General features: G+C 34.1%; 1 protein-coding gene across 2 annotated transcripts; it reads right to left on the bottom strand.

Annotated features, from left to right (window-relative positions):
- Positions 1-31,740: 31,740 nt before the first annotated feature.
- LOC127838281 (uncharacterized) lies at positions 31,741-44,619 on the bottom strand. 2 transcript variants are annotated; one of them, XR_008029754.1, is made up of 3 exons: positions 44,365-44,619; positions 33,425-33,552; positions 31,741-32,384 (listed from the first exon to the last, which is right to left on the bottom strand). XR_008029754.1 is itself a non-coding variant. In XM_052365926.1 (3 exons), exon 1 carries the CDS (start codon positions 36,631-36,633, stop codon positions 35,647-35,649), a length of 987 nt encoding a protein of 328 aa, XP_052221886.1. In that variant the 5' UTR covers positions 36,634-36,784; the 3' UTR covers positions 31,741-32,384; positions 33,425-33,552; positions 35,630-35,646. The 2 variants fall into 2 exon arrangements, 1 of the variants encoding a protein (XP_052221886.1); XM_052365926.1 differs by lacking the exon at positions 44,365-44,619 and adding an exon at positions 35,630-36,784.
- Positions 44,620-72,089: the final 27,470 nt, after the last annotated feature.

Raw genomic sequence — 72,089 nt, 5'->3', positions numbered from 1 at the left:
ATATGAAACACTCTTATTGTATGGCATAAAACTGCTATTCCCACCCCACATTGGCGGAACAAGGTAAGACGAGAAGTGCCTTATGACAACCCCTGCATTCAAGGTAACACGAGAAAATGACACCTGACAGCCCTCTGACACGACTGCAAGACACAATGATATGAAATTTGACAGTCGTAATGAGTCAGTTTCTCTCGGTTTTTTAGGCTTTACAGAACCGTCTCAATGCGCACCTTGTGTGGCCTTGTTCATACCGTTTACCCAAAAAAATTATAACTATTTAAAAGTATAAGGGCGATTGCCACACATGGGCAGAACAGAAGCATTCCATCGTTCATATGAAATTTGGAAGTGTTACGCAAACAGTGCAGTGATCCAAAAATTATATTTCCAGACACTCTACCCTTCGTGTAACACTACTTCCCCCGTGACGGTATTGATTCCATCTAAACCGTAACCTGGTTTGTGTTTTTTTTTTAATTCTAGGGTGTTCATTACAAATAAAGCTAGCATTTTGGCCACATATTTAAATGATATTTTAAAGCATGAAAACTAACAAAATATAAATTGTTTTATTGACACTATATCTATTAATTGACATTTTGTCAACCAATGAACAAGTTAGCCAGCTTGTAAGGAGGTATCATGAAGTTCATTTTGTTTCATTTCCGGGTTAAACGAGGCGTTCAATGTACATGGTTATTGCAGCAAAAAGCTCTGTTCCTTTTTCTCTGTTTCTAGGTGAGTATTGAAGATTCAAATCTCCGACAGCTGCTCTTGCAATTGTCAGGAACTTTTGTGATACACCAAGTTCTGGGGGCGTTGAGAATTCTCCCGTTCCACATCATTTAATTCCCTATTGTCAACCAGTGGTATTTTACAATCTCTCGCACCATATAATTCTGGCTGAAAGAACAACACCTCAGGTTTTCCTGCAGGACATGAAATTCGGTTATTACGACGAACACGAAGAGTATTCCAAATATTGCAAACTTCATTCAGGTCTTTACAAATGACAGGAAGAAAACAGTTTCTAATGCATTCTAAGTGCACACTATCAGATGTGTACAGTAATCCGAAATCACTCATATCTTTAAAATGGTTCATCTAGACATTTCCACACATTTCTCTAAGACTTCGCCAAAACCTCTCAATTCTGACATTTCTGTTAGATGAAACATAGACGAAGCTAAGGATCCCCTGGTACTGATCTGCGTCTGTCCATCGTAATGCCATTTGCACATCACGGACAATAGAATTTTCTGTAACGCGGTCACCGTAAACCCGAACTGTAATGCCATTAATTTCCCTAATGTAATCTAAATAAAAGCTAGATATGTACATCGGCTTTTTGTTAGAATCACAACATTCCAGCCACAACACTCTACGGGAAAATCCATCCACAGCTCCATGGATTGAGAAACCGTATGGCTTCAATTTGTCCCAGCCATCTAAATGGATTGCAAAATTGGGACCATTGTTCATATAAATTCTCCGCCTTAACCTTCCCGCCTGCCTTAATGTAACACCTTGTGGATCAATGAGTCCTAAAATTAGACGAACCATCTTAAATGTAGCTGCAAGTCCATGATTAATCAGGAGTCTTTGACGCATTTGCCGGTAACCAGCATTTTCACCGGAAGCTGATAACTCAAGCAATATTCCTTGATAAATTTCTTTGAGACTGTGCTGACTTTGGCCTCTAGTCAGGCGGTAACGTCTCAAGACCCGGAAAATTGATCGTTCGCTTGTTATTTTTCCATGTCGTATGGCCATAACTCCAAGAATTTCACGTATAGAATAACCTCTCTGACGATACAAAACAATAAGCTGTGATGATGACATACCTTGAAGATCGGCGTCCTGAATATCGTATGCGGGCATGATCTGGAATTACCATAAAGAAAAATTGAGATCTATTATTCAAATAAAAAATCCAAAGGTCTAACAAGTGGCTTTCCAAACCATAAATGTGACATTGACACTGTATAGACTGTTGCATTTATGAATACAGAAAAATCGCACATCCATTTCTCACCCAGTAATTTCCATTTTTGTTTCTGAAAATAAATATGTAACATATATAAAACAGCTACATGTATTTTCGTCAACAAAGATGCATTTACATTAAAAATAAAACAATAAAAGGAAACTTACTAGTTGCTATAGTATGCACGCACACTCCAGTTCTTGGTCTGTAGGATAAAGACAATGTTCACCCATTGAAGAGCATCTATTTTTATATAACTGGCATCTTTCGCGAATTTATATTCATAATTTCATAAAGTTATCTAATTTCGAGAAAAGTCATTTGTTTTCGCGAAATCTTCCATTATTTTCATGAAAATTGTATCTGTATGTGTTGACAGTTTAGAGCACTAACTTGCATAAATTTGTGTTAACATAATGTATTTATGTCCGTGAAAATTTATCTGTTTTCGCGAAAATAATTACTTTTTCGCGAAATCCTCCATTATTTTCATGTTATTTTAAGTTGTTAACCGGTAGCACAAATATGCTTCCATAACATAGATCTACTAGGTTTCAGTTTTAAAACTATGTTGTCTGAGCTGTTAATTATCAATATAAAGAAGTGAAACTCTAGCTGCTGGAGCAGTATTGAATTCTCATTATAAACAATTAATTGGTCCTTTATTTAAGGCAAGTGACCGATTGCCCAAACAGTACAAAACAGCACAATACAGCACAATACAAACCAACATAAACACAAAATATGAATAAAGCTGGGGTCACCGCCTTGAAACGGTCAATGCAAAGCATTGGGGGTTTAAACCGGTTATAGAGCGCTCAACCTCACACTTGGCCAAGCAATATTCATAATACATTTAAGTGTAAGTAAAATTCACGTCATAGCATTGTAACTCAAATTAAACAATAATAAAAGGGAATTAAAACGCATTCAATTTAATTACAATTTAATTACCTAATGGTATTGAAGATACTAGCGCAACAGAGTTTCAACTTTTTGACGAACGATCAAATGAAACTACAAACAAGTGTCAACTACATTCCTTCTTTATAGAAAAAGATTTAAGAATATAGCGTCATTAAGTTAATTTTTCAGATAATCATCGCGCAAATACAGGAAGAAGCATAATAATAATGGGTGTACAATTTACATATTGCATTGCTTGGTTGTTTATGTGACTGCTAAAAAATAAAATAATAATAATTAAATCAAACAAGAAACGCCTATCAGAGAGAAAATATAAATAACATTGAACGTTATAAACCCAATGACCTATGCATGTAGATTACAAATGGAAAGTTGATCGTATGACGTCAAAAAATCCATGTACCCAGAAAAAGAGAAAGAGTTATGACGTAATTGACAAGCGAAGACACAATGACGTGAACAAAATAAATAATGTTTTAATAAGGTTGGGCGTTTTTGTGATTTAAAGTTGAAGTTAATAGTTCGATGGATTATGTATACTCAAACTTGAATAAGACATAAACCTCAGCATCTAATCAATTTAAAATTACATAATGTACGTAACAGGTTGGGATTTAGGCTAGAATTAAGGGCACATTTACACCTTTTTAAAAGTTCAATTGCAATGTATGCTGTACAGTTATTACTGTACTTTTTTATGGAACATGGCCTTGTTGTTTGATTCAGCTATGTGTAACTTCAAAATAATGTGCTCTAATAAATTAGGGATGTCAACGAATATCCGAATATCCGAATATTCGGTCCCGGACCGAATATTCGGATACTGTTTTCCGAATCGAATATTCGGAAGAAAAAATAAAAAAATCGAGTAATTTCAAAGACGTTGTTTTCGTGAAATTTGCTTCAAACATTGTAAAAAAAGTTGTTCCTCGTGTCATAATGTTTATTTTCTGTAGGCGCGATAATGCGTCGCTATGGTGATGACAGTATACCGGTCATAAATCCCGTTAATTGCCTAACAAAGACAGATACTTTGTGTCAAAATTATGATAGGTGCAAATCGCGTCGGCAATCAAAACACCGACCTGCACTTGATCCAATTACTCGAATTACATTTAAAATTATCAAAGATTAAATGAGTAAAGGAAAAGCCAACTTGGTATAAAAAACAAATAAGACCGTATGGAAATTAAAACACCGACCCGTCTTGATCTAATAACTCGAATTACATTTAAAATGGTCAAAGATTAAATGAGTAAAGAAATAGCCGAATTGGTGTGAAAAACAAAAAAGATCGTATGGTTATAATCACGTTGTCCAATCAAAAAGCTTTTAGAAAATAATTTACTCAACCTCTAATGAGTATTTGCATATCGTATGGTCCAAACTTCAATTAATTACTCAATATTTAATCAAGTATTATACTTAAAGAAATGTTTTTGGTATTTCGCCCTCATTTAATTTAAAATATTATAATTGCTACACGCATAAAGTAAATCTCTGTCCAAGAAAAATGCCACCTACGCCTTCCGCTGCTTGGAAGTATTTCACGACATCATCCGATAAGAAGTCGCCAATCCAAGTGACTTTTAAACGTGGCAACTTTAAAAGACTGACTGTTTAGTCTGTTAAACAGGTTCAAAGTGTGTTGTGGCTATGAACATAATTCGTTTAAGTTCAGCGTTAATTATATTTAGATCTAACTGTTTTGTCATGTAATTATTTTGTCGTCATGAAATATTATTGTTCTCGTTCTATTGTTGATGTACGATATTAATAGTTTAAAAACAGTTTTTGTCATTCAATTTTAACAATAAAAAGTAATCAGCTTCGAATAAGCGACGGCAACGCTGTGTCAATATTTAGTCACTTCCGGTAAACTTCCGGTAAAAACGAAAGTAGAATTCATGGAGTAATGGTACGGTTAACAAAGTTGACTTTTTTCCAACAGATGTTGACCGAATATCCGAATATTCGTTCGGAAGGGTGACCGAATATTCGAATACCGAAATCGGTATTCGTTGCCATCCCTATAATAAATTAATGATATAATAATGTCTGTGTCAATTGTTTTGTAAAATGTTATGTTTAGTGATAACGTTGTAAACCTATAAAATATATATAGGATCTGGCACGAGTTGTCATATCATACCATATTTTATTAAACGAGTTCAGGAATTGTGTTAGTAAGCGAGCCTTTGGCCAGCTGTAATGTATATTTGGATGCAGTTTGTGCTTCAAAAGGAGCAACTTTTGATGTCAGTCTATTGTTTGTAAGAATCACTAAACACGTAACTTATATATATATACTAGTGTTTTCAGTTTTATTGGCCACCTTAATATTTTGAAATGATAGTTTAAGTCTAGTTTACTTTATTTCGATTGCACAGAAAGCTATGTGATAATTGAAATACAATCGAAACCGTTTTATGAGGGTATTCAATATTTCATGAAAGTGGAAAATATCTTGAAAACTTTTAATGAGTGGGCATTGACCACGTGACTTCTTATTCACTGAAAAAAACTCTACACTTCGTCCGTTCGATGTCCGATATTGTTCTTTAAACTATTTGCCTCTTGATCGACTGAGATTTTGCAAGCAAACCTTCGTTCTAATGAAGTATTGATGGGGCCTTAAATATGTTCTATGCCCATGTCAACGCGGAATTTAAACCAATGAAACAACTCAATAAAAAGTGTCATGAATGCGGTGACAGAAAATATACAGTGGGTTTAGGCATTGTGTCACACCGGTCTTACTGACCTGTGTGAATGCGCGCTAAGCATTGTGGGAAACGGACTTTTTTCCATCATGGCGTTGGTAAACATAATAAACACGGAAGTGAAAAATGGTAATTAATTATTATCAAAAACAGGCCCCATCAAACCGGCTGTAATATATATTTGGATGCAGTTTGTGCTTCAAAAGGAGCCACTTTTGATGTCAGTCTATTGTTTGTAAGAATCACTAAACACGTAACTTAGACTAACTAAACACGTTGCAAGACTGTATCTTCGAAATAGTAAATAAATCTTAATCATAAATACATATTTATAATTAAATACATGCTGAAATTTGAGAACGTAAACGATATAAAATAAACGCTGTGAACATAACAAGGAATCTTACATGTAGGCCTAATGTGTGAGAGGATTAATCAGGGATAAAATACATGGAGTTCGAAGGATCTAACATTTTAAGGAGGACGTCATGGTATCTTGGACATTTGGCACTTTCATATATTTATTTAGTAGATACTGAAAATGTTGAATGTGCTAATTGCAACATCAAAGACCAGCAGGTGAGATTTTTACAGCTTTATTTTTCTTGACATAATATTGTATGTTTTCCATTTAATTTATATGGCGCTCAATTTTAGCACAGCTGTTTTCGGGGAAAACCCGAGGTATTGTCATAGACAGCTCGTCGTCAGACGTCCGCGTCGTGCTAAATCCTTTTTATCGGCTCTAAAATCAAAGTGCTTCCACCTATAACATTGAAACCTCACATGTATATGCACCTTGATGATTTCTACACACCACACCCATTTTGGGGTCAAAGGTCAAGGTCACTAACCTCTAATTTAAAAAAAATAATCATTTATTCAAAACTGCACAGCAGCCTAGCTTGGCACCCATTATGTGGTGCTCTTGTTTATATATATAATTTTTAAAATGTATTAATAACCAGAATAGTTGATGCATGTATAAATAAAAAGATACAGCCTTGAACAATGTGTTTTAATTTTTAATAAATATGCTTTGATTGCGTATATGCAAAACAATGAAGTCCATATATTGTTAACTGATTTTTAAAATGTTGAATGTCACACCTTACGTACCAGTCCGTTTATGTACCGACACTTTATGTACCACTATCTGACACTTTATTTACCATATTTATAATATATAGAGACATAGACTCTAGATTACACAATATACACTCCGTGAAAGAGATAACTAATTTAACATGAATGTGTGTTATTGATGAAATGAATTTTGTGTGATAGTATTTATAAATTTAGACTTATATATTGGCCATAGATTTTATTTTTTTTGTCAGATTCTCTAAGTGTCACTGAGTGTCTTAGTTTAATTTATTAGCCCAAGTACATGTAGTACTTAATAAATGATTTATAAGTCTTACCTGAAATTGAAGTAAATTATAAAAGTTCATTGTCTCTTATCTTATCCTGACTAAGGATTATAAAGTCTAAAATGTTTGTATTATATTGTATAATTGAAATGTGATGCTTTGAAGAGAAGAGAGAATGCCCTTAATGTTCAAACTGTAAAAAAATCAAATTATTTCCTTCTTTAGACTTTAATCATGTTTAGAGAATGACCTTAATTCATTAGGACTGCTATGAATGAATGGACAATAACGCCTATATTTTATGTAAGTGGTACGTAAAGTTTCAAAGTACCGGTAGTACATAAAAAACGTCTGGTACATGTACATAAGGTGTTACATCCTAAAATGTTCATGGTATCAGTGTTAATAATGTAGTGTTTCTTATTATGTATTGCTTAGGTTGTTTTGTTTCAAATTTCAAATTTGCATTTATTTTAAAGCATTTTCAGTCATTTTGTGAATTCCATGTTCTTATATTCAAATATTAATTTATGGTCGCTATGGTGTATAGAATGTTGTCCGCTGGGCGTGGGTTCGATCAATACTTTGGGAGAGTTCTCATTATCGTCTCCATGGACAACAAGTCCTGGTGTACCAAGTAATAGTAGTAGTAGTAGTAGTGGTGGTGGCTGTGGTGGTGGTGGTGGTGGTAGTAGTAGTAGTAGTAGTAGTAGTAGTAGTAGTAGTAGTAGTAGTAGTAGTAGTAGTAGTAGTAGTAGTAGTAGTAGTAGTAGTAGTAGTAGTAGTAGTAGTAGTTGTAGTAGTAGTAGTAGTAGTAGTAGTAGTAGTAGTAGTAGTAGTAGTAGTAGTAGTTGTTGTTGTTCTTGTTGTAGTAGTAGATAATTAATTAGTAGTAGTAGTAGTAGTAGTAGTAAGAGTTGAAATGGTTGTGTTTGTATTTTTATTGAATTCTGATAATGCAACACAATTATGCTGCTACTAACGATGATGATGATGAATATGATAATGCTGCTGCTGATTGTGATGATGATTATATGATGGGACTTCGGTATTATAAAATTTGTGAGGTTCAAACACAAAACCTGTTGGATAATAAAACTTCTCATTTTATGACAAAAGAGCTAGATTGTGGAGTAAAAAATAAGTATAAAATCTCTAATAGGAAAGCTACCATTAAAGGGCCATGTGGGCTTCATCAAAAGCAATGCATGAAACAGTTATATCTCTTTCAAATGCACTCAATATTGCTGTTCCAATTGATATGCTCAGAAATGCTTCTGGATGGGCATACACCAGGGCTTACTCTGCCATTCGCCAAATTAGCCAATGCAGTGCTCCAGCTAGGCCTAAATCGAAGGGCGCCGCGCCCTGCCCTACCGAACCTCCGCCCTGCCCCCCCCCCCCTCCCCGAGCCACCTGCCGCCCCCTCAAAATAAAAAAATAAAAAAAGTATTATTATTATTTTTTACATATGATAATTCATAATTCTCTTATTACATTGTAATAAGTTTAATCCTCATTTTAGACATTATATTTAAATGGTTTAATAATAATGGGAATAATACAATTATTTATAACATATAAATAAACATGCAATAGAAAGCATTCCAGAAACACCCGCACGCTCGAACATGCCCTTTTCACAAAATACTGCGCGTCGAAAGTGCCCTTTTGACAAAAAAGCCCCCCTGCCCTTTTCAAATCCTAGCTGGAGCACTGCCAATGGCTACAAATTGATCTATTTGGCTAAAGAAGATTCTATTTGGCTACTACTTTTTCTTCATCAAAACTTAAAAATAGCCAAAAATAGAAGAATTTTGCCAAAGCAAGGCAACTTTGGTTAAAGACATTTTTGATCCAGGGGAAGCCCTGATACACCCTTGAGTACTTTCCTTCAGTTATTTCTTCTAAAGACACATTAACAACACTGTCGCCCTTAGCAGGAATTCCGGACGTCCCCCTAAGATGTTCCCTTCCCAGACATTTCCCCCATTTTAGTTTTAGTGCTTACATTACCTCCCCCCACCCCACAATTAATTTATAATGGTTTGGTTGAAGTATAATCTTGATTTATTATCAAAATGATTATTTTGCTTATGTAATCTTATGTTATTAACTTTTTTATATGAAGCAGCTTGTTTGTTGTTTTCTTTGGATTAATCATTCATTATGTTTGTTAAACTGTTTAAGGAGTGCATGTAAATCATTAGTAAGACGTGCATGTTGGTGTACGAGAGGAATACTAGAGGAATACATGGGATATTCTAAAAATCTTACACATGTTGTTTTTAATATAATTAAATAGGATCAATTGATGAATTAATTCAGTTTGAGTCAACTTGGACTGGGTTGTAGAACTATAGTTATTTGTTGTTTGTAATCCAATTAAATAGGGTACTATGTAACTGTCAAAGAAAATATGCATTCATACGCATATACTCCAAGTATTGGATGTCACTGATATTTTCAATTTTAATAGTAGCTAATTAAGACTAATTAAAAGAGAATTGGACTTTCCTTGCAAAGTATTTCATTATTAATAATATAATAATATAATAAGCTAATGTAATCAAAACATATTGATATTTAAATAAGTTAACTCAATGATATTAATAATATTTAAATTTGCCCCCAAAAACTAGGGCAGGAAGATAGGAAGGATTTTTTTTTTGGAAAACCAACAGTGTTGTCACTTTTAAATATTTGTAAAGCTTCTTCAATTTCAGTTTTACATTTGATGACCTGCAACATATTCGATGCTACTTTATTTTACAATGGTAAGTCATTAAAGTATTATTTATTTTTTAACTATATAATGTGCTAATCTCATATAATGAATTACTACCCCATTAAAAGATGACACCTAATCTAAATTCATTAATACAATAGTTATAATTGTTTTATTGTAACATACTATTCCACTAAAAATGACCACCATAAAACATCAATGCTGTGCTTTTACTTAATTTTTCATTGATCTCAATAATTTAAAGAAAAAAATCTATAAGGCACTTATAAAAAGATATATAATTAGGGTGTCAAAATTTAACAAACTGAACAAGTCAATTTGAACTTCTCTTGCAATGCAAATGGAGCCACTTGAAATATCAAATTGTTCCCACACTAGTCGGCAATATAGCTATGACATTGTGTTTATTTAAAACATGAATCAGACACACCTTCTGAAACTTTTTAAGCGGTTTTGAAAACGCTATTTCATTGCAAACTTTCGTCAATAAAGGATACATGTTGTTATACAACCGAAAGTGAAAGTACAGTTAAAAAAAATGAATAAAGAGCGAAATTGTTGAAAACTAACGAAATTGTTAATTGATAATAACATAAAACCGTGAGACTGAACAAAATAATACTTAACTTTTAAATCATAGCATGAATGTTTACTTATAAAGCAAATTCTTCATTCATCCGCGGACTTCTTTGTGTCGTAGTCATAAATGCCTCCAAATGGAGGTGCGTGATGCGTCTAAGTATAGAGGTGACAATAACGTAGTGACGTCACCATCTATGTATAGAATGGGGTTAAGGTGATGATAAAATGTGTAGTTTCCGCATTAATATCCCCAGCTGTTGCGAGCGAATATCGATTGTCCTTGTAGCCTTCTCAAATAAATTAAACGGTTAATGACTGTGGTCGGCAAAAACATGGGTATAACCTTCAATGACTCATGCGCCTGATGCTTAAACAGTTTTTCTATGATCATGAAACGTGGATGGTATTTTCTTATTGCGCCTCGTTTGGGCGTCAGTTTCAAAATTACCACTCTGATGAACTTGTCAACTCATTCATAACCATATACTATGTATGGCCGATTATAAAACGCACTCTCCCGAAGATGAAATGATTCACTTCGTTTGTATATACATGTTTAACGAAACTTGCATCTTGGGTTGTAAAAGATACTTTTTGTAAACTGAATGTAATATTAAAGACATTGAACTTTTGGGGTATCAGTCATTGGTAAAATCCCAAACAAGTTAAATAACAGTCCATTGAGAGAGAATGTAGCAGGATGATTCGAAATTTACCGTGATTTAGCACTAATATTTTAGTTTTTATTATAAGGGGTTTAAAAATGTATCGAGTACAAGTACCCTTTAAGTAGAGGCGCGACATTAAATCCCATTCTAGCGAGTCGAGTCCGACGGTTGCGAATATGAAGACGGTCTCAAGATAAAGGGGCTAGCTGTATGATAAGTTGGAAAGAAGACTGAGACCCGAGCAAAGAGTAAATTTTCCACACAAAAAAACAATGCGTAAAGAACAAACTGAAAAAAGCTTACGAGAAAATACATCAAAACTGAACACGAAGAGGCAACAACTAGACCAAAGAATTGAATGACAAGAGGAACAGGGATCAGAAGATAAACCTTGATGAAGAAGAAAAATCATTGATAGAAAGGGCAACCAACAATAATTGCGATCTATGCATAGGCAAAGGAAATATCCACATCAGTATCGAAGGTACTGGGGAAAGTAGTAAAGCGGGAAGAAAGAAAAAGGACATTGTTACAAAGTGTACTGCAGCGCAAAAAGTCCCACCAGGATGAGTCTTGTTTTACAAGAACTTATATACAGAAGGCTTAGTGCTGTTGTGCAAATAACAACAGCCGCCAAGAGAATGCAGCTTGCTTTGAACAATATCTCAGCTAGACTGCCAGTTGATGTGTAACCATCAACAATGAAAAATCATGAGACATTATCTTTATACTCTCAGTCTGACAAACGGACCCAAAACAATACTCCGCGTCAAAATAATGACCAACAGACTTACGTGGAATCACGAAAATATCCTCTAAATGATGTACATATGCACAATAAGATCACATCTGGAATATGGCTCAAAATTATCGATGGCGGTAGAACAATTCTACCAAGATTGAACCAAATAAGAGAGATATAATTTTTTCTCCTATGCTAAAGCTATGGAACAGATCACGAAGGCGAAGTTCTTATATTATCACCTGATGAAAGGCAGAGTTAATAGCCTCGCAGTAAGAAGAAAGAAAATATATAGTTTTTTTCCGAAAAAAGGGAAACGCAATGCCGAGGAAGTATTGGGAATAGCTGCTAGCAGATGAAGACCTTGCGGACACCGAACTGGTAATATGTCCAAGTCGGAAAATACACAGCGATATTTTAAACGTCTTTTCCACATTCCACATTGTCAACACAAGAGTCTTTCTTGCACATTGACGATATTGATAAAGGCCTGACGCCCGCAATGCTTGAAGAATTGAAACCACATGTAGCTTACATCAAAAGCTGCATTCAATAGTGGGGGAGTTGGAACATACTTGCAGTACTAAGGGCAGAGGAAGTACCAACAGAAATCCATTGCGCAAAGTACAGAGCTGGGTTGGAAGCGTTTATGAATGTTGCACACATCATCAGCTGCAAAGTAGACGACGACTCCGCGATAGCCTTCCTTACAGTTGCTTTGTCAGTCCTAGAAGCCGAAACAGCAAAAATTTCCTCGCCCCGCAGCAGTCTTTTAAAACATCAAGTGCTTTGAAATTGTGCTCAAGCGGATCCCCCTCATTGTGTAATACACAGAACTGATGAGGCAAACCGAATGAAACGATGCGAGCAGAAGTAGACCAAAACGAAAACATATTCAGACAAGAGCAAATGCATAACACTGTTTGGAACTTAAATTCCCCATGACAGTCACCATCACACAGCCAGTGTAAAGCATGTGACCATCTTCCGAATGCGTACAGGACAAAAGGGGCAACACCAGTATATGCAAAAGAATTTCCACCTCTTGCCGTCTCTAAACTAATACCTTTCTAGCTCACCGTATAACAACAAGTGCTAATGGTCTACTAGTGTAATCGGCCCTTGCCTCGTTCGTATTTGCGTGAGTATGTAGGTGCGTGTTTATTTTTCAACTTCAACTAAGTCTACTGCTAACTTTAAAAATACATCGGAATTATTTTTGCGTGAACCCTTTTAAAATACCTAAGTGATCAGATAAATTCATAAGTAGAAGCTAAGAGCTTTTCTTCTCTTAAACCTCAAGTCCCAGAAATTTGTCATTTGGAGCATTACACCCTTCAGCGAACTTTTATAAAAGCTTATAGAGTGCCTCTTCGTATTGGTCGCATGATTTATAAAGACCTAAATTGTAAACTAGCACATCATTAACAATAAACAAGTTTAAGACATTGTTGAATTTTGGTATTTGCTTGTCATCAGGATAAGTCAAATATATTAGCCATACATATAACTCTTCATCATTAATAATTGCCATAATGATTACTTTGCTAACATCGAGGGAAACTTAGCAAATTAGGGTCAAATTAGGTCAACTAAAATTCAATTAAAGAAAGTAACAGAGCAATATCTGATAGTATGGTAAACATTCAGTATAACTTACTGTTTTCTTTCAAAAATAATAACTACAATTTACAACGAACATTTACAAAACTTTTTTTTCAAAGTTGTCAACTTATCAAAATGTGAAAAGGTCCCTTTAAAGCATTCACTCGTCTATCCAAAATAAATCAACAGAAAAAAAACGTACAATTCATTTTTATGAACTAGAACTATGTATGGAAAACTATATGTTTAAAATAACCAATCAAACACACAAAATAGTGTATTTTAACAAGCCAACACACATATTTGTGTATTTTTTTTTATCATATCTGGAATTGCACTAGTCAGTTTCACTTAATTCGAAAGCGGATATACAATTACAATAATAAGGTTGCTTGCACTGCTTTTAGATTGTGCTTTTTCAGGATACCCCGGATCGTACCAGATTTTCCCTCTGCATGTCTAAAGTTCCCATGCACGTTGCCAAATAACAGGTACACCAGGCGAACACCCTTCTATTTTATGCACATGCAATATTTTGTTATTTATGAAGTATTTTTATCTAGCAAACGTTATAATATTGCATATTGAAACGCAAAATGCGATAATGGATCTATCAGCATGTGTGCTAAAGAGGGTGTGAACCCTTCTATCAATGGACTCTGGTACACAAAACCCGCTTCGATCGCCCTCTAAGATGGAACTCCAGCTGGGACCGCACATTTAACAGCTTAAGGATAACAGCAAGGATAAATGTCGTCTCCGCAATCTAGCGCGCACACATGCAAAACAACGTGCAAATAGGCTATACGGCTTCTAGGACAAATTATTTATAGCTTATTATAAAACGATTATTATGGCACTGCTTTTGCTGTTATAATCTTTATTGCAACTTAAAACTGGGTCTGGAAGGAATTTCGGTGCATCGGATTAATTGAAAGTTGATAAAAAATAAGATCTGCGTTTTATGCACTTTTTCAAAGAAAGAATAAATTTTGTTTACAGTTTGTATAACTAGGAGAATCCGAAAAAGTACTTGTTTGCGCCTATTTTTAATGTACGTGCGAATTTGATTGCCCCGAGAAGACTTTTAGCTACGTTATGATGAAAATAGCAAGAGTTTGGGCCCTTTACTGTACCTGGATCATGGTGTTGATCCGAACCAAAAAGCGAATCCCGATCCTGCAATTGACCAATTAAACCCCAAACAGCAATGGATGAGATTTTGGTAAATGGTAGATTTTGAACGTACTGACGGACATGGCCTACATAGATAATTTTATTTTTCAATGTAATAAGTATGGCCATTATTATTGGTATACCGATAAAAAGAGTTCAATAATGTCAGCTTTTCCAAAAATAACCCGTTATATTAGACCGCATCTAAATTGCATACAATATAAATGCAAATGGATTACATTAATTAACTGTTTGAATACATTGTTACAGGCAAAATCGGACATTTGCTGGCGAATTGCCAAAACGGTTTTATTTAATTGACACATGATAACGTATGCAGTATGATATTTGGACAATACTATAATGCAGTTATCGCACATACCGACTCAATCAAATTTACATTATATACACTTGCTTTCGCTTTAAATACTATTCATAAGCATATCGCACGTGGATGTTATAAGACATTTTGTTAATAAATACTAGTATAGTATTTAAATTATACACAGACAAGCGTAAATGGATTACTGTACAACAAAAACCGTACATTTTTACAGATAACACGATTGTTGACAAATGTCTCAATATGTATTATATATAAAGTACACCGCGACAGCTTCGAAATCAACGGTTTATTAAGAATATATGAAACAAATGATGGTGTATGTTTCGAAGTTCATCGAGGCCTTAGGCCTTTAGATTGCATTATTTGCGGATCACGTGTGCCTCGATGTACGCCTACCGTACGAAACCATGACAGTCACGAATAATGGGACCGGGAAATGAAATCAAACAAATTAGCGACCAAACATTGTGCTTTAAAACGTACCGGGAAAGAATTGATATTTATTTGAGAAAATGTGGGCTCTTATCGCATTTAAAACAGCAAAAATTCAAGTCCATTATATAGATGTATTACTAACAGAGCTGATTAACTATAACTTTAACAAGATAAAAACTTGCTTAAAGTAAATGTTTTCAAATCAATCAGTTGACAAAACCCCTTTTTGGATAAAATACTTAATGCAATGTCTGATGGATGTATTTCATTAAAGACGCAAAGTGTATATACACGTTTACATTTTTTAAGAAAACCACATCATGTTTGACCTGGCAGCTTTGTTCTTATGCCAAGGTCCCTAACAAATAAGTAACCTTAAAGTCACGAGATAGAGGTGATTATGTTGTCAATGAAACCTGTGAACACGCAATTTATACAATACGGCAAACTGACAAATAACATGCAACTTTAGTGGGTGTGATTAAAAATTGAAATACTTCAAATAAGTCTTAAGTAGAGGACAAGCCTTTTATTTCATGCCAATCATGTATTAATTGTTGAGTGCGTAAATTAATTGACCAAACCTGACATATCGAACGAGATAGTGATCCAGAACGCGACAGATTAAATTAAAATCTAACCGCTGAGGGCACTGAATTTGTTCACCGTCGTATAGTCTTAGACGCAACTCAATTATGTTATAGCTTTTTATATCGCAAGTTTGAAATGACCACAACCCATTCAAATTTATAAAGAGTGTGTCTTAAAGAACAGGTCCAGATGTGTGTTTTTTTCCAAATCATTGATACAGCTAATCAGTGTACACAGGCTAATCTTATTTAACATGCATTAGGCCCCGTTTTCCCTGCAAGCAGCCATTATGTACAGTTTTCAATGATAAACACTAGACTGGCCAACGTCTTAAAAGCTGTTAAATACATGCTATGTTGAGTACCAGTGAGAACAGGCAGATGCAGTGGTTAGAGCAGACGAATTTTACAGGAGTTATCCACACAGGCTGTCATGGGTTACGGTTCCTGCCGTAGCTAAGCCCATACTGATTTGCAAAATTGCGTCTGCATTAGTTGTGAGCTTTGTTCACAAATAATTAGAGGGTTGATGTTTTCTTCCAAGCTTTCAGGGTTCGAATCCCGTGGCCGACAAACTTTTTACTCAACGTGTATTTGAAATTAAAATAGTTTTTAAGATTGTTCCAAAAAGGTATGTTATCTATAAATGTTATATAACATAGAGAATTCCCAACTTCAGGATGATTATGGGTTATTTGTTGTGGCAAAGAGGGTAAAACTAAAATATTTTTCTATTGTTCAACCAAGGATACGTCTTTGCAAACTCACATGTTAACTGTTTGCTTTTTTTCTGCTTTTTTATTTTTGGAATGCCTTATGACTAAAGACTTTTGTCTGGTTTTCCGATGGGAGATAACAACGGTTGTGTGGTTATATTTTCTTTATTCCACGTGTTCCATTAATTTTTATTTAATATTATAAATGCATACATAATACATTTATGCAAAATATATATAAATAAAAAATATTGCTTGATTATTATTTATGTATAGACATAGACATGTATAATCTTAATATTTTACACAAGAGTTAAATGACGGGGAAATGCAGATAAACATGTACAATATTGGGCGAGATAGATATTCTATTTTAGTCTTTCTCGAACTAGATACAATGCAGCAATGCGGGAACAAAATCGATTTTGAATCGTTAACGCTGTCATGGCACAAAACCCGGCTGCAAATGGCTTTTGTAATATTTAACAGAAAACATATCTTAGCAATTCTGCTGGTCGACATGACAACGGTTCTGAAAATATCACCGCACACAAGACTGACGTTATTTAGAAAGTTAATATTCCATCATGCTTACTTGCAAAACAGCACTATATCATATGAATGTAAAACACAACAACAGACAATACAAAACCCAATGCAGAAAAAATAGGCCATAATATATGACATTAAAACATGTTACTTTGCTCACTGCATCAACGCTGTTTCCTGTATTTTGGCAGATCAGAAGCGGTTTCTCGAGTAGTAAAAGTTTACTTTAAGTTGATAACCATAAATTTAAGGCTATTAACTTAACAAATATTTTAAAAATTAATAAATGTGTCGCGTCATCGATCAGTGGAACGAACGGTCTCTTTATATATGTCGATCAACATGCAATATTTTATCATTAACTATAGCCATATTTAAGATAATTGAAAGCATATTTTACTTTGCGGATGTCAAATGTGAATAAGTCAATCCTCTGCTGAAACACATTATGTATTGACATCGCGCTTAATCAATGGCCTTCACAGCTGAACAACCGCCACGAAAACAGATATCCAGTTTCTTTTTAGTATATGACAGCGCGAACGGCTCAACTGTTTGCAATTGGCCGTAGTCCAAATATGCATGCATGGCAAAAAGTATAATTATCTTCGCTGTTTCATTTCGCCGGGGAAAATGTTATTTACAAGATGTGTTTGCAAAACATTTATCAACAATTGGCTTGCAGGCGAAACAGTCAATCTAAACAAGATTTTGAACGCAAAATACATTGACATTAATTTATCAACTTTAGTGAAAGACATTTACATAAATTGCGTCTCGTTATATGCTTTGTAACGCTACCATAATGTCGTGGATTTAAGGGCGTTAAACGAATGCATCTGTTTGCTGAACTAATTATTATTCGACTTGCGAATAAAACAATTAAATAATGTATTTGTGTATTCTTTTAGAAGTTTAACGAATATGATATATGTACTTGATGTTTTCAAAACCCATTCCCACAGACTAAGACTGAATAGCGGCACGAGTAGCATAGATCATGCGGCGTCTCATCAGGGTCTGCGCTGTTTGATTAAAGTAATTTATGTAAGAAATATTCTTAATATAGAAATAAATAAACTAAACATCCCTAATTTTGGAAATAAATTGATCCAATTAAAAAGGAAGGGAGAGTCCACAAAACATAAATGGGTAAAGTTATTCAATATATTTCCTAAATTGAAAACAAGGACGATGATACACATTTTCGCAGCAACCGTTATCCACACAATTTACGTTAGTGTTGCCTTTTTTTAATGTAACGTACGCATAAGCAATTTATATAAATGCTTCAAAAATTGTTTTTTTAGTGTGAATTGAAACTTTAAAGATACAACGGCGTCACATTTCAGCTTTTCTGAAACCCTGCATAATGCACCAGAATTATGTTACCATTAATAATAAGACCGTTTGTTCTTAAAATATTTTTCTTAGGACTGTTCCTGGAATTGCCATGCTATTATTATTTGGTTATTATCTCCAAAGTTTCTCTTGGCTGCCTGCATATTTTTTTTTATAAATAACTTTCTTTCGAGATCTAGTTTGTTCAAACAAACAATAACTTTAAAACTACAAACAAACTACATTTACATGAAATAGATGTTTTTAAATCAAAAAGTTGATTTGTTTTAAATCTAAAACATTGTAATGTCTGAAAGGGTGTGTATATGACATACAAGCACAAAGTGTATTTACACGTGCACAATTTGTTAAAATAAAACGAAATCACGTATTACCTTACAACTTTGTACTTATGCAAAGCTCTCCAACAAATGAGGTACGTTAACTTGATTAAAGGGGCCTTTTCACAGATTTTGGCATTTTTTTAACTTATTCATTAAATGCTATATATTGATAAATGTAAACATTGGATCATAAAAGCTCCAGTAAAAAATCAAGAAAAAAATTAAAAAAGGGAAAAGAACATTGCCCGGAGCAGGTTTCGAACCAGTGACCCCTGGAGTCCTGCCAGAGTCCTGAAGTAAAAACGCTTTAGCCTACTGAGCTATTCCGCCGAGTACACATTCGTGACGTATTTTATACCTTATATAAGCAATCTTCGTAGTTTCACAAAATTTAACGACAAAAACAGAACTCTCCAAATTATTCAATCGTTTCGCGTTGCAACGCTTTATAATTTTTAGGTTTTAAAATCGTCAAAAGATGCATATAATGGCTAAATTAGAGCATGGTTAATGTTCAGTATTACTGTTTCCTCACAAATATCATAACTAAAACGAAAACGTACGGACCGGAAACAACTTTTTTCAATTTTGTCAATTTGCCAAAGCGTGAAAAGATCCCTTTAAGGTGATTAGGCTGTCAGTAACCCTTTAAACTCGCAGCAATTTTAATTTGGCGATTAGACAAATAACATGCATTTAACCTGGAACTGATGAAAACGTCGAAGACTTCGGACGAGTCGTTCGTACAAGAATTTTATTTCATGCCACCCATGTGATGATTCTTGAGAGCTAAAATTGATTGACAAAACCTGACACTTAAGTTTTAGAACTGTACTGAACATCCGCCTAATTAAGCAAAAAACTGTCAGTCCGAGTGTTTTCCGAGTTTTCAAAAAAAAAAACTGCAAATATTCGGTCAAAATAAAACAAGATAGTGATACAGTACGCGACATCTTTAATTAAAAGTTACGTTGTGGAAAGGTAGAGGTTTAATTTTCTTCCACAGGACTTAGTTCGAACAAACTTTTTTTTATTCGCAAAATACCTGTATTATATATTGTAAGATTGTTCAAAATATGTAAGCGTTATTGATATACATTACATAAAAATTGACATATGTGTATTCAATAACTAATTGCGTAACTTCAAGGTGGTTAAGGTTTATTCGTTGTGGCAAACGAGGTGAAAACTTTAAAAAAAAATCAATCAAGGAAAGGTCATATAAAATCCCACGCGTTGTACTTTTCTTCTGCTGTTTCTTTGTTTTTGAATTACCTCATGACAATATAAATATTTGTTCTGGTTTCCCAATAGGAGATAACAATACTTGTTTGGTTATATTTGCACTACTCAACTTGTTTCACCCAGTTTACTGTGATATAAATGAACATACAATGCATTTATAAAAAAACATACAGCAACAAAGTTTTACTTCAATAATATATATGTTCATGATAGTGAAGTTACCAAATAAAATACTTCAAACAAAAACAATACTAAGGGTTGGCAACTCGAAAAGAATGAGAATCCTTAATTGTTGGTTCAGTTTTCTTAAACTATGATTATTGATGCCGAAAAGCTTAACCATTGTAAATATGAGAACAAATAAAATAAAATAAAATTTTCATGTAACAGTTCTAAAACCTTAAACACTATCTCACATTTACATAATTAAAGACAAGTACAACACAAGTTATATTACATTCGATCTATCTAGGTGTATAGAATCTAACAATATAATACCAAAAATTAAGTTATTGGGAAATGCAGACATACATGTACATTATTGGGCGAGGCACATATTCAGCATTGTATTCTATCTCGAGCAAGAAGCAATAAAGCAATGCGGAAACAAAATCGATTTAGAAGCTTGAACGCTGTCATGGCACAAAATCTGGCTGCAAATGGATTGACAAATTTTCAAGAAAATTATCTGAGAAATTCTGTAAGTCGACATGACAACAGTTCTGCAATTACCACCACACGAAAACTGACGTCATATAGAAAGTTAATATTCAGTCTTTGAAATGGAATCCCTAATTGTGAAGGAAAATACAACAACAGACGATGCAAATCCCATTGGATGACAAAAACAGATAATTTAAGATGATATTAAACACGTTTCGAGTATTTTTCTCACTGCATCATTGCTCTTTCCTGTATTTTGGTAAGTCAGCAGCGACTGTTGCTATGTTTAGTGTTTGATTGTGTAATATCCTTTAGAGCGAACTACTTTACCAATCGAGTACGAAATAACCATAAAAGTAAGCCTCTTCACTTGGAAAACATTGTATAGAATACTAAAACTATCGCTTCATCGATCTGTGGAACGAACGTTCTCTTTATATATATATATATATATATATATATATATATATATATATATATATATATATATATATATATATATATATATATATATATATATATATATATATATATATATATATATATATATATATATATATATTGATTTACGTGCAATGTTGTATCATAAACGATAAATATATTTAACCTTAATGAAAGTATTTTTATTTTGCAGTTGTCGCACGTGAATAGATGTATCCTCTGCAGAAACAGGCTCGGCATTGACCTTGCGCATATATTTTATAAATGGCCTTAACAGTTGAATAAACGCAATGAAAATATATATCATGTTTCCTGTCATGTTAGATTATTCGTTGATTTATATTGCATGGGGGAGGGAGTTATCAACAAGATATGTACGTTAAACATTTATCAACCCACTGGCTTGCAGCAAAGCAGTCCCTCTTCTCTTGATTTGAAAAGAAAAATGGGGTCATCCCCCGTTAACCTACCCAGCGTACTTGTTTAGGTTACTGAAGCTCGCGAATTGTGCGCAAACCAATACTATGATATAAGCCCCGTTGCCTTCACCTTGGACCTGATGACCTCGATCCTAATCGGCATCATTACGGCACCATAATTTGCATTCATGTAATCACTGCACCAGAAAGTATGGGCGTAAGTCGAAGGGCTTAAATGTTTCTTTTTGTGGACACGAATTTGCTGTTACAAGCCCTTGCGATCTTAAACTTTGACTATTGAACTCAAAATAAATGTGCGTAAGATGCGTTATTATTTCATGCTAAGAAATCAGCATACCGATTAATATGATAAAAGGTAAAAAACATTAGGAATATATCATGAACAAACCAATTTCCTGATACGAGATAATCTGACCTTCACTTTGACTTTAAAATTAAAATGTGTCTTCCGTTACTCCCCAGAAAATGCGATAGCAATCTGCAACACCGCATGTAAAAGAGCTCTAAAAAATAAGTGCCGACTGAGAGTTTTCGTTACAAAACCCCATTACTTTGAACTTTGACCTTGTGACAGACCTCAAAATCACTGGAAGAACGCGCTGTACCTATTTTCTTTATTTTATGTCAACTAAAGTTCAATATTTCTTGCGGAAATAATTTATTGTGACAAGACCTTCTGGCCTTGACATTTTATATATTGACTTAAAATGATAAGTGTCTTCCTTTCCTAACAAGTACCCATCATGTCAATAGAATGGTTATAAGTCAAATGGTTATCTAGATCTCGCGTTGAAAGACCGACCGATCGACAGACATATAAATTCAAAGCCATATATATCACCACTTCTAAGACGGTGACCATAATTATGAGTATTTTTCGTCCAACTGGCAGTCATCTTCAGACGATGCCAACATGAAGCAATATTATTGATATCTGACTGTAAGTAAACACGTTTGATTATTCTAAAAATTCATGTACAACTTTGATAAACCATGTGAAATATTCGCATAGCAATTTCCTTTTATCTATCTGAATTTGCTAAACAAGTCTTAAAACTGAAGAATTGATAAACACATGTGTCTTTTGACTATGTATTCTTTACAAGTAAGCGCTTAACGTATATGGATCTAATATGTAAGTATGAACCCGGTATGTTACGACACGAGCATTGCCACAAAGAGGCTTCTTTTGTTCGTGTACTTAAATGATTGCCGCATTTCTTTTGTTACATAAAATCATCGTTGCAATGTGGGTTCTTTAATTTACATATAATGAAAGGATTGTGGGTTCTTTTTGTGCATACTAAAATCATCGCCGGCATGTGGGTTCTTTTGTTTACGTTTAATAAAAGCATCGCCGGCATGTGGGTTCTTTGTTTACTGATAATAAAATCATCGCCGTAATGTGGGTTCTTTCGTTTACGTTTAATAAAAGCATCGCCGGCATGTGGGTTCTTTGTTTACGGATAATAAAATCATCGCCGGCATGTGGATTCTTTCGTTTACGGATAATAAAAGCATCGCCGGCATGTGGGTTCTTTTGTTTACGGATAATAAAAGCATCGCCGGCATGTGGGTTCTTTGTTTACGGATAATAAAAGCATCGCCGGCATGTGGGTTCTTTGTTTACGGATAATAAAATCATCGCCGGCATGTGGGTTCTTTGTTTACGTTTAATAAAAGCATTGCCGGCATGTGGGTTCTTTGTTTACAGATATTATTAAGCATACTTTAGCTTTACAAGGCGTTGCAAAATTGTCAGGACATACGAACGTTTAATTTAGTATATATTTTCTTCACTCTTGGTCTACAATCTTAACTCATTTATGCCTTGCGTCTAGAAAAAAAAGGCACATACAAACAGCGCAAACCCAGATGAGACGCCGCATGATCATCAGGGGTTGCGCTGTTTGCTTAAAGGAATTTCTGTCAGAAATATTCTAAATATAGAAATAAGTATACTAGACATCCCTAATTTTGTAAATAAATTTATCCGATTATGAAGGATGGGAGAGTCTAGTAGGCATAAATGGGTTAACAATACTCGTAGCTTTTCAACAACGATAACAGTATGTCCACATTGAAGGACATATATGTATTTATAATGTCATGCAAATAAATTTACTCATGAAAAGTTTACGACTTTTGTCTCGCAAATGGTCTTTTACGAACCGGTTCTTACATGTTAGATGTTCTTGCCCTTCAAACTAAACTTTTTTTTAAGGGTTTTGAATGTACAAAAAGTATATGCAGCTTCGTTTTCCCACTACGCTTCAGTTACCGTGAAGATAAAATTAATTTGCTCGACAATCTGAATAATGTAGGCAAAAATAGCTTTGAGAAAGTAAGCCCACAGTTTTTATCAATTATTTCAAGGTTTCACTATGGAATCATAATGACCCATAAAGAAACATATCATTGTAAATAATTGCCGTTTTTTTTAACTTGATGTACGGAAGAAGATTTTCTGACTTTGAAATAAAGATGGAAAATTCACTTTTCTAAGTTGGCATGCGAAAATTGGTCTTATGACATATGCGGCAAGCGTATTTAAGTATTGCACTCATGACTGAATTTACGTAAAACCTACATAACATTGACGTTTAGTTCTTATGATATGCATCGCGTTCTGAGAAAACTGGGCAAAATACATGAGCGTAAAGTGTCGTCCCAGATTAGCCTGTGCAGTCCGAACAGGCTAATCAGGGACGACACTTTCCGCGTTATGATATTTTTCGTTTAAAGGAAGTCCCTTCATACCGAAAATCTTGTTTAGGCGGAAAGTGTCGTCCCTGATTAGCTTGTGCGGACTGCACAGGCTAATCTGGGACGACACTTTACGCACAGGCATTGTTCCCAGATTTCTCAGAACGCGACACATTCAATAGACGAATATTCTTGTTAACGTATTGACATATATCGTTCATATCATTGACGAATAGCGTTCAATACTAAATTCATGTAAAGTCTTCATGACTGTATTAAAGTGAAGCGAACGTGACTGCCTTGGCGTATAGTCTACATAAGTGTATTGGCATGTAACGTTTATGTCTGTCATACCGCACTAATAGCCTGCATACCTACGTTGCTATACTGAGCCGTGTTGTGAGACAACTGGGCTTAATGCATGTGCGTAAAGTGTCGTCCCAGATTAGCCTGTGCAGTCCGCACAGACTAATCAGGGAAGACACTTTCCGCCTAAACTTGATTTTCGGTAAGGAGGGACTTCCTTGAAACTAAAAATACCATAAAAACGGAGAGTGTCGTCCCTGATTAGCCTGTGCGCACATACTTTAAACCCCATTTTCTCAGAACACGACTCTAATATATATTGGTACTTATAATGTATCCATATACATGTATCTGGAGCCGACAACGACCAATTGAGCTTCCGCGACAATCGTAGTATGCATCTAAACTGCATACAATATATATGCAAATGGATTACATTAATTAACTGTTTGAATAAATTGTAACAGCCAAAATCGGACATTTGCTGGCGAATTGCCAAAACAGTTTTATACAATTGAAACGTAATAACGTACGCAGTCTGATATTTTGACAATAATATAATACAGCTACCGCATGTACCGATTCAATCAACTTTACATAATATACACATAAGTTCGCTATAAATACTATTCATAAGCATATACACACGTGGATGTTATACGACATTTTGTTAATAAATACTAGTATACTATTTAAAATATACACAGACAAGCGTAAATGTATTACTTTACAACAAAAAAATGTACATTTTTACAGATAACACGACACAAACACAAAGCATATACGTGTAACCATACAACGCCTATAAAACTATGTTGAGAAATGTCTCAATATGTATTATCTATAAAGCACACCGCGACAGCTGCGAAATCAACAGTTTATTAAGAATATATGAAACAAATGATCGGAGTATGTTTCGAAGTTCATCGAGTCCTTAGGCCTAGATTGCATTATTTTGGGACCATGTGTGCCCCCATGTACGCCTACCGTACTCAAGTATGACAGCCACGAACATTGGGACCGGGAAACATTAAATCAAACAAGTCGGCGATCCAAAAATGATGCTTTAAAACGTACCGGGAAAGAGTTGATATTAATTTGAGGAAATGTTGGCTCTAATCACATTGGAAAAACCAAGTATTCAAGTCCATAATATATCGGTATTACTAACGTAGTGACGTCACCATTTATGTATAGAATGATCTTACGGACGAAACCGAGATAGCCGATATATCACGTTTGAAATTTGGATAGAGGTAACAGAAGACAGTTACCAGTAATAATATCAAAGCGCTGAAGGCACTGAAGTTGTTCGCTATTGCATAATTTAAGACGCAATTCATTTTTCAAAATTAATCGCAAGTTTGAAATGAACACGTGTCATTCACATTTATGAAGAGTGTGTCATAACGCACGGGTCGAGCTTTGTGTGCACTTTTTATCATCCTATTTATTTCATAGAGATATCTCAGACAAAATAAAAACAACATGGCCTTTTTTGGACGTTCTAAAAGCATAGACAGTATGATGAAAATCGCATTAAGAACTGGATATAAAGACAATTTGCATTCACCATCATACTATATTAATATTATTGGAATACCTATCTCACTAAGAATATTTCATGATGAAAATTTACTTTACAAAACTTTTGATTTGTGACGCCATATACGAATTCAAAATATACAAGAAGATCATTGATGAAAATAAATAAATAATAAATCTGCGAGCAACACTTTTTACTCACAAATTAGGTAGTCATCAAGACAACCCTGTTGACCCGTACACTGTTGTTTATGCATTACTTGTGACCCTAGCAATTCACACGATGTCAACAACTCTTACCTAAACATAGCTATAAAGCATTCATGCGCTTTTTCGGCACAGCTGTTTTACTAAGATTTTCATTTTAATGACTTAAATATAACGCCAGAAGACACGCATGAATATTTTAGAATATGTCATAGGCTGATTCGAGATAAAAACGTCTGAACTTTAGCTACATCACTGTTTCTGTGCTCAGCACAAAGGATGTAGCACTGTTCAGTGTAAGGAATTCCGGACTACTCTCTGAATGTTCAAACGACACAAATTGTGGCCCAGTTACAATAACGCGTTAAAATCTGTTTGTGCCATTTACAATTCGCAATGGGATTTTTAATGACCCTCGTTATGCGAAAGTGGGTCTTATTCCATATGCGCCCATATATATATATATAGCCCACTCAGCCTGCTCATCTCTCAGTCTGGTCAGGAGATACATAATGAGACCATAACATATTGAGTGAATTTATAGGGAAAAGCATAGCCTCTGACCAGACTGCACGAATGCACATGTTGAGTTTAAGAAACGCTGGTCGAAACGCATAAGACCCATTTTCGCATTACGCGGCTATGAAAGTGTGATTTAAATGTGTCGAAAGAATACTGCGTTTAAATTAAACATGAACATACTATATGTTTCGATAGTGATTGTGGAGCATTTTTGTTGTTGTCTATCGTATCCCTGATGCCATTGCTGAACTCGGGTTCAACGTTGTATATATAATATAAAAAAGCGTAGCCTTATACAATTGCGTTGTTTCCCCGAATCTATTTATAGCCTCAGATTAACAGGCGTAACCTGATGCTATTGCGTTGTTATCACCAGTGCTCTTTCTTGTTTATCAGCAGTCGCATCTATTAATTCACGATTTCGACATTGTTAAATCACGCGTAACGAGACTGCCGAGATAAGGCGAGATTAAGGGTTCGGGGGGGGGGGGGGGGTTCTGCCAGTATTTGCTCTACAGTATACACACCTTACCTATCCGCTATATGGACTTCATAAATAAAATGAAAGCGATAAATTGCCGATTTGTAACTAATAAAAGCAATCTTTATTTTTATTATAACGTTCAACGACCATCTGCTCGATAATAGTTCAGTACCATTGTAATTAGCGGCGCCGTAATTAACTACTGACAAAAATAACATGATCATACCTTACTGTACGGTGTGCAGAAACCTGTCAGAAATTAAAACAACTCCAGACTATTATAATTTTTGAGTTCAAGTTAATTTAAACACACCACTTATTAAAATTAAACCTTTTTTTATATTAGCTCATTTTTCTAAATTTTCAGAAATAAAAACCAATTGGTATTTGCACATTTCAGTAAACCTAAGACTGCTTGATTGTAAAATATGTTTGATTTGTAAATTGTATAATAAATTAATAATCTATATATTTTTATTCGTTCTGTTGCAAGCCTAATTTAAGTTAAATATGTTTGATTTGTAAATTGTATAGAAATCTATATATTTTTATTAGTTCTGTTGCAAGCCTAACTTGTTGTGTTTTTAAAATACATAAAAATCATATTGTTGACATCTATAATATTGTTTAAGATCATTATTAAGCAAAAGTAAGTCCCCCAAATCAAATCAAATCAATATTTATTTATTGTCGGTATGGTATACAAACATTATAACTTAAGGTTCATGTAGAGGCTTCATTTTGAAAAATGTGGGACCCCAAGCATTGAACTCAAATTTGACTAAAGGAAGAGTGCCACATTGAAAATGTATACATATATGCTTTAAAGGATGTTTTTCCTTCAAACTGCTACCAATTTTGTACATCAACGTATCATACCATCCACAAAATCAATCAAAATACAAAGCGATTTTAACACTAAAATATACATTATTTTCAAAAATCTGAATCATGTTTATTCCACGTATTTCGGCGGAAAATTATATAACTAGTGAATAATATCGACATTGACGAGGGCAAGTTACGCTTAAATAGTAAAAAAAGTTTACATATCTAGAAATATCAAAACTCGAACACATGTCATTTCATCACCATGGGGGCAGCCATTTGTAAATTCATAACATAGAAAGAAACATGCTAAAAACTAACTCATCGCCTAATTGACATTCCAAACGGTTGACGATGACAAATGCATTGGATTGTAATCTTTCCGTTGATGTTTGCAAACTGCACGATCAGACCTCATAAACACTCAAAAGAATAACTATGTAAGAAGCATTTCACCAATGTTTACAATTGTTGTCGAATCACCATACTTATATTATTGCGCATAAAATAGTACGCTTACAGACTGACAGAAAGATCGATACGTAACTCCGTTAAATTCATCACGGTATACTATTATATTGATAATATATAATAACACATCGCTTTAACAATCTAAAAGGAGAAATAATTCTTTTAAACAAAGTTTTTAATAACGAAAATGAAAACAACGGAAGTTAGATGGATATTCTGTGAGATGCACTTCGGCTCCAGAAAAAACAATACAAATAAACTAAAAAAGACGTGTGGGGGACAATTTTCAGCTGGAAAATATTTGAAATAGGGTAAGTGATGATATCTCTACGTGGTCATTTCTGTTATTGAGTGCGATCTCTTGCTGATTAATGTTAATAGTTGTTTTACTAGTTGCGAACCAACTGTCAAAATATGTTTGTGTTTTCTCAGGTATGTGTATACACATACCCGGTTTTCTCACTACTGCACGTGGTTTCGACCGATTTGTTTTGCACGTTTTTCTACGAAGCACAGCGATGGCCACGCTTTCAAAATGGGTAGAAGTAATCGAAATATAAAATCAATCGGTTTGCCAATTTCTTTATAATTCTTTACAATTTTATATGTCGTCTGCAATCTATTTCAATTTTAGATGGTTTAAATTTGCAATTTGGTTGAGAGGTAAATAACAAAATTGTTAAGCCTTTGAAAAAGAATTGTGACTCTTACTATCCACCATACCTGGATTTTTAAAAAGTAGTTACGTTTTAGTTATTTTAAGAACTTTGTTTAGGAAATTTATCCAAAATAGGCAGTTGAATAAAAACTCATTTGTTGTTTTATGACAATAATTTTCTGTGAAATGTTGCTAACTTGACCTTGTATATGTATAAATCTTTGTATTTATTCAACTTAAGGTAGTGCATATCCTTCCTAACTTTAGATTGAGATTTTGTAAATTAGTGTAAAAATGTATTGGTTTTAAACCAAAATATGAATAAAGCACACAAATATTGAATGTCAAAAATGTGTTTATGTTATTCTATCCGTCTTTAGCTTTAAAATGATATATAGTGCCATATTGTACCACATTGAATGAAGAAAAACCAAAGCGAATTTTTAATTAATTTTATCCCCCCCCCCCCATGAACCTTAAGCAATGAATGGCTTTTGACCGACAGCTTACCCCGGCCAGCTAAACCGGTAGAGTGCTGATCTCTGACTCGCTCATGGGTTGGTAAGTTTAAGCCTCAACTCGGGTTCATCTCTTAGAAATAATTACACCTAAGGCTACCCTGTCTGTAACCCAAATTGCAGTCGAGGGTCACCGACATACATGTATCAAATACAATGTATGTGCTTATGTTAACATTTCCTGAAGATTCAACCACTGAGCAGGATAACTAAGTTATAACCCCATATTATTAATGAAAAAATTAAATATACGATGAGATGTATCAAACAGACAAACCAACTAGTACCTACTAGTACTTTCATAAGGAACATCATCCATTAACCATCTATACTTCCAGGTCTTTTGGCTCTGCTACATCAACAGGAATTAGCGTTCGGTTCATGTTTTCTGTGTACATAGGGATTACAATTAATAATATTTCATCCCAACAACAAAATCTTTATAATGATAGTATTCATTTTACAGTCAGGTTTTACTTCTATTAGGTTAAAAACTAAATAGTGAATCAGTTTTTGAGATGAGCTTGTACAAAACACACACACAAGCTCCTGTAAATTTTATACACATTTTAATGAGCAAGTATTTGGACTGTCACAGTTATTGTTTGTTGGAATGTCTCAGACTAACCAGGATATACAAGCAGTCTTCACTTTAGCATTTTTGAACAACTAGCCTGAATCTTTATGCATTAATAGAACAGATTAAAATACCCACTAGCCCGACTATATGAATCAGGAAATTTTAATAGCCCAAATTTAATACATTTCACTAGCCCCGGGCTGTTGGGCTAGGGGTTAGCGTCAAGACTGTAAAAGCAATAACAATTCTTCAAACATTGATACTTGTCTTGTTTTGAACAAATCTGCCATGACGGGTAGTTAATGGGGATAGCCCAACACACAACCAGTTAAGGTTCATGGGGGGGATAAAATTCATGAAAACTTTGATTTGGTTTTTCTTCCTTCAATGTGGTACAATATGGTCAAACTATATATCATTTTAAAGGTAAAGATGGATAGAATAACATAAAGACATTTTTGACATTCAATATTTTTTTGCTTTATTCATATTTTTGTTTAAAACCAATACATTTTTACACTAATTTAAAAAATCTCAATCTAAAGTAAGGAATGATATGCACTACCTTAAGTTGAATAAATACAAAGCTATATACATATACAAGGTCAAGTTAGCAACATTTCACAGAAAATTATTGTCATAAAACAACAAATGAGTTTTTATTAAACTGCATTTTTTGGATAAATTTCCTAAACAAAGTTCTAAAAATAACTAAACGGAACTACTTTTAAAAAATCCAGGTATGGTGGATAATAAGGGTCAGCATTCACCAATTTGACAAAATTTATAACATTTTAGAATCACCTGTGTTTATAATTGGTGTTTCATCATTATTTTACCAATAACACGTTGTGATAAATGGAGCAATTTGTCCTTCATTAACAAGGTTTAAAAGTGTTTTTTGCTGCAATACAAAAAATTTGTATGAAGGGACCAAAGCATTAAAAAAATTCAATTTAATCTGACTAAATGTACATTTTTCAAGGATTTACCACATGAGGTAATTTTAGACAATTTTTTAAATAGGAAGCATTAGCAAACAAGTATTGTTCATGAAACGCAAATGATAATTTCAACATCAACATCGCTATAAAAAATTGTGGTAAAGGATAAATAGTTGTTTAACAATTTCTCTTTTGGTGAAAAAGTATTCATAAGTACAGTTTATGCTACATATATGTTTAAATTTAAAACATGATGTATAAAAATATGTTTCAGCAACTGTGCTTCTTTCATTTTTATATTGTTTGCTGCAGATATTTAAACAACATTTTGCACCGTTAGTATTTTAATTTATTTCTTTTGATACATTGTAGCATGTTTGGAGTAATAGCATGGCAACATTAAGCATACCCAAATTCCATGGATCACATCAAGTACTACCATCTTATAACAGGAGTATTCCATCAAATTGTAATGCTATCTAAATATCAAAACTATTCCTTCGTTGCTTAAGGGTCTTACGTATGAACCGGTCGAAATGAAACCTGATACCACCCATTCCAGAGGGGGGCGCTACACCATTAAGCCATGTGGAAGTTCCTGTTTAAGTACAATGCAGAATAAACAAAATAGGTAAAACACCTACTTAGGACATCGGCAATAATGAATATGTTATCCTATACATTTGTCATTATAATGATAAAACATTGCAAAATCAAACATTTAAACACATCACTAATACCTTAAACATCAACAAATTTCACTTCTTTGTTGTTAAAGTCTTCTATAAGGTGGTTAATTATTGTTAATTCATCTGAATCTACATAAAGAATTTCATAAACAGCATCTATACCATCTCTGCCATGTAAAATGTTAATTACTGTTCCATGATACCATTTTTGTTTTCCATCGATTGTCCTTTTGTGTTTTATTGTTCGTCCAAGAAATTTCACAGATGTTTTACGACGAACTCTGCAAGATAATATATTAATACACATTTGGTGAATGTTTGCATTTTGCAGCAAACAATTGAAAACATCATGATAAAAATTGTGATTTCTTAATAAGCAACTTCTCCTTTTAACACAATGTTTCAAAAACTTATAATGTAAACAACAGCAAATAGACATTGCTATCTGAAATTTATGTCAATTTCAAAGATTGTCTAATGAGCTGAACCAGTACTTAAATGACTATGATTCTATTTAACCAATTTTAAATTTAAATATATAAGTAAATGGCTGATTTAGTTCCTCATGTCAAAATATACTATGTTTAACATGTAAAAAAGGCTTGAAGATCTTTTATAGCAAGAGAAGTAACTTATTACAACGAATTTCATAATACTTTTGACCTGCTGTTAGTCACAAAATTTGAATTTGATATAATATGTATATTGCCTAAATTTTTATAATGTTATAGGTTCAATCAGAAAAAATCCCTCAAAACGTATAAATTTAGCCATAAACCATAGTTAAATAAAAATGCTCGTTGTCTTAATACCTTATAACATGTAGCATCTGACAACCAATATATAATAAATAATTATTGAATTATTGAGAAACTCATACAAGTGTGTGGGTGGAGAGGAGAGAGAGATAGAGAGGCGGAAAGAGAGAGATAGAGAGAGAGAGAGAGAAAGAGATAGAGAGAGAGACAGAGACAGCTATAGAGAGAGATAGAGAGAGATAGATAGATATAGAGAGAGAGCTAGAGAGAGGTAGAGAGAGAGAGAGAGAGAGAGAGAGCTAGAGAGAGAGCTAAAGAGAGAGAGAGAAAGAGAGAGAAAGAGAGAGAGAGAGAGAGAGGTAGAGAAATAGAGAGAAAGTGTGAGCTACAGAAAGAGAGCTAGAGAGAGAGCTAGAGAGATAAAAAGAGAGAGAGATAGAGATGGGAAGAGAGAGCTAGAGAGAAATAGTGAGATAGCGAGAAATAGAGAGAAAGAGTGAGAAATAGAGAGAAAGAGAGAGCTAGAGAGAGAGAAAGAGAGAGCGAGAAATGCATAAACATACCTTAATGCACTCAGTTCTGAATTGACAGGATTGTGTTGTGTGGTTGGCTTACATTGGCTAGTTGTTGGATGACATTCTACTGACTGTTTAGGCATTCTTGGCTCTTTCACCTTTATTTTCTTGTCAAACTGTAAGGATAGTATATCAAGAATAGTGAAAAGAAAAACAAGAGCACTGCCTTGCGGGTGCAGACCGCTCATCTATTTTCTTTTTAAAGGTGAAGGGACTCTCAATTTCAATCACAAAGGAGGGAGGGTTGAAGCGACGACGGTGTATAGTGTGGGGGTGTGGACATTACTACATTATCTTCCAAAAATTTGGGATAAAAAATTTCTGGGGTGGGCGGATTCTTAATTGCGATGGTTGGAGGGTATTTAAAAAATAAAATAATAAAAATAAATATTTTTGTTTTTTTAACCGTTTCAAAAAAAAATAAATTGGCGTGGGGTAGGGGGGTATAGTGTTAGGGTGTGGTGGTCATTTGTGAGATGATCTAAAAAAAACAAGATGTGTTTGTGAAACACAATGTCCCCCTATATGACGTTTGACCTTGAAGGATGACCTTGACGTTGTGAAGGATGACCTTGACCTTGACCTTTCACCACTCAAAATGTGCAGCTCCATGAGATACACATGCATGGCAAATATCAAGTTGCTATCTTTAATATTGCAAAAGTATTCATAAAATGAGCGATTTGGGCCACATATATTTGACCTCTGACCTTGAAGGATGACCTTGACCTTTCACCACTCAAAATGTGCAGCTCCATGAAATGCAAATGCATGCCAAATATCAAGTTGCTATCTTCAATATTGCAAAAGTATTTATAAAATAAGCGATTTGGGCAACATATATTTGACCTATGACCTTGAAGGATGACCTTGACCCTTCACCACTCAAAATGTGCAGCTTCATGAGATACACATGCATGCCAAATATGAAGTTGCTATCTTCAATATAGCAAAAGTAATTGCAAAATGTTAAAGTTGGTGCAAACAGACCAACAGACAGGGCAAAAACAATATGTCCCCCACTACTATAGTGGGGGACATAAAAAAAAATGGGGGGGGGAGGGCACGGGGGATGGTTTGGGTGGAGAGCCTGCACAGTCCCCTTATAACAGTTAATAACTGTTGCAAGTATGAAAGCAATAGGTTTGATACTGTAGGAATAAAGTGGACCATAACACAGAACTTAACCAAAATTTACAATTTTCTAACTATAAAAAGGGCACATTATTCTGTCAAAATGCCAGTCATATTTACATAACTTTGCCTGCACAGTCCCCTTATAAAAGTTAGTAAGTGTTGCAAGTATGAAAGCAATAGCTTTCATACTTTAGGAATAAAATGGACCTAAACACAAAACTTAACCAACATTTTCAATTTTCTAAGTATAAAAAGGGCACATAATTCTGTCAAAATACATGCCAGACTTATCTTACTTTGCCTGCCCAGTCCCCTCATGATAGTAAGTAAGTGTACCAAGTTTGAATGCAATAGCATTGATACTTTCTGAGAAAAGTGGACCTAATAGCAAAACTTAACCGGACGCCAACGCCGACGCCAAGGTGATGACAATAGCTCATAATTTTTTTCCAAAAAATAGATAAGCTGAAAATTGTATATTTTTTTATCCTGCATAGGTATGGTAACAAATATTTCCATAACATAAACGCCTTTTGATGACTTTTTAAAGGACAACATTTGAAAATCTCGATACAAAAAACAGGCATATAATTGTTGTATCAAGGTTGTCTACCAAAACTTTAAAATTAAGTTTGGCCTATATGATCTTTTTGCATCCATTGCATACTTATACATAAATAAAATTTATATGACGTTATCTCCATGACATTTTGACGTTGTAATACATTGTATTATTCCCTGATAAGCTGCAAAACGCGTTGGCTATATCAATATATATTTTAAATCCGAGACATGTGTTTTTACTTTTATTTTATATTATTCACAATCTGGATGATTACATTTTACTTATATAACTATATAAATATAATTTTATATATATATATATATGTCTTTTATTTAAAGTGTCAAAAAAGCCATAAATATCTGGTGGAATATTGAAAAAAAAAATGTATCTAATGTATCTTTTACATACACTGATTGATAAAGTCATTAGAAGCTGATGAAAAATACATGGATTGTTTGGTTATGGGTTAAACAAGAAGCATTTCAAAATACCCATAATCCTGGTTCTCTTATTCCTGGACATTGTCCATTCCTTGGAACTGCAAGCTCAGGGAGAAGGACTTTAAAGTAGAAGTTTTCTTCGAATCTGATGTGGACTTAATCCTGTTGTTATCAACTAACTGTCTTTCCTTGCGCTCATAATGTTGCAAACAAATGGTTCCTGGCTTTGAGTTAGTGCATGTTTCCCAGACAATTGGCACCCATTTCGGCCCAAGATTACTGCGCAGTCCACCAGCATAACATCTGGTGTTCCAGGAGAACCTGTTGCAATGGTTGACCACTTTTCCTCCATCAAATTTGGTACGTATGTGCATCCAAGATTCACAGAGGTTGGAAGTGAAGTTTCCAATCAACCTGTTACTCTTGTCTGCAACTCTGTTAAGCAAAGGAATAACTTTTTTTATGATCTCTGAAATTGTCCCTGACTTAGAGTAGAAACTCTCCCTTGCATCCTCTTGTTCATTCATTGACATGCCTTCACTCCAGTACTTGGACTGTTGTGAGATAAAGTCATCACATCCCGAGTCATGATTTTCTATATTTAATTGTTGGTCCTCTAAAATTTTTTCTTCAATTAAACAATGTTTTGCTTTGCAAAAATCTAAACTGCAATTGTCATGCTCCCCAAATATGTGGTAAATGCTATTCTTTATATCACAAGAAAGCTGTTTTGCCGCCCCTTGCTTATCAGCCATTTCTGACCGCATACGAATTGCACACCTTACAGCGCTAACAATTCGAATGCGGACAGCTTGAGTTAAATTGCCCTTGCCTTTCAGAGAGGGAAATTCTTGTACTAATTTTTCAAGATTGCCTCTCAAACACTTGCAAACATGGTTGGCACACTCTATTTTTGAGACATATCTCCCCCATATTGGAACTTCTTCCCGAATTTTTGCATAAACTGAAGAATCCCCATCACCAATCACTGTTGTGTAACGTACACCAAACAAGTCTGCCCTTTTAAACCACTCAACTATAATTTCTGCTTCCATAGCTTGACTTGACTCTGTCCAGTTTTTGAAACACTTATGGTCTTTTGCAACACACCCAATAGACTCTGCTCTACTACAGATGTAACAGTATTTGTTTCTGACCCCAACATGCAATAGTTTTTTTGTATTTTTGCCCAATAATAATGGCAACGCCGCCTAAAGCATTGTATGAGTGTTTATGAGAGCGCTTGCTCCAACCCCCATCACAGATAACACTGATAGCCGGAACACCTAAAAAGGAACAAATAAATAGTGTTATATAAAATACACCTTTTTATAAGAGGTTAACCCTTTCAGTGCGGGAACCGAATTTTAAAGGCCTTTGCAAACAGTTTGGGTCCAGATGAGACGCCACAGAACGTGGCGTCTCATCAACATCCAAATTGTTTGCTATTCTGATAGTATTCTTTGAAAAAAAAAAAGAAAATGCTAATTTTATAAATTCTGCAGACGACATTTTAGGAGACGTCAAATTTCCAAGCATGCCAAGGGTTAAGATAAAAAAATTCACACCGCTTATTTCTGTAATTTTGATCAAAACCCTATGTCGTTGATACTCATTAGTTTTGTCTCCATGAAATGATTCTAATGATTAATACCAAAAATGTGGGATTTAATGAAAAAATATTATAATCTTACGTAATCTACAAACCTGTTTTTATGCTTTTAACCATCATTCAAACCAGCATTATTATATATGTACAACCTGTGCATGATGCTCCTCAATCACTTGATTTATTTAAGCATAACAAAGGAAAATAACTGCTGAAGTATGTGAAAGAGATTTATAGTTCTTAAATAAACTTATCATATATTTTTTGCTACAAATGCATTGGTGTTTAAACCTTTTTATAGTGTTTTTGTTATAGTTGGTAATAAGCGCACCGTGAGGCGGGTGCCAACGCTATGCCGTGGGTGCAGGTCAAAATGACCTTCACATTTGACATAGTAACAAAAAATGGGTGTGGCAGCTAGTCAATTTTTTATTACATATTTTTAAATGTCAGATTGAGCTAGTATGACCCAAAAATGGGCGTGGAATGTAGAATTTATCACAGTGCAGCTAAATATGAAGTTTCAATGTTGTAGGTTGAATCACTTTTATTTTACAGTCAATGTTCAAAACCTTAAAAAAATATTATGGTTTTATCATGCGGACGACAACGCAAAATTTTATGTTTAACCTTCACATTTCACCACACAAAATTTGCAGCTCCATGAGATACACATGCATGCAAAATATAAAGTTGCTATTTTCAATATTGCAAAATTTATGGTCAATTTTAAGGTAGCATGACGCCTTATTTTCCAGCCCCACTAGGACCTCCTCCTCACGGAGCACTTGCATTATTTTTTTTTTTTTTTTTTGTAATAATTAAATTTCTGTTGCACAATTATTTAAGCACGATTAGAACATTATAAAATGCGTGTTACAAATTTTCACATTGTTACAAGAATTTCTTACCAAAATTCTGATGAGATTGTCCTTGTCATTAATGTACAATTGTTGTTTGCTGATGCTTTCAATATGAGTAAGTGTAATACATTCATGGATTAAAGACTAACTTTCAGTCCCTGCAGATGCATTTTTAATCTTGCAGCAGATGACATTTGAAAACCTAATGACAAAAGCAGAAATTGCCGACGATGATCAATTTCTCAATTTGTCACAAGATTTTCAAGGGCTGATGACTTAAAAACATCATGCTTAAATTGTTATCTGCCATTTATTTAAATGAATTTAAGTTGTCTGCTGCAAACTGTAAGAGGGACAAATGGGTTAATGCATAAATTTACAAACCTTGATGAAAACTACCGTTTTTTACAGCTATCTCTTTCTCCTCCTCTATTGCCCTATCCAAATCAGCCTGTAGGTATTCATTCCACCAATTGTTTATTTTCATTTCTATATCTAAGAAGGACTTCCGAGATAATCCTGGTGAATCTAGGACAGCAAGTAGTTCGTTTAAATGCGATAGTCCATTTCCTGTTACCAGTGTTCCCCACACAGCTCGAACATTCACATCAAAATTACCACTTTCAAGTCTTGGACTGGTATCAAATTTGAAGGCTTGGTTACATCCAAGACACTTTGCTAATAATATTGATGCCAAACCATAGGAGTTTACTTCAGAGACAAGATCAATTGGGGCAATTCCTCCACTAACTAATCCTTTGGCCTTTTCACATGTTGCAGTATGCATGCATGTTTCTTTCAGGATCATCTGAACTGCTTGTAGTTGAATAAATCTATAGCCACTGTTGGGAGTGATGCGACTTTTTATTTTTATTTTGTAGAGTTTCCCGCCATTCCTGTAACATTTTGTACAGACTATTTAATACCAAGTCCAATATGGTAAACATTTTACCAAATTATGTTACATTGATTTTGAAATATTGGGTTTGCAATAAGAACCGTTCAAATAATAAAATAAAAAAATATGAAGTATTCACCCTTTTCACTAAATTCTAAACTTTATATTGAAAAATTTATATGAAATAGTTCCAATTCATAAATTTTTTCTTAATATAATAAATTATTAATCCTGAGTATTTTTTTAGTTTGACTTAGTGCTTTAAAACATTATAGTGTGAAATAGCTTATCAGATGACATCAGAAGGTGTTTGTTATGTGAATATTGCCTCATCCAATTAGAAAAATAAATGAATGTTGAAATAATATAAATGTTTAAAACTAAAAATTGTTTACAAAGTCACTGAACAAAGCCACATTCTCAACCCTTAACAAAATGCTCAATATATATTTGTTTCTTTATCATAAAATATACTTAAAACATTTTGATAAATGATGAAATTTGCTTTCACAAGCAATGAATAATTTTCTTACATTGAACTTAACATAAAAATGAAATTGCATGTTATCATTAAATAGTATTTACACTGTAATCATTCTTTAAATCCATATATGTAATGTAGACCTGTGAGAAAAACATGCAGCCATACTGGGACCTGAGCCCGGGACACCGGTATACCGTGCCAACTCTCTAACAACTGAGCTATCCAGCCTACTTACACACTGATTTAGTTTGGGATCAAGTTGTAAACAAGTATGCAAAATATGAAAGCAATATGTCAAGGGACATTTAAAATTTTGTGGGTGGTATGTAAAAATTAACGTACATTTATAAATATATTGCATATTATAAATGCAAAAATGGCCATAATTATTAAAATATGCTTGATGGAGTTGTCTGCTCTCCTGTATAGGTTGGGGTCATGTTGATAAAGTAGTTTGCAAAATATGAAAGCAATATGTCAATGGACATTTAAAATATTTGGGGTGGTTTGCAAAAATTAATATAGATGTATCAATAACGGTAATATGCATATGGAAAAAGGGCAATTATTATTACAAAATGCTCGATAGAGTTGTATGCTCTTGTTTATAGGTTGGTGCCATGTTGGTAAAAACACTGTATTATGTGAATTGGGAATAAGACATCAAACTGGGAATGAGCATCATTTTGGTGATTTTCTCAAACATAACTATTCATTTCATGATCTACATTTATTTTTGTAATATATTATCTATAATTTAAGCTTAATAAGCAATTTTCCATGACTTTTTCATTAACAGTGATTGTATTTTCATCATTTAAAGTGTATTTTTAAACCATGTCCATGCGCGGCATGGACGCAGTTCATTTCATGAGGATTTTTTTTAATTAATAAAAAATCTGGTTTTGAAGTAAAATCAATTTAAATGATGCTATTATATATGCAAGTATCTGTTTTAATCATAATTTGTCAAACTAGATAATTACAACATATAAAACTGCATATTATGCACTTTTGATAAAACACAATTTATTCCCAAATTGATGTCTTATTCCCAATTCACATAATACAGTGTTGTAAGAAGTATGCAAAATCTGAAAGCAATATGTCAAGTGATGTTGAAAATATTTGGGATGGTACTGAAGATTTAACATAGATTTATCAATAATATGCATATTCTAATTGGAAAAAGGGTCATAATTATTACAATATGCTTGATAGAGTTGTCTGCTCTTGTTTATATATTGGGGTAATGTTGGTAAAGAAGTATGCAAGATATATAATAAATATGTCAAAGGACATGGAAGATATTTGGTTTAGTAAGCAAACTATAACATTTGCACGCTAACGGGAATGCTGGCGCCGGGTTGAGTAGGATAGCTCCACTATATATATTTCATATACAATAGTCGAGATAAAAATAATGAAGCCTAAAACAATATTTTTCTAACATTTAAGATGTTAAGTTATGGCAACAGTTTTGTTTAAAGGTACGTTTCATGATTTAAGGATGATTTATAAAGATTTATGGTTATTTGTACTTGAGAACTTTAGTTGTCATCATTATAAGAAATAACCAGTCAGTAAAATATAATAAAAATTAAACTGGGATAACAAAATTATAAAACTAAATTTTATATATTAAACATTATATATATATATATATATATATATATATATATATATATATATATATATATTGGACCATGTTCTTAATAAATTAGACCTTCTTATTTGTATACTTTATACATAACACAATGCCTTCTTACATGACCTTCCTATGTAAAACAATATATCCTCTCTAATATATTTTGGTAAGGTTTCATTACAATAATGAAATAATAATAAGTGTTATAGCGTTGTTTATGGTAGTTTTTAACATGGTTTTGAGTGTAGATGCGTAGGAACTGTACCACGAGGGGGACAGCCTGCGTGGTTTAATTTTAAGTGTATGAAAGACTTTAACATCCATCATATTTGACCATGTTCTACTTTGATTTTGGCTTTTTTCTTCAGTTTTGAATTTTAATAATTTTGTGGATAGAAATTTAATAATTAATAATGCTTTTATGTATGTTTGTTTTCACTTTATTGATGTTTATAAGAAAAACATTCATTTTGTGTCCAACTGTACATGTACAACATTTAAAAACCAAATTCCGGGTAATATTAAAGATTTTTTTATTTTTTTTTTATTGACATTGATTTGACAAGAGGAAATGTATTTTTTTAATAATTTTATGTTAAAGTAAAATATACTTCCTACACATAATCGTTTATATGTTTATATTTTTGTTATGAACACAAAATATGGAGAAATTACCATATATTAAGAGTATTTTACCGACATAGTGAAGACAACATATTTTTCTTTTGGAGATTACAGCCTTCTGTGTACTTATTGTAATAAAATTAGTGCCTTTGTGTATTTTTTAAAATATATCACATGTCCATCAAACATGATAATTTTTTTGTATAATTGGGACAAAACTATATTTGTATTGCAAAAAAAATTCACAGCGTTTGGCATCAAATTTTCATTACATCTTGTGTGAGTATTAATGGTTTGAAGAAAATGATGTAAATTGTTTGAAATTCTATATAAGGATAAATTTAAACAAATTTTCTTAAAAAATGTACACTTGGGACAAATTCTAACCACATTAAATTTTAGTATTCAGGTTTTTTAAATTTTCATTACCAAATAATTGTATAAATACATGTACACATGTGTAGAATAAGCATGTGAAATGTTAAAAGGACACTATTTGCCTATAAATGCTGAAGTACTTTATGAAACCACCTCTTAATATGTGAAGAGAGGTGATAATTGTGACAAAAATTGCAAAATTGATTTGAACACTTGTTATAAGAGATATCAACCTAAGTAAGAAGCATAATTTTTAAAGTATATGCATTTTTATATTCATTAAATGAAGGCAATACCTAATATTTGTGTAAGTTTTATTGAAGTATAGAAATAAAAAATTGCGTTTTACATAAAATGTCACGCAAAACCAGTACATTTGGGAAAATTTTAATGATATTTTTCATGATATTTTGTTCATGAAGCAAGTTATTGAGAAGAATTTTAACATTTATGTTAATTACATGGGAAATTTTCTGTAACATAGAAAATTAACTGAAAATGCTTAATTGTAAGAAAATAAATGCATATTTAATTTAGGCTTCATTATTTTATAAATCACTTTTGGTTACATTGGCGCCTAATGTAAATAAACCACGATAACTGCTTTGATTACACATACTCATGAATTATTGCACAAAGGATTTGTGTACATGAGAAATTTTTGATGAATTTCATTGCTGTGTTTGAGTTTGTAGTAGTACTATTATCAAGATACATATCTGTAAGTTTTAGTAGAGATCACGGTGGTGTAGTGGAGGAGGTGTCCGCCTAGCGATCGGGAGTTCGTGGGTTCGAACCCCACTCGGGGAGCGTTCTCATTATCTCCTCCATAGACACCTAGTACTGGTTCCTCCCAGGAAACGGACTCGATAATGTCCCTCTGCCTATAATGCTCGAAAGAGAGGTTGGCAGTATACAAAGATAAATAGTTGGTGGTGTTGCTCAGTTGACAAGCGTTGTTATGGCATGTGGTTGTACCGGGTTATTGCAGCATAATTTTCTCACATTTGTTACATATACAAGCATCATGAGCCCTCATATAACAACCATGTAACAAACTTTAAATGTAATGATCACATTTTGTTGCATTTTTAATTTTATTTCCACTTACCCGGTACTAAAATTATACTTTGAAATGATTGACAGACAAACGCCACCCGGACAATCATTAATTACATTGAGCCAGGACAATATTTCACATACGTTAAATTGACAGTTTACTGATGCTCGATTGGTCATTGTCGGCTCGGGTACTACTTACATGTACCCCGGGTACTCTTATGTGTACTTACATGTACCCTGGGTACGGTAAATATAATTAATCGTACCCGGTCGAAATTAGACTGTACCTGAGTACCTGTAAACGCGCTTCCGATTATCTAAAACAAACTTCTAATAAAAAAAATGCATCAACATGCCTTTTTGAGTATGAGTTTCAATAATATAGAGGCCATTTTACAGAAATTTGATATAAACGTAAATATAATTTATGAAAAGAAATAACCGATAAAGACCTATTTAGCGTAAAATCTCCCGGGTACATTTCAGTATATTTACCGTACCCCGGGTACATGTAAGTATACTTAAAGAGTACCCGGGGTACATGTAAGTAGTACCCGAGCCGACAATGAACAATCGAGCTTTACTGATCCATGCTCCATTATTTACAAACCAACAATTATCATAGGGAAAAGTGTTTACCACAATGCAATTTTGAAGTATACAGCACAAAGGCCAGTGATCCAACTTGAGGTGTAGTGGTTGGGGTCACTAGACTACGTACAGACCCCTAATGGCCTTATTATAAAATTTCCACAGAAATACTATATAGTAAAATGCTAATTAAGTTTTTTAAACAATTATAAATTCAAATCACGAAACTCTTACCTGTACAGCTCATAAAATTGTTTTGTTTGCTGGTGTTTCACCCTGACTATTTTCAGTTTCAAAGGCTTTTCTTTCATTGATACAGCTAGGTATGATGGTTTTTTCTTTCTTCCTGAACAATTACTGTTCTTGTACCGTTTCGAAGAGTGTCTTCCTTTCGGCAAACCGAATCTTTTTATATTTTTCCGATTACTTCTACCCATTTTTAAAGCGTATCACTCGCGGTGCTCCGTAGAAAAACGTGCATTACAAATCGGTCAAAATCACGTGAAGTGCTAAGAAAACACATTTTATTTTGACAGTTGGGCCGCAACTAGTAAAACAACTGTTATCATTAATCAGGAAGAGATCGCTCTTAATAACATAAATGACCACACAGGCATACAATCACTTACCCCATTGCAAATTTTGTTGAGCTGAAAATTGTCTCCCACACGTCTTTTGTGGTGTTTTTGTATTGTTTATATGGAGCCGAAGTGCATCTCACAGAATATCCATGCCACTTCCGTTGTTGTCACCTCGTTATTAAAAATTCCGTATAAAAGAAATATTGGTACTTTTAGGTTGTTGAACCGATGTCTTATTCTATATTATCAATAAACTAGTATACAGTGATGAATTTAACGGAGTTTCGTTTCGATCTTTCTGTCACTCTGTAAGCGTACTATTTTGTGCGCAATAAGACAAGTACATGTGATACGACAACAATTGTAAACATTGGTGATTATCATCGTACAACATTCATATTTTTGAGTGTTTATGAGGTCTGATCATGCACTTTGCACACATCAACGGAAAGATTACAATCCAATGAATTTGTCATCGTCAGCCATTTGGAATGTCAATTAGGCGATGAGTGAGTTTTTAGCATGTTTCTTGCAATTTTATTAATTAAATAATGGCTGCCCCCATGGTCATGAAATGACATGTGTTCCAATTTTGATATTTCTAGATTTGTAAACTTTTTTCACTATTTAAGCGTAACTTGACCTCGTCAATGTCGATATTATTCACTAGTGCTATACTTTTCCACCGAACTACGTTGAATTATCATGATTCAGATTTTTGAAATTAATGTCTATTTTTGTGTTAAAATCCCTTTTTATTTTGATTGATTTTGTCGATGGTATGAGACGTTGCTGTAAAAAATTGGTAGCAGTTTGAAGGTAAACCATCATTGTAAGCATATATGTATAAATTTTCAATGTGGCACTCATCGTTTAGTCAAATTTCAGTTCAATGCTGAGGGTCCCACATTTTTCAAACTGAAGCCTCTACATGAACCTTAAGAATGACTGTGATACTGCTGAAAGTTGGATATTTAGCCAATGGACATTTGACCAGGGACACTTTATTTAATCCGAAGTAAATGTTTTCTTAGCAGGGTTAATAGTCATGTCAACACATCACATGTTATGTTAAATGACTACATGACAACATTGGATGTGTAGCAACTTAAACCACCATCCATTTTATTATATTTCTGAATGTGTAGGATATTTTTTAGTGTAAGGGTATGAAGTAGACACACATCTGAAGTATCTTTATTTTATTTTTTTCAAAGAAGATAGTTATGTAACTGTGGTGATGTATAATATTAATTGCAAGAGTTAATAACATTCCAGGTGTAGAATTCTTGAGCTTCATGCAGAATGAGATACAGTATTCCTGTTTCTGACTACTGTTGACACTGTGATGTTCCTGAAAAAAAGGTTTCTATAAGTTATAACAATAAACCATTGAATAACATTTAAAGACAGCATAGTTATCTGTTTTAAAATAATTGTTCTTTTCAAAGAAAAGTATTTTACCAAAGGTAATCAAACTTCTAATTTACCCAAACTTAACAAATAATATATTTTTCCATACCCCACCCGCTTTTGGCATGTTTCTTTTTTACCTACTTTAAACACAATAAAATCGAAATAAAGCATAAACATGAACTACAATTAAATCAAAGATACTAAGTTAATAACAAATTACAAAAAAAATCATACCATATAAGTTATATCTGCAAATTATTGGGAAATTATAATTGCATCAACACAGAAGTCTATGCAGACGCACTGCAGTATATGATTGGGTACCCCCCCCCCGACCTCACTTAATCCACTCAGAGTTGTCTCCCTTAAAATAATGTCGAAAAGGTCAATAGCCTCAGATTATGAATGGGCTGAGCAAAAATACTACGTCATGAAGACGCATCAGAAAGTGGACTATTTGAATCATTCATAAACAATCTCTTCCGCGACATGTATAATCCCATCGTTGTCTATTGATTCTTTTCTATATAAGCTCCGTTCGAAACTATTACATTTTACACGATATTCATATAATGTTTCCATTTGTGAATGAACATAGTTGGAGAACTCAAACCTGTTGCATAAATTATACAACTCTGTCTCGCGCGGATTTGGCAGGTAGTAGGCTCTCCGTAGATAAAACGAACCGACTTGAAATTTTGAGTAGTAGCGGATCCGTGGTCTAGTGGTAACACACTGGCTTCACAATCCAGAGATCGCTGGTTCGATCCCCCGCTGCAACTAACCTACTAACTCGTCTTTCGCATGAGACGTTAAACCGAGGTGCAGTGTACTAGGTGCTGCACACCGGGCACTGAAAGACCCAGGGTCACCTCTGGAACGGGGTGTCTCCTGTATCTTGCACTATCCCCCGTAACCAACTAACACGTCTTTCTGGGGGCGATAACCATATGGGAGACTATCCCGGTTCACTCTATAAAAATAATGAAGAAGAAAATTTTTGAGTAACAACATTAGCTGGTCGCTACGCGACCAACTAAAATAGTTTCCGGTATTGTTCATAAATAGCTTATTTTAGGCCAGAATAACTTAAACTTTAACAAGATCAAAACTTGTTAAAGTAAATGTTTTCAAATCAATAAGTTGATAAAAACACGTTTTGGATATAAGACTCTATGTAATGCCGGGAGGGTGTATTTCATAAAAGACGCAAAGTGTATTTACACGTTTACATTTTTATTTAAGAAAACCACATATTGTATGACCTGGCAGCTTTGTTCTTATGCCAAGAACCCTAACAAATAAGTAACATTAAAGTCACGCGATAAAGGTGATTATGTTGTCAATCAAACCTGTGAACACGCAAGTATTTAAATTTGGCAAACTGACAAATAATATGCAACTTAAATGGGTGTGATTAAAATACTTCGAATAAGTCTTACGTAGAGAGCAAGCCTTTTATTTCATGCCAATCATGTATTAATTGTTGAGTGCGTAAATTAATTTACCAAACCTGACATATCGAACGAGATAGTGATCCAGAATGCGACAGATTAATTAAAATTAGAGGTTTGATGTTTCCTTCCAAACTTTCAGGGTTCGAATCCCGTGACCGACAAACATTTTACTCAACATGCATTTGAAATTAGAATATTCTTTAAGATTGTTCCAAAAAAGTATATTACCTATTAATAAATGTTATAACAAAATGACATATGTTTATGCAACATTTCGAATTCCTAACTTCAGGGTGATTATGGGTTATTTGTTTGTGTCAAATGGTAAAACTAAAATATTTTTTTCCTTTTTTTCAACCAAGGATACGTCTTTGCAAACTCCAATGTTAACTGTTTGCTTTTTTGCTATTTTATTTTTGGAATGCCTTATTATTAAAGACTTTTGTCTGGTTTTCCGATGGGAGATAACAACACTTGTGTGGTTATATTTTTTTATTCCACGTGTTCCCTTTGATTTTATATTATAAATGCATATATATTACATAACTGCAAAATATATATCAATTCAAAGTCTTGCTTGATTATTATTTATGTTCATGAGATTGAAGTTCGTAAATAAATACTTCACAAAAAAGAGAGTATACAAGTTTGAGGTTTGGCAACTTGATATGTTTGGAAATCCTTTAAAGCTCGGTGAAGGAAGAACAGAAAATCCAATTTTATATTACAATTCATAAACATTGAAAACGATCTTACATTCAAATAACTAAATACAGGTACATCACAACTATAAATATACTAAATATCTATGTCTATATAATCTAAATATTGTATACCATAATTAAATGATGGGGAAATGCAGATATACATGTACAATCTTGGGCGAGATTGATATTATATTTTAGTCTTTCTCAAACTAGATACATTGCAGCAATGCGGGAACAAAATCGATTTTGAAACGTTAATGCTGTCATGGCACAAAACCTGGCTGCAAATGGCTATTGTCATATTTCCCAGAAAAATAACTGAGCATTTTTGACGGTCGACATGACAACGTTTCTTAAATAACCACCGCACGCAAGACTGACGTTATTTAGAAAGTTAATATACAGTCATGCTTATTTGCAAAACAGCAATATATAATATGGCAGTAAAACGCAACAACAGACAATACTTACCCCATTGCAGAAACAATTAGCCATAATATATGACATTAACACATGTTATTTTGCTCACTGCATCAACGCTGTTTCCTGTATTTTGGCAGATCAGAAGCGGTTTCTCGTGAAGTACAAGTTTACTTTAAGTTGATAACCAGAAATTTAAGGCTATTAACTTAACAAACATTTTAAAGATAAATAAATGTGTCACTTCATCGATCTGTGGAACGAATGGTATCTTTATATATGTTGATCAACATGCAATATTTTATCATTAACTATATAACCATATTTAAGATGAATGAAAGCATTTTATTACTTTGTGGCTGTCAAACGTGAATAAGTCAATTCTCTGCAGAGACATATTATGTAGTGACGTCACGCATAATCAATGGCCTTCACGATTGAACAACCGCAATGAAAACAGATATCCAGTTTCCTTTCAGTATATGGCAGAGAACGGCTAAACTGTTTGCAATTGGCCGCAGTCCAAATACCTGGTATACTTGTATGGCAAACGAGTAGAATTTACTTGATTAATTTTGTCTGGGAAATGGTTATTATCCCCCGCCAGAGGCGGAGGGATATTGTTTTGGCGTTGTCCGTCCGTCCGGCCGGCTGTCCGTCCTTCCGTCCGGCACTTTTGTGTCCGGAGCCATATCTTGGAAGTTCTTTGGTGGATTTCATTTAAACTTGGTATGAGTATATATATGCATAAGAGGATGATGCACGCCAAATGGCATTGTACACCATCTGTTAAAAACAGACTTATGGCCATTTGTATCTTGAAAAAATGCTTTTTAGTGTCCGGAGCAATATATTGGAAGTTCTTTGGCGGATTTCATTGAAACTTGGTATGAGTATATATATGCATAAGAGGATGATGCACGCCAAATGGCATTGTACACCAGCTGTTAAAAACAGACTTATGGCCCTTTGTATTTTGAAAAAATGCTTTTTACTATAGGCACTTTTGTGTCCGGAGCCATATCTTGGAAGTGCTTTGGCGGATTTCATTTAAACTTGGTATGAGTATATATATGCATAAGAGGATGATGCACGCCAAATGGCATTGTACACCATCTGTTAAAAACAGACTTATGGCCCTTTGTATCTTGAAAAAATGCTTTTTAACCTTCCTTTGATTTAGTTTTGTGTTATTGTCCTCCGTCCGTCCATCTATCATTATGTTCATCCGTCCAATTTGCACCCATCCTCAAACAAAGCATATGTTGCGGGGGATACCTTGGGCCTTTCAGGCCCTCTTGTTAACAATATGTGTTTGTAAAACATTTATCAACGCATCGGTTTGGAGGCGGAACAGCGTATCAAAACAAGAATTTGAACGCTAAATACACGTACATTAATATTTTCTTTAGTTAAAGACATTAACATAAAATGCTTCTCTTTATGCTTTTCAACGCTGCCATAATGTCGTGGATTTAATGGCCTAAAACGAATACATTGCTTTACTGAACAAACTATTATTCGACTTGCGAATAAAACAATTAAATAATGTTTTGTGTACGTTTAAAGAATATGATATGTGTACTTGATGGTTTTCAAATCACATTCCAACATACTAAGATTAAATAACGGCACGGTAGCAATAGAGCTGACGTATTTCGTATTTCATACAATGAGCATTATTTGTTGTGTTTTAAAGGGCTTTTATTTAATCTAACAAATGACGATTTGTTAAATTAATCTGAAATTGTGACGGATTATTTTGTTTCAAGAAACGTAGATTAATGTTAGTACAAAACACGTTTTGATTTCAGTATCTATAACTTACTTGTACATGTTAGAGTTATTCAGTTATTCAATATATTCCCTAAATTGAAAACAAGGACTATGATACACATGTTCGCAGCATACGCTACCCATACAATTAACGTTAGTGTTGCCTTTTTATAATGTAACTTACGCCATGGTTGCAGATCATTAGATGCACGTACGCATCAGCAATTTATATTAATGCTTCAAAAGTGGTTGTTAAGTGTAAATAGAAACTTTCCAGATAAAACGGTGGCACATTTGAGCTTTTTTTCAAACACTCCATAATGCTCCAGAATTAAGCTTCCATTAATAATATTCTTAGGACTGACTAAGCGCTCTCTTCCTGGAACTGTCAGGCTATTATTATTTGCTTATTATCTCCAAATTTACTTTTGGCTGCCTGCATAGTTTTTTAATTACTTTCTTTTGAGATCTAGTTTGTTCTAACAAACAATAACTTTAACAACAGACAAACTACATTAACATGAAATAGATGTTTTAAAATCAAGAAGTTGAAAAAAAAAATGTTTTAATCTTAAACATTGTAATGCCTGATAGGGTGTGTGTATTAAATACAAGCACAATGTGTATTTACACGTGCACAATTTGTTAAAATAAAACGAGATCACGTATTACCTGACAACTTTGTACTAATGCAAAGCTCTCCAACAAATGAGGTACATTAACTTGATTAAGGTGATTATGCTGTCAGTAACCCTTTAAACTCGCAGCAATTTTAATTTGGCGATTAGACAAATAACATGCATTTAACCTGGATCTGATGAAAACGTCGAAGACTTCGGACGAGTCGTTCGTACAAGAATTTTATTTCATGCCACCCATGCGATGATTCTTGAGAGCTAATATTGATTGACAAAACCTGACACTTAAGTTTTAGAACTGTACTGAACATCCGCCTTATTAAGTAAACAAACTGTCAGTCCGAGTGTTTTCCGAGATTTTGCAAAAAACTAAAAATATTCGGTCAAAATAAAACAAGATAGTGATCCAGTACGCGACAGCTTAAATTAAAAATATACGTTGTGGAAAGGTAGAGGTTTGATTTCCTTCAACAGGTCCCTGGTTCGAATCTTGAGTCCGACACACTTTTTATTATATTCTTAGTTGCAAGTACATCAATTATATATTGCAAGATTGTTCAACATATTTAAGCGTTATTGATACATACAATATAAAAATTGACATATGTTTAGTCAATAACTTATTTCTCAACTTCAGGGTGGTTAAGGTTTATTTGTTTGTGGCAAACGAGGTTGAAACTTAAAAAATCTTTTTTTAATCAAGGAAAGGTCAAATAAAATCCCACGCTTTGTACTTTTATTCGGCCATTTTTTTTTGTTTTTGAATTACCTTATGACAATATAAATATTGGTTCTGGTTTCCCAATAGGAGATAACAATACTTGTTTGGTTATATTTGCACTACTCAACTTGTTTCACCCAGTTTACTGTGATATAAATGAACATACAACGCATTTATAATAAAAAACCATAAAGCAACAAAGACTTATTTCAATAATATCTATGTTTATGATAGTGAATTACCAAATAAAATACTTCAAACAAAAACAAAGGATACACAATTAAGGGTTGGCAACTCGAAATGTATGAGAATCCTTAATTGCTTGGTTTAGTTTTCTTAAACTATGATTATTGATGCTGAAAAGCTTGACCATAGAAAATATGAGAACAGACAAGAAAACATTAAATTTTCATGTTACTGTTCTAAAACCTTAAACAGTAGCTCACATTTATATAATTAATGACAAGTTCAACACAAGTTATATTACATTCGATTTATGTAAGCGTATATAATATCACAATATAATACCAGAAAATAAGTCATCGGGAAATGCAGACATGCATGTTTATTATTGGGCAAGGAAAGGTCGCCGTGGTGTAATGGATATGGTGTCCGCCTTGCGACCGGGAGGTCACGGGTTCGATCCCCACCGTGGGAGCGATCTTTAGATCTCCCCCAAAGACACCAAGTACTGGTTCTAGGCCCAGGAAACGGACTCGAGAGCGTTTATATAAGCCTAAGGCTTTTGACGCAATCGAGCTAAAATAAATAGGTTTAAACTAACATATTCTGTATTTTATTCTTTCTCGAACAAGAAGCAATGTAGTAATGTGGAGACAAGATCGATTTAGAAGCGTGAACGCTGTCATGGCACAAAACCCGGCTGCAAATAGCTATTGTCAATATTCCAAGAAAAATATCTGAGAAGTTATGTTGGTCAACATGACAACAGTTCTGCAATTACCACCACACGAAAACAGAAGTCATATAGAAAGTTAATAGTAGGTCTTTAAAAATTGAATCCATAATTTTGAAGAAAAATACAACAGCAGACGATACAAATCCCATGGTATAACAAAAACAGATCATTTAAGATGATATAAAACACGTTTCGAGTATTTTTGATCACTCCGTCATTGCTGTTTCCTGTATTTCGTTAAGTCAGGAGCGACTGTTGGAATGTTTTGTGTTTGATTGCGTAATATCCTTTAGAGCGAACTACTTTACCAATCGAGTACGAAATAACCATAAAAGTAAGCCTCTTTACTTGGAAAACATTGTATAGAATATTAAAATATCGCTTCATCCATCTGTGGAACGAACGTTCTCTTTATATATATTGATTTAAGTGCGATATTTTGCCATACACGATGAACATTTTTAACCTTAACCCATTTATGCCTGGCGTCTAGATAAAAGGCCAAGGCAAACAGCGTAGACCCAGATGAGACGCCGTATCAGGATCTGCGCTGTTTGCTTAAAGGAATTTCTGTAAGAAATATTCTAAATATAGAAATAAATATAATACTAGACATCCCTAATTTTGGAAATAAATTGCTCCAATTTAGAAGGATGGGAGAGTCCACTATGCATAAATGGGTTAATGAAAGTATTTTTATTTTGCAGTTGTCGCACGTGAATAGCTGTATCCTCTGCAGAAACAGTGTCTGTATTGACCTTGCGCATATATTTTATGAATGACCTTCACAGCTGAACAAACGCAATGAAAATATATATCAAGTTTCGTATCATGTTAGATTGTTCGTTTATTTATATTGCAGGGAGAAGGAGTTATTAAATAATATGTTTGTAAAACATTTATCAACCCACCCGCTTGCAGCAAAGTAGTCCCTCTTCTCTTGATTTCAAAAGAATAAGGGGTTCATCCCCCCGTTAACCTACCCAGCGTACTTATTTAGGTCAACTGAAGCTCGCTAATTGTGCGAAAACTAATATTATGATACAAGCCCCGTTGCCTTCACCTTGGACCTGATGACCTCAATCTTAATAGGCATCGTTACGGCACCTTAATTTCCACCCGTGTTATCACTGCACCAGAATGTATGAGCGTAGGGCGAAGGGCTAAAAGTTTTTTTGTGGGCACGAATTTGCTGTTACAATCTCTTGCGATCTTAAACTTTGACTGTTGAACTCAAAATAAATATGCGTAATATGCGTTTTTATTACATCCCAAGAAATCAGCATACCAATTAATATGATAAAAGGTAAAAACATTAAGCGTATATCATGAACAAACCAATTTCCTGATACGAGATAATCTGACCTTCACTTTGACTTTCAAATTAAAATGTGTCTTCCGTTTCTCCCCAGAAAATGCTATAGCAATCTGCAAGACCGCATGTAAAAGAGCTCTCAAAAATAAGTGCCGACTGAGATTTTCCTTTACTAAACCCCATGACTTTGAACTTTGACCTTGTGACTGACCTCAAAATCAATGGAAGAACGCGCTGTTCCAATTTTCTTGATTTTATGTCAATTAAAGTTCAATATATTTTGCGGAAATAATTTATTGTGACAAGCCCCTCTGGCCTTGACATTCAATATATTGACTTAAAAATGACATATGTCTTCCTTTCCTAACAAGTACCTATTATATCAGTTGAATGGTTCTTAGTCAAATCGTTTTCTTGATCTCGCGTTGAAAGACGACCGATCGACAAACATACAAATTCAAAGCCATATATATCACCACTTCTAAGACGGTGACCATAATTATGAGTATTTCTCGTCCAACTGGCAGTCATCTCCAGACGATGCCAACGTGAAGCAATATAATTGATATTTGACTGTAAGTTATCACGTTTGATCTACGTAATTCTATTCTTCTTCCAACCATTCATGTACAACTTTGATAAACAAGTGAAATATTCGCAGAACAATTTCCTTATATCTATCTGTATTTGATATGCAAGTCTAAAATCCAAAGAATTGGTAAACTCATGCGTCATACAAATGTATAATTCGAAGTGTCTGTTGAGTGTTGACTATGTATGCTTTACAAGGAAGCGCTTAACGTATATGGATCTAATTTGTAAGTATGAGCCCTGTATGTTACGACACGAGCATTGCCACAAAGAGGCTTCTTTTTTTACGTGTACAAAAATGGTTGCTGCATTTTTTTTCGTAAAATAAATTCATCGCTGCAATGTGGGTTCTTTAATTTACATATAATGAAAGGATTGTGGGTTCTTGTTGTGCCTTCTAAAATCATCGCCGGAATGTGGGTTGTTTTGTTTATGTTTAATAACAAAATCGCCGCAATGTAGGTTCTTTGTTTACGGATATTATTAACAAGACTTCAGCTTTACAAGGCATTGCAAAATTATCAGGACATACGAACGTTTAATTTAGTATATATTTTTTCACTCTTGGTCTTTAATCTTAACTATACTCGTATAGGCGTAGCTTTTCAACAACGATAACAGTATGTCCACATTGAAGGACATATATGTATTTATAATGTCATGCAAATAAACTTACTCATGAAATGTTTACGACTTTTGTCTCGCAAATGCCATGGTCTTTTACGAACCGGTTCTCACCAGTTAAATGTTTTTGCCCTTCGAACTAAACTTTTTTTAAATGGTTTTGAATGCACAAAAAAGTATACGCAGGTTCGTTTTCCCACTACGCTTCAGTTACCGCGGAGATAAAATTGATGTGCTCGACAATCTGAATAATGTAGGCAACTATAGCTTTGAGTAAGTAAGCCCATAGTTATTATAATTTATTAAAAGGTTTCACTCTGGTATCATAATGACTCATAAAGAAACATGTCATTGTAAATAATTGCCGTTTTTTTAAACTTAAAAGGAAGAAGATATTCGACGTATATCCTGACTTTGAAATAAAGATAGAACAATTCACTTTTCTCAATTATCATGCGAAAATTGGTCTTATGACATATGCGGCAAGCGTATTTACGTATTGCATTTATTACTGAATTAACGAAAAATCTACATAACATGGACGCTTATGATTTAATAGACGAATATTCGTGGAAACTTATTGACATATATCTTTCATGACTTCATTGACGAATAGCGTTTATGATTGAATTCATGTTAAGTCGTCATGACTGTCTATACCCATATATGTCTAGCGTCCAGAAAAAAGGCCTTGGCAAACAGCGTAGACCCAGATGAGACGCCGCATGATGCGGCGTCTCACCAGGGTCTGTGCTGTTTGATTAAGAAATTTCTGAAAGAAATATTCTAAATTTAGAAATAAATAGACTAGACATCCCTAATTTTGGAAATAAATTGATCCAATTTAGAAGGATGAGAGAGTACACTAGGCTTAAATGGGTTAAAACTGAAGCGAACGTGACTGCCTTGGCGTATAGTTTGCATAAGTGTATTGGCATGTAACCTTTATGTCTGTCATACCGTTCTAATAGCCTGTATACCTTCGTTGATATATTTTATGTTGGTACTTATAATGTATCTATAAATCTTGAGCCGAAAACGACCAATTGAGCTTCCACGATTGGTCATTGTCTACTATTTTTAAGTACCCCGGGTAATCTTATAATACAAAATACCCGCGGTACGGAAAATACCATGTATACTAAAAAATAACCCCGGAGTATGCAGGGTGCAGGACCAACGGGGCTCACAGGGGTTTACAACGTGCTGGACAGAATGAAAACACACCGTTCAGAACTTATTTTTTGCAAATATATTAAGTTATTGAAATATGTTTGAAAAACTTTAGTGCATAAAAGACAGCTTTTCTTGCAGTTTGTGCCGATATCTTTAGATTTAAGAATACATTATTGAATACGTCCGCAATCGGTGCCAAAATTTCACGTTGCATTCAGCACAACAGTATACATGTATTCATTACACATCGAATTTTCGGCCAAGAACGCAGGCTAATAAATTTAAGTAATTCCGATGTTTTTCACATTGCCATAAGCTGCAAAAACTGTCTTTTAAGTACTAGTTGAAAGTTTGCAGAAAATTGTTTTAAAAAGTTATTTGAAAAAAAAGATCCACTTCATAAACATTTATTTGTGAACCCCATAAAGTCACATGATCATGCACCCTTTTATGGGCTGATGACTGAAGCGTAATTTCTGTACACAGGTTACAGTGGGGTATACTTAAAGGTCAATTGACAATATGGTTCATCAGACGGTTTATTGCGGAGGATTCCGGAGATAGTCGAAGAATCACGATTGACCAGTTGAGTTTTACAATCTGAACGCTTCGGACAGTGGCCGTTATGGCGGAATTGTCCTAGGGTTCCCGGTTGTTGAGTTATACTGACAGTTATTGAAATGTATTAGCGTCATGAAAAACATATCGAATGGCTACGTTTCACTTAATTTTCAGAGAGCCTGAATCTCAAGTATGGGTGGTTCTTAAATTGCAATTACACAATTCAATATCTGTTCAACCATGCAGATCAAAGGCCTTCTTGTATTCATCGACGCAAAGAAAACAACATATTTATGTAAGGTATACGATTAAGTTGCATAAGTACTGTTAATGTCCTTTCAGATTAATTATGTAAAGATGACTATGAACCTGTTCCAGTTTTTCACTAGATGTATTTATTTCAAACACGAACATGTTTCAATGCAAACCTTTGACAAAAAAAGAACAATACAATTTTGGCAGGCGAAACAGTCAACCGAAACAAGATTTTGAATGCCAAATACATGTACATTAATTTATCAACTTTAGTGAAAGACATTTACATAAATTGCGTCTCGTTATATGCTTTTTAACGCTACCATAATGTCGTGGATTTAAGGGCGTAAAACGAATGCATTTGTTTACTGAACAAATTATGATTAGACTTGAGATTTTTTTTAAATGTATTTTTATCTAAAAGACGTTTATATCATATGAGTCGCGTTCTGATAAAACTGGGCTTAATGCATGTGCGTAAAGTGTACGCACAGGCTATTCAGGGACGACACTTTTCGCTTTTATGATATTTTTAGTTTCAAGAAAGTTCCTCCTTACCGAAAATCAAGTTAAGTCGTCCCTGATAAGCCTGTGCGGACGACACTTTCGCATGAGACGTTAAACCGAGGTGCAGTGTACTAGGTGCTATACACCGGGCACTAAAAGACCCAGGGTCACCTCTGGAACGGGGTGTCTCATGTATCTTGCACTATCCCCCGTAACCAACTAACACGTCTTTCTGGGGGCGATGGCCATATGGGAGACAATCCCGGTGCACTCGATAAAAAACAACATCTACCTATTATTGATTAGCCAATGCAAGCATGTGTAACGGCCGAGTTTGTCAGTCAGCAAAGCCGAACAACAACGCGAGAAGAGTCACGTACACACCGTTAACCCATTTATGCCTAGTGGACTCTCCCATCCTCTTAAATTGGATCAATTTATCTCCAAAATTACGGATGTCTAGTATATTTATTTCTATATTTAGAATATTTCTTACAGAAATTCCTTTAAGCAAACAGCGCAGACCCTGATGAGACGCCGCATCATGCGGCGTCTCATCTGGGTCTACGCTGTTTACCAAGGCCTTTTATCTAGACGCTAGGCATAAATGGGTTAATGGGACACTATACTACGAAAATAAAAATGGGAACTGACGTTTTGATCGTAATGAATGAAATTTGAAAAGTTCATTGTTCGATCCAGACGATGACCTTGCTGTTCACATTTTTACGTTTGTTTGACATGTATTGCCTTAGTTAGTTTTTTTTTGGTTCTAACATTTGTTGTACATGTTTTGCCTTAGTTTTGTTTTTCTTTGGGCACACTGTATCTTAATCACGTACTCATGTGATATCAATGTCAGAGTAGGTATAACGCATACCTTTCTATGAAACAATACAACCCAAGCAAGGTGCTTTTGTGATTATTGTACTATATTTGTAATTTCTGGTCTTGCTTTTTACCCGGAACCTTTTATCCTGCTCGACTGAGATGTTATTGAAACATAATTTTATACAAATGTATACTGATTGGGGAAAGCGTTCATATGATTTTACTTATTACTTATTAAGTCGTATGAGGAAAACTGCCCATGGTAGCCATGTATTTGAACGGAACGAAACCATTTACAAACTTGACCCAGATATAATTTAAACAAATGTTCAGAGCAAGTTTCATGAAGATTAGACACAAATGTACCGCATGCTTACAAAGATTCACTATAGCCATATGCGGTGAAAACGGTCCCATTGCAGCCCTTCCGACCATGTTTTTCATTGGAACGGAACCATTTTGCACTCAGCGGAGATATACTTGCCACAAATATATTGAGCAAGTTCCATCAGGTTAAGACAAAACATTTCCTCTAGAGTGTTCAAAATGTTTTTCCTTCATTGGACCTAGAGTTGACCCCACGTGACCCAGTTTCGAACTCGGCCGAGATATCTTTGGGACAAATCTTCCGACCACGTTCCATGAATATTGGGAATAAACGTGGCCTCGCTAGTGTTCATTGACAATAACTGTCAGTAAAAAAGTGCTCGTATTAGATCGAATTCAACGCCTCAATGTCTAGCACTCATTCGACATTTCAACGTTTTCGCAATTGAATAAATGATATATTATTACAAAATCGATATTCTTTGCTTAGTTACTTTCGAAAATACTTATTAATTGATTGGAATACTTATAAAACCATACTTTTGTTACATCATGTTAATTTCATTCCATTTGTGCAACTGAATTTCAGAATAAATACAAACGCAGTTGCTTCGTATATAAACTGTCAACGAAAACACGTAATCTGATTTTCGCTAGTCTATGTTGTGCACTTTAGCATGTGAATTCTATGCGACCAAGATTTTTGTTTTTTAAAGACCCATACCATCTAAAACATTTTGTGATAATTTCATCAGTTTTTAACAAATTGTTTCACTTCTTTGTTTACGAATAATAAAATCATCGCCGGCATGTGGGTTCTTTGTTTACGTTTAATAAAAGCATTGCCGGCATGTGGGTTCTTTGTTTACAGATATTATTAAGCATACTTCAGCTTTACAAGGCGTTGCAAAATTGTCAGGACATACGAACGTTTAATTTAGTATATATTTTCTTCACTCTTGGTCTACAATCTTAACCCATTTATGCCTAGCGTCTAGAAAAAAAGGCCAATGCAAACAGCGCAAACCCAGATGAGACGCCACATGATGCGGCGTCTCATCAGGGTATGCGCTGTTTGCTTAAAGGAATTTCTGTCAGAAATATTCTAAATATAGAAATAAGTATACTAGACATCCCTAATTTTGTGAATAAATTCATCCAATTATGAAGGATGGGAGAGTCTAGTAAGCATAAATGGGCTAACAATACTCCTAGCTTTTCAACAACGATAACAGTATGTCCACATTGAAGGACATATATGTATTTATAATGTCATGCAAATAAATTTACTCATGAAATGTTTACGACTTTTGTCTCGCAAATGGTCTTTAACGAACCGGTTCTTACATGTTAGATGTTCTTGCCCTTCAAACTAAACTTGTTAAAGGGTTTTGAATGTACAAAAAGTATATGCAGCTTCGTTTTCCCACTACGCTTCAGTTACCGTGAAGATAAAATTAATTTGCTCGACAATCTGAATAATGTAGGCAAAAATAGCTTTGAGAAAGTAAGCCCACAGTTTTTATAAATTATTTCAAGGTTTCACTATGGAATCATAATGACCCATAAAGAAACATATCATTGTTAATAATTGCCGTTTTTTTAACTTGATGTACGGAAGAAGATTTTCTGACTTTGAAATAAAGATGGAAAATTCACTTTTCTAAGTTGGCATGCGAAAATAGGTCTTATGACATATGCGGCAAGCGTATTTAAGTATTGCACTCATGACTGAATTTACGTAAAACCTACATAACATTGACGTTTAGTCCTTATGATTTGCATCGCGTTCTGAGAAAACTGGGCAATATACATGTGCGTAAAGTGTCGTCCCAGATTAGCCTGTGCAGTCCGAACAGGCTAATCAGGGACGATACTTTCCGCGTTATGATAGTTTACGCTTAAAGGAAGTCCCTTCTTACCGAAAATCTTGTTTAGGCGGAAAGTGTCGTCCCTGATTAGCTTGTGCGGACTGCACAGGCTAATCTGGGACGACACTTTACGCACAGGCATTGTTCCCAGATTTCTCAGAACGCGACACATTCAATAGACGAATATTCTTGTAAACGTATTGACATATATCGTTCATATCATTGACGAATAGCGTTCAATACTAAATTCATGTAAAGTCTTCATGACTGTTTTAAAGTGAAGCGAACGTGACTGCCTTGGCGTATAGTCTACATAAGTGTATTGGCATGTAACCTTTATGTCTGTCATACCGTACTAATAGCCTGCATACCTTCGTTGCTATACTGAGCCTTGTTGTGAGACAACTGGGCTTAATGCATGTGCGTAAAGTGTCGTCCCAGATTAGCCTGTGCAGTCCGCACAGACTAATCAGGGAAGACACTTTCTGCCTAAAGTTGATTTTCGGTAAGGAGGGACTTCCTTGAAACTAAAAATACCATAAAAACGGAGAGTGTCGTCCCTGATTAGCCTGTGCGCACATACTTTAAACCCCATTTTCTCAGAACACGACTCTAATATATGTTGGTATTTATAATGTATTCATATACATGTATCTGGAGCCGACAACGACCAATTGAGCTTCCACGACAATCGTAGTATGCATCTAAACTGCATACAATATATATGCAAATGGATTACATTAATTAACTGTTTGAATAGATTGTAACAGCCAAAATCGGACATTTGCTGGCGAATTGCCAATGCAGTTTTATTAAATTGACACGTAATAACGTACGCAGTCTGATATTTTGACAATAATATAATACAGCTACCGCATGTACCGATCCCAACTTTACATTATATACACATAAGTTCGCTATAAATACTATTCATAAGCAAATACACACTTGGTTGTTATACGACATTTTGTTAATAAATACTAGTATACTATTGAAATTATACACAGGCAAGCGTAAATGTATTACTTTACAACAAAAAATGTACATTTTTACAGATAACACGACACAAACACAAAGCATATACGTGTAACCATACAACGCCTATAAAACTATGTTGAGAAATGTCTCAATATGTATTATCTATATAAAGCACACCGCGACAGCTGCGAAATCAACAGTTTATTAAGAATATATGAAACAAATGATCGGAGTATGTTTCGAAGTTCATCGAGTCCTTAGGCCTAGATTGCATTATTTTGGGACCATGTGTGCCCCCATGTACGCCTACCGTACTAAAGTATGACAGTCACGAACATTGGGACCGGGAAACATTAAATCAAACAAGTCGGCGACCCAAAAATGATGCTTTAAAACGTACCGGGAAAGAGTTGATATTAATTTGAGGAAATGTTGGCTCTAATCACATTGGAAAAACCAAGTATTCAAGTCCATAATATATCGGTATTACTAACAGTAGTAGTATATTATAGTAGTAGAAGCAAATACCAGAAATAGCAGCAGGGGTACTAGTAGTACAGGAAGTAGCAGTTTTAGAAGTTCAAATTTGAGCACTCTGGATCAGCAGACGATTCATTCTATAAGCCTATCTTACGGCATTGTGTCACACCGGTCTTACTGACAATAACGTAGTGACGTCACCATTTATGTATAGAATGATCTTACGGACGAATCCGAGATAGCCGATATATCACGTTTGAAATTTGGGTAGAGGTAACAGAAGACAGTTACCAGTAATAATATCAAAGCGCTGAAGGCACTGACGTTGTTCGCTATTGCATAATTTAAGACGCAATTCATTTTTCAAAATTAATCGCAAGTTTAAATTAACACGCGTCATTCACATTTATGAAGAGTGTGTCTTAACGCACGGGTCGAGCTTTGGGTGCACTTTTTATCATCCTATTTATTTCATAGAGATATCTTAGACAAAATAAAAACAACATGGCCTTTTTTGGACGTTCTGAAAGCATAGACAGTATGATGAAAATCGCATTAAGAACTGAATATAAAGACAATTTGCATTCGCCATCATACTATATTAATATTATTGGATTACCTATCTCACTAAGAATATTTCATGATGAAAATTTACTTTACAAAACTTTTGATTTTTGACACCATATACAAATTCAAAATATACAAGAAGATCATTGATGAAAATAAATAAATAATAAATCTTTTTACTCAGAAATTAGGTAGTCATCAAGACAGCCCTGTTGACCCGTACACTGTTGTTTATGTATTACTTGTAACCCTAGCAGTTCACACGATGTCAACAACTTTTACCTAAACATAGCTATAAAGCATTCATGCGCTTTTTCGGCATAGCTGTTTTACTAAGCTTTTCATTTAAATGACTTTTACATAACGCCAGAAGACACGCATGAATATTTTAGAATATTTCATAGACTGGTTCGAGATAAAAACGTCTGAATTTTGGCTACATCACTGTGTCTGTGCTCAGCGCACAGGATGTAGCACTGTTCAGTGTAAGGAATTCCGGACTACTCTCTGAATGTTCAAACGACACAAATTGTGGCCAAGTTACAATAACGCGTTAAAATCTATTTGTGCCATTTACAATTCGAAATGAGATTTTAAATGACCCTCGTTATGCGAAAGTGGGTCTTATTCCATATGCGCCCATCATATATATATATATATATTATATATATATATATATATATATATATATATATATATATATATATATATATATATATATATATATAGCCCACTCAGCCTGCTCATCTCTCAGTCTGGTCAGGAGATACATAATGAGACCATAACATATTGAGTGAATTTATAGCGAAAAGCATAGCCTCTGACCAGACTGCACAAATGCACATGTTGAGTTTAAGATACGCTGGTCGAAACGCATAAGACCCATTTTCGCATGACGCGGCTATAAAAGTGTGATTTAAATGTGTCGAAAGAATACTGCGTTTAAATTAAACATTAACAAACGATATGTTTCGATAGTAAAGAAATATACTCATAATAAGGCATGCAAAGACACATATGATGTGCACTCCCGTAGTATATTTTTTATCTTCTTACACTTATGTGTGATTTGACACTGACAACAAACATTTTATGCGGTGAATATGCAACTAAGTGAAACCCCCCACAATAGTTATTTATATATTAAGAAAAGTAAATTGCAAACTTTATTTCAGAGTCAGCGTTTACGCCAACTACATTTTAAAAAGATATTTCTTGTTCTATTTAGTCGTTTTCGTTTTTAGCGATTATAAAGCATTTTTGAGGTTTACTATAGTATACCTGTAGTAATTGGTGAACTGATGCCCAACGTTTTATAAATTGAGAACTGTGAATATAAACAATGCTTAATCTTCTACTTTTGCGTTGTTTGCACCCGTAAATACAAAAGATCGCCGCTATCTGTTGAGAACAAAACAACGTGTCCCAGAAATCCCCGCTGTAGAAGCATGAACGAGGTTACGAAACAGATCATTCGTGTGATATTTAATTGTTTGTTATATTCGGTTTTAGCGATTATGAAGCATTTTCGTTGTTGTCTATCGTATCCCTGATGTTATTGTTGAACTCATGTTCAACGTTGTATATATAATATAAAAAAGCGTAGCCCTATACAAATTGCGTTGTTTTCCCGAATCTATTTATAGCCTCAGATTAACAAGCGTAACCTGATGCTATTGCGTTGTTATCACCCGTGCAATGGGACTATCTCTTGTTTATCAGCAGTCGCATCTATTAATAGCCTCATATTATGAATGGGCTGAGCAAAAATACTACGTCATGAAGACGCATCAGAAAGTGGACTATTTTAATCATTCATAAACAATCTCTTCCGCGACATGTATAATCCCATCATTGTTTATTGATTCTTTTCTATATAAGCTCCGTTCGAAACTATTACATTTTACACGATATTCATATAATGTTTCCATTTGTGAATGAATATAGTTGGAGAACTCAAACCTGTTGCATAAATTATACAACTCTGTCTCGCGCGGATGTGGCAGGTAGTAGGCTCTCCGTAGATAAGACGAACCGACTTGAAATTTTGAGTAGTAGCGGATCCGTGGTCTAGTGGTAACACACTGGCTTCACAATCCAGAGATCGCTGGTTCGATCTCCCGCTGCAACTAACCTACTAACTCGTCTTTCGCATGAGACGTTAAACCGAGGTGAAGTGTACTAGGCGCTATACACCGGGCACTAAAAGACCCAGGGTCACCTCTGGAACGGGGTGTCTCCTGTATCTTGCACTATCCCCCGTAACCAACTAACACGTCTTTCTGGGGGCGATGGCCATATGGGAGACTATCTCGGTTCACTCGATAAAAAATAATGAAGAAGAAGAATTTTGAGTAACAACATTAGCTGGTCGCTACGCGACCAACTAAAAATAGTTACCGGTATTGTTCATAAATAACTTATTTAAGTCCAGGATAACTTAAACTTTAACAAGATCAAAACTTGTTAAAGTAAATGTTTTCAAACAAGTAGTTGATAAAAACACGTTTTGGATACAATATTCTATGTAATGCCAGAAGGATGTATTTCATAAAAGATACAAAGTGTATTTACACGTTTACATTTTTATTTAAGAAAACCACATATTGTATGACCTGGCAGCTTTGTTCTTATGCCAAGAACCCTAACAAATAAGTAACATTAAAGTCATGCGATAAAGGTGATTATGTTGTCAATAAAACCTGTGAACACGCAAGTATTTAAATTTGGCAAACTGACAAATAACATGCAACTTAAGTGGGTGTGATTAAAATACTTCGAATAAGTCTTACGTAGAGGACAAGCCTTTTATTTCATGCCAATCATGTATTAATTGTTGAGTGCGTAAATTAATTTACCAAACCTGACATATCGAACGAGATAGTGATCCAGAACGCGACAGATTAAATTAAAATTAGAGGTTTTATGTTTCCTTCCAAACTTTCAGGGTTCGAATCCCGTGACCGACAAACATTTTACTCAACATGCATTTGAAATTAGAATATTCTTTAAGATTGTTCCAAAAAAAGTATATTACCTATTAATAAATGTTATAACAAAATGACATATGTTTATGCAACATTTTGAATTCCTAACTTCAGAATGATTATGGGTTATTTGTCTGTGTCAAATATGGTAAAACTAAAATATGTTTTCCTTTTTTTCAACCAAGGATACGTCTTTGCAAACTCCTATGTTAACTGTTTGCCTTCTTTGCTATTTTATTTTTGGAATGCCTTATTATTAAAGACTTTTGTCTGGTTTTCCGATGGGAGATAACAACACTTGTGTAGTTATATTTTTTTATTCCACGTGTTCCCTTTGATTTAATATTATAAATGCATATGTAATACATAACTGCAAAATATATATCAATTCAAAGTCTTGCGTGATTATTATTTATGTTCATGAGAGTGAAGTTTGTAAATAAATACTTCACAAAAAAGAGAGTATACAAGTTTGAGGTTTGGCAACTTGATATGTTTGGAAATCCTTTAAAGCTCGGTGAAGGAAGAACAGAAAATCCAATTTTCATATTACACTTCATAAACATTGAAAACGATCTTACATTCAAATAATTAAATACAGGTACATCACAACTATAAATATACTAAATATCTATGTCTATATAATCTAAATATTTTATACCAGAATTAAATGATGGGGAAATGCAGATATACATGTACAATCTTGGGCGAGATTGATATTATATTTTAGTCTTTCTCAAACTAGATACATTGCAGCAATGCGGGAACAAAATCGATTTTGAAACGTTAACGCTGTCATGGCACAAAACCCGGCTGCAAATGGCTATTTCATATTTCACAGAAAAATAACTGAGCATTTTTGACGGTCGACATGACAACGGTCCTTAAATAATCACCACACGCAAGACTGACGTTATTTAGAAAAGTAATATGCAGTCATGCTTATTTGCAAAACAGCAATATATAATATGGCAGTAAAACGCAACAACAGACAATACCAACCCAATTGCAGAAAAAAATTGACCATAATATATGACATTAAAACATGTTACTTTGCTCACTGCATCAACGCTTTTTCCTGTATTTTGGCAGATCAGAAGCGGTTTCTCGAGAAGTACACGTTTACTTTAAGTTGATAACCAGAAATTTAAGGCTATTAACTTAACAAACATTTTAAAGATAAATAAATGTGTCACTTCATCGATCTGTGGAACGAATGGTATCTTTATATATGTTGATCAACATGCAATATTTTATCATTAACTATATAACCATATTTTAGATAATTGAAAGCATATTATTACTTTGCAGCTGTCAAACGTGAATAAGTCAATCCTCTGCAGAGACATATTATGTAGTGACGTCACGCATAATCAATGGCCTTCACGATTGAACAACCGCAATGAAAACAGATATCCAGTTTCCTTTCAGTATATGACAGCTCGAACAGCTCAACTGTTGCAATTGGCCGCAGTCCAAATATACTTGTATGACAAACGAGTAGAATTTACTTCGTTGATTAATTTTGTCTGGGAAATGGTTATTAACAATATGTGTTTGTAAAACATTTATCAACGCATCGGCTTGGAGGCGGAACAGCGTATCAAAACAAGAATTTGAACGCTAAATACACGTACATTAATATTTACTTTAGTTAAAGACATTAACATAAAATGCTTCTCGTTATGCTTTTCAACGCTGCCATAATGTCGTGGATTTAATGGCGTAAAACGAATACATTGCATTACTGAACAAACTATTATTCGACTTGCGAATAAAACAATTAAATAATGTTTTGTGTACGTTTAAAGAATATGATATGTGTACTTGATGGTTTTCAAATCACATTCCAACATACTAAGATTAAATAACGGCACGGTAGCAATAGAGCTGACGTATTTCGTATTTCATACAATGAGCATTATTTGTTGTGTTTTAAAGGGCTTTTATTTAATCTAACAAATGGCGATTTGTTAAATTAATCTGAAATTGTGACGGATTCTTTTGTTTTAAGAAACGTAGATTAATGTTAGTACAAAACACGTTTTGATTTCGGTATCTATGACTTACTTGTACATGTTAGAGTTATTCAGTTATTCAATATATTCCCTAAATTGAAAACAAGGACTATGATACACATGTTCGCAGCATACGCTACCCATACAATTAACGTTAGTGTTGCCTTTTTATAATGTAACTTACGCCATGGTTGCAGAACATTAGATGCACGTACGCATCAGCAATTTATATTAATGCTTCAAAAGTGGTTTTTAAGTGTGAATTGAAACTTTCAAGATACAACGGCGGCACATTTGAGCTTTTCTCAAACACTCCATAATGCTCCAGAATTAAGCTTCCATTAATAATATTCTTAGGACTGACTAAGCGCTCTCTTCCTGGAACAGTCAGGCTATTATTATTTGCTTATTATCTCCAAATTTACTCTTGGCTGCATGCATAGTTTTTTAATTACTTTTTTTCGAGATCTAGATTGTTTAAACAAACAATAACTTCAACAACAGACAAACTACATTAACATGAAATAGATGTTTTAAAATCAAGAAGTTGAAAAAAAATTGTTTTAATCTTAAACATTGTAATGCCTGATAGGGTGTGTGTATGAAATACAAGCACAAAGTGTATTTACACGTGCACAATTTGTTAAAATAAAACGAGATCACGTATTACCTGACAACTTTGTACTTATGCAAAGCTCTCCAACAAATGAGGTACATTAACTTGACTAAGGTGATTAGGCTGTCAGTAACCCTTTAAACTCGCAGCTATTTTAATTTGGCGATTAGACAAATAACATGCATTTAACCTGGATCTGATGAAAACGTCGAAGACTTCGGACGAGTCGTTCGTACAAGAATTTTATTTCATGCCACCCATGTGATAATTCTTGAGAGCTAATATTGATTGACAAAACCTGACACTTAAGTTTTAGAACTGTACTGAACATTCAATAATATCTATGTTTATGATAGTGAATTACCAAATAAAATACTTCAAACAAAAACAAAGGATACACAATTAAGGGTTTGCAACTCGAAATGTATGAGAATCCTTAATTGCTTGGTTTAGTTGTCTTAAATTATGATTATTGATGCTGGAAAGCTTTACCATAGAAAATATGAGAACAAAGAAGAGAACATTAAATTTTCATGTTCTGTTCTAAAACCTTAAACACTAGCTCACATTTTTATAATTAAAGACAAGTTCAACACAAGTTATATTACATTCGAGCTATGTAAGCGTATATAATATCACAATATAATACCGGAAAATAAGTCATTGGGAAATGCAGACATCTTCATTATTGGGCGGGAAATGCAGACATCTTCATTATTGGGCGAGGAACAAATTCTGTATTTTATTCTTTCTCGAACAAGAAGCAATGTAGTATTGCGGAAACAAGATCGATTTAGAAGCGTGAACGCTGTCATGGCACAAAACCCGGTGCAAATAGCTATTGTCAAATTTCCAAGAAAAATATCTGAGAAATTATGTTGGTCGACATGACAACAGTTCTGCAATTACCACCACACGAAAACAGAAGTCATATAGAAAGTTAATAGTAGGTCTTTAAAAATTGAATCCCTAATTTTGAAGGAAAATACAACAGCAGACGATACAAATCCCATGGTATAACAAAAACAGATCATATAAGATGATATAAAACACGTTTCGAGTATTTTTATCACTCCGTCATTGCTGTTTCCTGTATTTCGTTAAGTCAGGAGCGACTGTTGGAATGTTTTGTGTTTGATTGTGTAATATCCTTTAGAGCGAACTACTTTACCAATCGAGTACGAAATAACCATAAAAGTAAGCCTCTTCACTTGGAAAACATTGTATAGAATATTAAAATATCGCTTCATAGATCTGTGGAACGAACTTTCTCTTTATATATATTGATTTAAGTGCGATATTTTGCCATACACGATGAACATTTTTAACCTTAACCCGTTTATGCCTGGCGTCTAGAAAAAAGGCCAAGGCAAACAGCGTAGACCCAGATGAGACGCCGCATCAGGATATGCGCTGTTTGCTTAAAGGAATTTCTGTAAGAAATATTCTAAATATAAAAATAAATATAATACTAGACATCCCTAATTTTGGAAATAAATTGCTCCAATTTAGAAGGATGGGAGAGTCCACTAGGCATAAATGGGTTAATGAAAGTATTTTTATTTTGCAGTTGTCGCACGTGAATAGCTGTATCCTCTGCAGAAACAGTGTCTGTATTGACCTTGCGCATATATTTTATGAATGACCTTCACAGCTGAACAAACGCAATGAAAATATATATCAAGTTTTGTATCATGTTAGATTGTTCGTTTATTTATATTGCAGGGAGAGGGAGTTATTAAATAATATGTTTGTAAAACATTGCTTGCAGCAAAGTAGTCCCTCTTCTCTTGATTTCAAAAGAATAAGGGGTTCATCCCCCGTTAACCTACCCAGCGTACTTATTTAGGTCAACTGAAGCTCGCTAATTGTGCGGAAACTAATATTATGATATAAGCCCCGTTGCCTTCACCTTGGACCTGATGACCTCAATCTTAATAGGCATCGTTACGGCACCTTAATTTCCACCCGTGTTATCACTGCACCAGAATGTATGAGCGTAGGTCGAAGGGCTAACAGTTTTTTTGTGGGCACGAATTTGCTGTTACAATCTCTTGCGATCTTAAACTTTGACTGTTGAACTCAAAATAAATGTGCGTAATATGCGTTTTTATTACATCCCAAGAAATCAGCATACCAATTAATATGATAAAAGGTAAAAACATTAAGCGTATATCATGAACAAACCAATTTCCTGATACGAGATAATCTGACCTTCACTTTGACTTTCAAATTAAAATGTGTCTTCCGTTTCTCCCCAGAAAATGCTATAGCAATCTGCAAGACCACATGTAAAAGAGCTCTCAAAAATAAGTGCCGACTGAGATTTTCCGTTACTAAACCCCATGACTTAGAACTTTGACCTTGTGACTGACCTCAAAATCAATGGAAGAACGCACTGTACCAATTTTCTTGATTTTATGTCAAATAAAGTTCAATATATTTTGCGGAAATAATTCATTGTGACAAGCCCCTCTGGCCTTGACATTCAATATATTGACTTAAAAATGACATATGTCTTCCTTTCCTAACAAGTACCTATTATTTCAATTGAATGGTTCAAATCTCGCGTTGAAAGACGACCGATCGACAAACATACAAATTCAAAGCCATATATATCACCACTTCTAAAACGGTGACCATAATTATGAGTACTTCTCGTCCAACTGGCAGTCATCTCCAGACGATGCCAACGTGAAGCAATATAATTGATATCTGACTGTAAGTTATCACGTTTGATATACATAATTCTATTCTTTTTCTAACCATTCATGTACAACTTTGATAAACAAGTGAAATATTCGCAGAACAATTTCCTTATATCTATCTGTATTTGATATGCAAGTCTAAAAGCCAAAGAATTGGTAAACTCATGCGTCATACAAACGTATAATTCGAAGTGTCTGTTGAATGTTGACTATGTATGCTTTACAAGGAAGCGCTTAACGTATATGGATCTAATTTGTAAGTATGAACGCTGTATGTTACGACACGAGCATTGCCACAAAGAGGCTTCTTTTTTTACGTGTACAAAAATGGTTGCTGCAATTTTTTTCGTAAAATAATATCATCGCTGCAATGTGGGTTCTTTAATTTACATATAATGAAAGGATTGTGGGTTCTTTTTGTGCATACTTAAATCATCGCCGGCATGTGGGTTCTTTTGTTTACGTTTAATAACAGAATCGCCGCAATGTAGGTTCTTTGTTTACGGATATTATTAACAAAACTTCAGCTTTACAAGGCGTTGCAAAATTATCAGGACATACGAACGTTTTATTTAGTATATATTTTCTTCACTCTTGGTCTTTACTCTTAACTATACTCGTAGGCTTAGCTTTTCAACAACGATAGCAGTATGTCTACATTGAAGTACATATATGTATTTATAATGTCATGCAAATAAATTTACTCATGAAATGTTTACGACTTTTGTCTCGCAAATGCCATGGTATTTTACGAAATGGTTATCACCAGTTAAATGTTTTTGCCCTTCGAACTAAACTTTTTAAAAATGGTTTTGAATGCACAAAAAATGATACGCAGGTTCGTTTTCCCACTACGCTTCAGTTACCGCGGAGATAAAATTAATGTGCTCGACAATCTGAATAATGTAGGCAACAATAGCTTTGAGTAAGTAAGCCCATAGTTATTATAATTTATTTAAAGGTTTCACTCTGGTATCATAATGACTCATAAAGAAACATGTCATTGTGAATAATTGCCGTTTTTTTTTTAACTTGTACGGAAGAAGATATTCGACATATATCCTGACTTTGAAATAAAGATAGAACAATTCACTTTTCTCAATTATCATGCGAAAATTGGTCTTACGACATATGCAGCAAGCGTATTTACGTATTGCATTTATTACTGAATTAACGAAAAATCTACATAACATTGACGCTTATGATTTAATAGACGAATAATCGTGGAAACTTATTGACATATATCTTTCATGACATCATTGACGAATAGCGTTTATGATTGAATTCATGTTAAGTCGTCATGATTG

This window comes from Dreissena polymorpha, chromosome 7, assembly GCF_020536995.1.
Source record: "Dreissena polymorpha isolate Duluth1 chromosome 7, UMN_Dpol_1.0, whole genome shotgun sequence".
Lineage (NCBI taxonomy): Eukaryota > Metazoa > Mollusca > Bivalvia > Myida > Dreissenidae > Dreissena > Dreissena polymorpha.
The sequence above is the reverse complement of the archived record's forward strand: the minus strand, read 5'-3'. Positions and strand labels throughout refer to the sequence as shown.

What these genes read in the sequence shown, in the direction of transcription:
- LOC127838281 (XM_052365926.1), bottom strand. Translation starts at nt 36,633, where the DNA reads ATGGAAGCAGAAATTATAGTTGAGTGGTTTAAAAGGGCAGACTTGTTT.